At 42.6% G+C, this 72,089-nt stretch overlaps 1 long non-coding RNA gene across 1 annotated transcript; it reads left to right on the top strand.

Moving 5' to 3' along the window:
• The first annotated feature begins 12,441 nt into the window (after positions 1 to 12,441).
• LOC144785467 (uncharacterized) lies at positions 12,442 to 65,296 on the top strand. Its single transcript, XR_013601911.1, has 4 exons — positions 12,442 to 12,487; positions 13,382 to 13,424; positions 35,549 to 35,621; positions 65,185 to 65,296. It is a non-coding gene; the product is annotated as an uncharacterized LOC144785467 (long non-coding RNA).
• The last annotated feature ends 6,793 nt before the right edge of the window (positions 65,297 to 72,089 follow it).

Below are 72,089 nucleotides of genomic sequence, written 5' to 3'. Positions count from 1 at the left end.
AATGACAGAAGGGCCTCTTTAGGTCGGGGAAATGCTTCACTGTCACAGGATGAGGTGCCTCTACCAATAGTGGAGATACCCGCGCCTGATAACTTTGATATCATCAATAAGGATGTAACAACAACTGTAGCGCAGGTACATGTTGAAATACAGGAAGACATGCCAGATACCACTATTGAGGAGGCTGAAACAGAACAGGTACAGTTTGCACCAAGACCGGTGAGAAACTGTAGAAAATCTCAGCCTAAACGGGGGGGAAAGCATAATAAAAAAAGAGTAGAAATAGTTGTACCAGCTGATAATGGCCCGATTATAGGCTCCTGTCTTTCTGAGGGACATAATGAGGGTGGTACTACATTACTAATTGACCAACTTACCCTCCTGATTGGCACCCTAGAAGGGAAAATTATGAGAAAAATGGAGGAGCTAATTAGACCACTGTCTAGTAAGCTGGACACCCTGGCTCTAGAGGTAGATAGACTAGGTAGACTGTTAGCAGCACAAAAGTTAGCAGCATCCCCTGTCAGACCTAAGGTTAAGGGAACAAGACAGGTTCCTATGAAGGAGGGTGTATCGCAGATCAGTAGGCAAGTTGCCGCAGCTGATAATTCTCCATCTGAACCCCCACCAAAAATTGATTTGACTGCCCAGACTTCAGCAGTTCAAGATGATAGATTAGATCCTAGATAATCAAGAAGAAGTCTGTATATTAATCTTCCACCTGACTGTGCACCCTATGTGGCTGTCCTGACTAATGTACCAATTATAGAAGACCATCTTGCCCAGCCACATGGGGAATTTCATGATTCGTTAAAAAATAAAACAGTAGCATGGCTGAATACTAACTGTGGATTCCCAATTGCATATTCGAAGGAAATACTTTCAGTTAGAAGGGTTAACTGGATCGGCCCATCTAGAAAGGAAAATACTGGGGATTGTATTGTTGTCAATTTCAGACATCCTCAACATGTGGCAACGGTTTTATTAAGAGCCTCATCTTTATCGTGTAATACGAATAGCATATGTGTCCGTCCATTAGGATATTTTTATACCCATCTGATTAAAGCCTCGCCTAAACACAGGATCTATAGGCCATTGTTTCAATCCCAGACTCCAGTTTTGTCAGCACCATACTTGTATAGTGTTGACAATCAAACTAGGAATGGGTTTATGGTGGAAACACAGAACAGATTTGATTCACTTTCTGGCCTTGAGGCATGTGATTGACGTGAGGAGACACTGGATCAAGGAATTGGAAAATCTGATGAAATGGGTCTCAAGGAGATTTCAGCTGTGAAATTGTCCAGTAATAATGTAATCTCATAGAATGTCGCGGGACTGGGCACAAAGATGACAGATTGCAATTGGGTCAGATACATTAAGCAGTTTTTGATCATTTGTCTGCAGGAGACCTGGTTAGTGGATTGTGACTTTTTTTTGGAGGGGTACAAGGCCTTCTATGTTCCTGCAATAGTATCTTGCAGAGGTAGACCGAGAGGGGGCCTGGTCACTTTTATTTCTGTAGCACTCTCTTGTAAAATACGCAGAGTTTTAACTGGCAATGATGGAATTATTGGTTTTGAACTAAATGGAGAAAACTGTCTTTTAGGTCTGGTAAATTTTTATAATGCAGTTAATCATAATTTAGCTTCGAGTTCTATATTAGCATTGAATGCATTTATTAACATCTCAATGAAGGCATGTCTCCACAATCTTATGATTGTGGGCGTTTTTAAGGTTCATCCGTGTGGTGACCCCCTGCTTAAAAGTCTCTCAGATTTGCACTGTGATCGTCTTGAGGGCTTGCATCTGGAACATACAGCGGACGGGGAAGTTTTTAATTATTTATTGAATAACCTGGATTTATCACTGGCAATGGCACTTAGGGATCCCTCGAAGTGCTTTGAGACTCCAACCTTTAAGGGACATGGGAAGGGCACCTTTATTGATTACGTCTTACTCTCTGTGTCAATGCAGACCTTTGTGGACTCTTTCACTATTGAACACAGTGAATTTAGTGATCATAATCCACTGACTGTGTATTTGAAGGGTCCATGGGTGGGCAAGGAAGAATGGAGTCGTACTATTGGTAGGCTGAGTACCACGGACGGTAGACGGCGACTTAAATGGTCTATGTTCACACCTGATTTATTGTATAAAGACATTAAGACCAATTGTATTGAGGAAATCGCAATGTGTACACGAGAAGGGACGGAACCAAGCCAGGTTCTAAGTGCTTTTAAAAATATTTCAGATAAGGTGTCTCAGCTGATGTCAGCCCCAGTAAAGCATAAAGAGGTAGGGGGACCCAGGTGGTTCGATCATGACTGCTCTAGGGCTTCACGTAATCTAAGGTTGGCCCTGGTAGCTAATCTCAGAATAAAAGAGAATATTCGACAGTGTAGGAAAGAATATAAATCCGTCATTAATAGACGCAAGGAACTCTTAAGAGAAGAGGCTTGGAGTGAGATTCTTGACCCCTCTACTTTAAAGTGTAGCACTAGATTCTGGGCGGTAGTAAAACAACCCTTTTTGGTCCAGGATCCAGGGGACGGCTTGGAATGCTGCATATTAAAGGAGGAATGGGAAGCACACTTCAAGCAACTGTATAGTTGTACGATGAGTGATAATCTTAGTCTCGCTCCTTGCAATAGCGGTGACCTTATTAGGTTTGCAAGAGGTGAGGTTATTGAGGGAATAGTGGGGCTTACTGCTGGGAAAGCACCAGGACCGGATGGGATCCCGCCAGATCTATACAAATCAGAGCCCGGTTTCTGGGCTCCCATTTTGGAATCGGTCTTTAATGCTGCTGCCAAAATTGGCTGCCTGCAGTCATGGGGGGGTTTGACAATTGTCCCAGTTTTTAAGAAAAGGGACAAGGGTAGCCCCCTTTGTTACAGACCTATTTCTCTAATTGATTCCATGGTCAAAATAGTGGGCAGAATCCTACTGCAGAGACTTTCTGATTGGGCGCTGGAAAATGGTATTTTGTCCATCTCTCAGTATGGCTTCTGCAGTGGCCGCTCTACCATTACACAGTGCCTCAACCTCTTTTTAATACTAAACAAGTACACTTTCGCTCAAAAGGGTACTGTCCACCTTGCCTTCATGGATCTGTCATCAGCTTTTGACTGTGTCAATAGGGGAAAGCTGTGGCAGTCCATGAGGGACAAGGGTGTGGACAGTGGGATTGTCAACTTTCTTGCTGATTTGCACAGTAATACCAGTGCTAATGTCAGATATTCTCAGGATATGTCCATAACTGGTAATTTTAGTATTAGGAAGGGTGTGCGACAAGGATGCATTCTCGCCCCCCTTCTTTTATTTTTATTTTTATATTAACGAGCTCGATAGCGTATTGCAAAATGTAATGGCCGACTGTCCCAGAGTAGGCCGGCGGGGTATTCCGGTTCTTTTATACGCAGACGATGCGGTTTTAATATCTAAAACAGAGAGAGGTCTTCAAGCTTTATTAAATGCTTTTAAGAAATTTATGACGGACCGAGACCTCCTGGTCAACAATTCAAAATCCTTTATTATGCAAGTTGGCCAACAACCAAGTAGGAACTTCATATTTAAAATGGATGAGGTAGCTGTCCCCATCTCAAAATCATTCTCATATCTTGGGGTCCTTTTTGACTCCAAACTTAGTTGGGGTCCACACCTTGACAAAAAGAAAAGAGAACTGGCAAGGGTGAATGCTACTATTTTTAACTTTGCAACAAAACTGGGGAAAAAACTTAACAATGCCATGTTAAAACTGTACAATGCTAAATCTGTGGCAACTGCCGTTTATGGCAGTGAAATATGGGGCTATGTGGCCGGTGAGCAACTACAGATTGCTGAAAACTCCTTTATGAAACGTCTTTTATGTGTTCCTGTAGGCACATCTAATTTTGTGGTACATGAGGAGTTAGGGGCACAATACCTATGTGATATTTTTTCACTACGCCCGTTGACTTGCTGGCTAAAATTGTGGTTGAATGAGGGTATACCACTGACTCACCTGATTGTGAGAGATTACCTGTCTCAAGATAAGGCAATGGGCACACCCTGGTTAAAATATTTGAAATAAAATTTTTCATGGCTTGGTCGTCCGGAACTTTTTGAGGATCCGAGCAGGATTGTTAAGGGTGATGTGGAGATAGTTAAGCGCGCATTCCTTATGAACAGAAAGCTCCAAAGAGAAGGTGAGGAGCTCCTGAAACCCAGTGTAGGAAAATATGCTATGTTAAAAACATGTGATACAATGGAGCATTACTTATTGGGCTCGCTGTCCTCGCATGAGAAGTTTCTCCTAACAAGGTTCAGATTAAATCTTTTTTTCACCGTCTGTTGTTTAGGCCAAAAAATGATGTTTTTATTAAACCTACTGCACCCTGTGGCTGCGACGGTAAGTCTCCACAGGATATGCAGCATTTTATATTTTTATGTAAATTTTATGAATATCCTCGTAAACGCTTTCTGTTAGATCTTTTAAAGAAACTTAATTTTAATCAGATCAGACTGGCATTACTGTATTTGCAACTTTTGCACAGTGATAGTATTCTTCAAGTAACTGAATTTTTAAAATTGTCTGTTAAGCTGAGAAATTGTTTGGATCAATGATGGTATAGTTATTGCCTCAATTATCTTTCTTATATGAATTTTCAATGTATGGAATTGCTGTATTTTGTACTTCTGCACTTTATCACTCATGTTCTGTAATTATTGCATGCTTATAGTGTTTTAAATTGTCTATAATACTCATGCACTTGCACATGCAAAACCGAATAAAGTCTCCTTACTTACTTACTTACTTACGGGAAACAACCTTTACAACGCAACTTTTACAACGCACTACCATTACAACGAAACTTTTACAACGCAACATCCATTACAACACATGTTTTTACAACGCAACCATTACAACGAATGACACTACAACGCATACCATTACAACGTATGTCATTACAACGCAGTCATTACAAGGCATACCATTACAACGCATACCCCTGGTGTTTAGAATAGTAATTTTTAACCCTACACTATCCAACACTTACCCTACTGTTGCACCCCCTGGAGTTAGAATAGTAATTTTTACCCCTACACTATCCAACACTTACCCTACTGTTGCACCCCCTGGAGTTAGAATAGTAATTTTTACCCCTACACTATCCAACACTTACCCTACTGTTGCACCCCCTGGAGTTAGAATAGTAATTTTTACCCCTACACTATCCAACACTTACCCTACTGTTGCACCCCCTGGAGTTAGAATAGTAATTTTTACCCCTACACTATCCAACACTTACCCTACTGTTGCACCCCCTGGAGTTAGAATAGTAATTTTTACTGCTACACTATCCAATACTTACCAATCATGCAATGTACATTTTTGCGTTGTAATGGTATGCGTTGTAAAGGTAGTATGCGTTGTAATGGAATGCGTTGTAAAGGTAGTTTAAGAATATTCGTTGTAATGGCATGCGTTGTAAGGGAATGCGTTGTAAAAAATGCGTTGTAATGGTATGCGTTGTAAAAGTATGCGTTGTAACGTCATACATCCCTTACTTACATATATGAGTTGCTTGTATTCTCTTGCGGAAGGGATGCTGTTTAGCAGTTCAAATAGGACTGTTTCTATTGGACCAGGATAAGGCCCATTTTCCTATGGTTGGTCTTTGTTTGTAGAGTCACCATCTCTTGTCTTTTACCTTCCTGCCCTTCACCTTGTGGGCCTTGTTGAACATCATCCTGTGGTCTGATGGTGGACATTGACCTGTGCTCCCCTGAAGTGCTTTAGTCTGTGTTGAACTGATGCAGATCACCACATGTTCTCCTGTTTTATTTCAACCATGGAGCTTCGAGCCAGATTGGTCCCCAATAACTTAACTCAGTTCTCTCCAATTCTCGACCCACAAAGTCTGATGGTCCTGATAAAATGGTCTCCAACTACTCCTCATGTTTATCTGGAGCAGTTGCTGGGATGGCTCCAGTCAAACATACCTTATCCTGGGGAAGCAAACCTACATCCCCATGTTTTGGGGAAGCGCCCTGGGCTGCTAGGAAAGCCTGCCAGAAACAAGAACAGATACAGAGGGAAAATTATGACAACAATGAAAAATAAAATTACAAACCGCTGCTGGCAGACTATAAATAGCTTATAGCGAAGGACAAATCCAAGTACTTCATCAATTCCATTGAAGTCGCCAGCTGCTCATCTAAGGCCCTTTTCAAGTTGCTTCCAAACTCTCTTCACCAGCATACATTAGTTTGGAAAGCACTAATCATGACTTCGGTGATTCATTTTTAACAGATTCACCTCGAAAATTTCAATAAAAACCTTGGGTATGATAATTGTCTTAGGGACAATAAGGAGTTATTGTTCTTTGAGTTTTATTCTTTCTCAGTAGACCATGTCAGAAAATTGGTCCTTTCAACCAGAACAGGCTCCCCTCGTGATCCCTGGCCCCCAAACATCGTACATCTCATACCTGACCTGGTTGCTGCCCAACAGAAGCCCATATTTATTGTCATATTCTAAATTGGCGTCTTTCCAAAAGCTTGGAAAACTGCCTCTGTTCTCCCGCTGCTTAAGAAATCCAACTTGAACACTATCAACTCTAACAGCTTTAGACCGATATTTAGACTGCCATTCCCTGTGAAGATTTTGGAGAAAGAAATTAATCTTCAACTAATGGCCTACCAGAATAGAAATCAACTGCTAGATTAGTCCCAATTTGTGTTTCACAGGGGGCCTTCTACAGAAAAGGCTCTTATTGTAGCCACGGAAATGCTTAGGGCTACAGTTGATGGTTGGGCAATGCCGCCCACGTCTTCCTCGATTTGACGGCAGCTTTTGACACTGTCAATAATGACCTATTGATACACCAGTTGGCAGACTTGGGTGTAGATGGGGTAGCTTTGGCCCTCTTTAGATCCTTTCTGGCAGATCGAACCCAAACAGTAGCCATGGGTTACTTGACCTCAAACTCATTTTCCTTGCCTTGTGGTGTGCCTCTGGGCTCATTGATGAGTCCAACTCTTTTTAATTTCTATTTAACACTGCTGGCCTCCTTGGTGAAATCGTTTGTTTTTTCCATTGTTTCATATGCAGACTACACACAGATTGTCTTGTCCCTTTGCATAAATGGTCCGGACATGAGTGAGTCATTACGGGTGTGCATGCAAGAGGTCGGTGCCTGGATGGATGTGAACTGCCTTAAGTTGAACTATGCAAAAACTAAGTTTATCCTCTTTGGTAATAGCACCTCCTTTTGGAATCCTTCCTCGTGGCCGGAGGAATTGGGTTCTCTTCCGGTTCCTGCAAAAAGGGTGAAGAATCTGGGTATCCTGGTAGATGTCAAACTTACTTACAAAAAACAAGCTAATAAGGTAATTTTTACAACCATCTTCATGCTGTGCATAATTAGGAAAATAGCATTGTTTCTCTCGCCTAATTTACTTAATACAGTGGTCCTCTGCCTTGTGATCTCCAACATTGACCACTGCAACCGTCCTTATGTCAAACTACCCAAGGTCCATCTATAAAAATTGCAGATCCTACAAAAAACAGCAGCAAGATTGCTGATGAAAATTCTGTGGTTCCAGTCGGCCTCACAGGCTTTGGTAAGACTGCATTGGGTCCCTGATCAATGAAGGATTCCCTTCAAAGTTTATAACCTATAAATCGCTTCAGGGATGCGGACCACCCTTCTTAAGAGAAAAACTTAGAAGGCATGTTCCTAACAGGAAGGACCCTTAGGTCCAGCTCAGCAATGAATTTGGTGGTGCTTCCCTACACGCTCTCTTCTTGGGGAGTCTTTTAGGGGAGGTAGGAACTTCTCTGTGCAATCAAAACTGGAACAGGCTTCCTCTGGCTATTGAATCAGGCCCCTCTCTCTGGAGTTTCTGCAAGCTTTTAAAAACCTGGCATTTCTCTAAAATCTAACTCTATTCTGTATTTTCCTCCACCTTTTAGCACGAAGATACCTCCGGTATTTGTTTGTGCTCTACAAAACTCAAATCAAATCACATCAAATCAAACCTGTGATGTGGACTGATGATGCATATCACTATGTGCCCCTTGCTGCACATCAACTTGCACTCCCTAATGTAAATGACCCAGTCTTCATGTTTATTGGTCTGCATGCAGGCTGTTTTTATGTTTGTTGCACTTTGTGGGAAAGGGTCTTTATAAGCAAATAACTTTACAATGGTAGCAGTGGAAAATGGCAAACACACATCTCAAATGAAGGTGTCCCTATTTATAGTATTAAAGTTATAATGAAGAACAATAATATAAGTGGAGGGTGCTACATCATACTGCACTTGGCTACCAGAGATTACCTCTAAACTGTTGGAAAACCAGCACTTGTACAATAGACCAGGTTTATCTGAAGAACACCCAGTATGCTCTTTGTAGATTCAAGGAAGTGTGTTTATTCCATTGTGACAGATGTATAGTGGATCCATTTAATATAGTGTTACAATTTAGAAACAGTTATGTTGTGATCAAGAACACAAATATATAACCAATACAGCCAATGTTTTTGTATACATACGTGGTCACCAAGAACACTACAACCAATGCTTTTGTATACATATAGTAAACTAGATAAGGTAGGTAGTTCCAATTGTGAGAAATGGGGCTGTTGGTTGACTGGAGTGCCAGCCTGTATCAAGCAACAGCCACAACCCCTTGCAGGGTGAACCACACAAAGTAACTAAATTAACCTGTGCTTAACCAGGGATAGCTTGACACACACAAGCAGTCAGGCTTAACTTAGAGGCAATGTGTACATTATTTATGCAGCACACAAACAGTAATAAAGTGAAAACACAACAAGAATAATCCCAGACCAAAATAGAAAAATAGATTGTATTTTAATAAATTACTTTACACCAATATAACAAAAATCCAATAAGTACAAATGGAAATTTTGTTTTATAAAAAAAGAAGTGCAAAATAGCGCCAAAAAGCACTAAGCACCAACGAGGGACGTCTGGTCGTACTGGACTGGGACAAAGTCAAGAATTCAGGTCAACTGCAATGGGGCACGGGCTGGCTACAGGGACCAGATTGGGCCCAAGGAGCAAACATACCTTAATCCGGGTTGCGTCGACGTCGAGGATCCTGTCCACGGTAGGGGTGTCAGCGGTGAATGCGCTGATTATAGCAATTGCTGCAATGTGGGGTTTCAGCTTCGTCATCGAGCCTGTCATTGACTGAGATGCGAGGACATCCCTTTCGAAAGCGTCGCTCGGTGGTGGTTCTGCAGGCCGAGCAGTGTCTCCAAGCCACACAAAAGCAGCGATGTGCCAATTCTGGACCTCGCAACAGGGGGGATGTACCGTTCTCATCCACGCAGTAGCGAAGGTGCGTCGGTACTGAACACGCAATGATGGTGATGTTCTGATTCTGTTTCTGCAGCGGCGATGAGGCATTGGTTCTTCTGAGCAAGCACTTGAGGCTCACTTTTAAGGGTCCAGGACTAGGGCGGCACCACTTGGCAGGGTAGACTCACAGATGGCAGAGCCCAGGTGCAGAAGCAGGATGGTTGGAAGTCTTTTCCTGAGACTTCAGATCAGGAGGCCAGCCAACTAGCCCTTGGAGTAACTCTGGGTCCTGGAGGTCAAGTGATGCAGGTCCAGTCCTTCTCATCCAGACCATGAGGGCAGCAGGCAGAAAAAATAGGCACAGAAATAAAGCAGCCCTTCCAGAGCAGTAGTCCAGCAGAGTGGGAGTTCTTCAAAGGCACAGAAGTACTTCTTCCTGGCAGAGTATCCACAGGTCCCTAAATGTACTCAAGTGGTAGGGTCTGAGGTCCAGCTCTTATACCCAGTGGTGCCTTTGAAGTGAGGGAAAATTGAAAGAAGGGTTTTTGAAATGCGCAGGTGTCCCCCCCTTCTTGTCCTGGCTCGAGACTCACTTTAAGGGAGATGCAGCCCTTTGTGTGGGGACAGAACACAGCCTATTCAGGTGTAAGTCTGAGGCTGCGCCCAGCTCCTACCTCCCATCCTTCCAAGATGACCCATCAGTTCTCACCTAAGCTTTCTGTGGCTGTCCAGGGGGAAGTCCAGCTGTCACACTCCCCATACATATATCAGACAGACTGCAGGCACACAGGGCTAAGAGCAGAAAAATGGCAACTTTCTAAAAGTAAACAAAATATGAGGGAGGTCTCCTTCAGAATCCGATAAGGGACGAGGAGTAGTACATGAGAAATAAATGGGGTCCCTACTTTGCCAAAAGATTGGAAGAGACAATTTGATACAGAAAGAAGGTATCACTGCCCTTTGAATGCCACAACCACATATGTAATAAATCACAATGTTAGAGGAAACATGTAGAATAAAAAATGTAGAATAAAAAACACTATTAAAATGATATGTAGAAAATTGTACAATTTATTCAAACCGGTAATATATTCATCAAAACTTTATAGTGCCATAAAAACAGGTTTTAAAAACGTGCAAATATGCATACAGGATACATTTAAAGATTGTAAACAAGGTTATCAATTAGGACTGTGCAATTATACCAAAAATACATTCAAACGTTAAAAACAAAGTTGTCGACGCAGCGTTTCGGTGTAAGGATGCAACCTTCGTCAGGACAAATTTCTTGGAGGGGAAAACCAATCCTTCTGGGATGATTAGAGGATTCGGTCTGTATCTCATGTAGTAATTAGGTATCTCTGGGTCGTTATAATTTCCAGAATCTTATAGTCTTGATGTATTTTATTATGGTATTATTGTCATTCCGGGCGTCACTTCAGCTCATCGGGCCTGATTCCTATATCGGTGGAATATCCAGATCATCAGAAAGACGGTGGCTCCCTTGTCTCTCTTTTAAAAGTTTATTCAGCACAAAAGGACAAAACTGAATTGTAAATGCAAATTACCAATTAAAAAGGTATTTGTAGACGTCATCAACCTAAGCTGAAGTGACGCCCGGAATGACAATAATACCATAATAAAATACATCAAGACTATAAGATTCTGGAAATTAAAACGACCCAGAGATACCTAATTACTTCATGAGATACAGACCGAATCCTCTAATCATCCCAGAAGGATTGGTTTTCCCCTCCAAGAAATTTGTCCTGACGAAGGTTGCATCCTTACACCGAAACGCTGCGTCGACAACTTTGTTTTTAACGTTTGAATGTATTTTTGGTATAATTGTACAGTCCTAATTGATAACCTTGTTTACAATCTTTAAATGTATCCTGTATGCATATTTGCACGTTTTTAAAACCTGTTTTTATGACACTATAAAGTTTTGATGAATATATTACCGGTTTGAATAAATTGTACAATTTTCTACATATCATTTTAATAGTGTTTTTTATTCTACATTCTTTATTCTACATGTTTCCCCAACTTTCTAAAAGTGGCATTTTTAAAATTGTAATGATAAATTCGACTTTGCTGTTACAGAGGATTTATCATTACATTTCCATAGGTACTAAACATGACAGACCACCTCCTTCCAATTAGGAATTACAGCTTATTGGATGCAATAAGCAATCCCTAAAGTTATTCTATGGAAGGGGTATGTCTTTGAGTAGTGAAAAACTAATTTGAGAGTTTTTCACTACCAGAACATGTAAAATATAAAAGTAAATGCCCTACCTTTTAATTACACAGCACCCTGCCTGCCCAAAGGGCTATCTACAAGGGGTGGTTAAGGCTTGGCAAGGGGTTTCAATTGCCAAGTCAACATGGCAGTGAAACACTGCGTTCAGGCTGCTATGGCAGGCCTAGGACATGTTTTAGAGAGCTACCTAGGTGAGTGGAAAAAACAATGCTGCAGACCAACTAGTTGCATTTAATTTACAGGCCCTGGGTATATTATATACCACTCTACATGGGACTTTTAAGTAAATGAACCCTGTTTAGGGGAGTGAGCACAAGCACTTTAATACTGGTTAGTGGTGGTAAAGTGCACAGAGTCCTAAGGCCAACAAAAATGAATTCAGCAATATTTGAGGCAAGCAGGCAAAAAGTTTGGGGGAAGACCACCCAAAGACTGACAGGCCTGACACCAATAGTTGCCCAGGCCAAGTGAACAAGCGCCTACTACAGCGTACAAGTATTTTATCACAAATTGCTTTTTTAGGGTTGTGGAGACATGGCATAGAACAGTTATGGATAAAGAGTTTGGAGATAGCATGTTGAAGTTATCACTTAGAACTCTGGGTAAACATCTAGCAATATAGTAGTACCCATCTGTGAGGGATGGGCAGAAAATAAATCTGGGAAGCCGTATGTGTTTCTTAATCTTGCCGTTTTTATTTTGAGAAGTCAATGGATCAAGAGAAATTTGAGTAAAACACCAAGAAAAATATGTCTTGGTTCTGATAATTGTTCTTGGTTTATCAGGACTTTTTAATTCTTTAGTGAAACTCTTTTCTTCTTGATTTTTTCTTAGGTCCCAGGTCCGGTCTCCAGTGATGCATCATCCCCGGGTACCAGGAAAGACCACAAGGAAGCCGAGGTAAGTAAAATGGTCTGTCTATTAAGTTCAATAATGACAGAGACCATCACCACACCCAGGTGTACATAAAAAATGCTTTTCTTGAGTTATTACCCCTTAAATCTTTATAGCATCTAACCCTCAATAAAGGGGTGGGGAAAGATGGGAAGATATTGTGCAAATAGAAGAGAAAGAGAAAATAAACACTTGCATATAACTAAATCTGTGTCGCTTTATTCTCTTGTTTTTCCAACTAATTACATGGACTTTTATTTCAGTCTTCTTGAATCCTTTCTATGACTTCCCTTAAGCTACTGCCTTAATCCTTTCTTCTTATACTCTTTGTATATACGTTTGTCTTTGGCTTTTATTCCTTTACGTCTGTGTGTTTCTTTTGAGTTCAATCAGTAAAATTGGTATTGAATCAGGGACTCTCTTTCAGATCATTAGACACCACTCATCATGAGCCTCTCTAAGCTTCTCTCCCCTTATTTCCCTTCTCCAATCCATACAACCCCAAGGCTACTGTCATCCCCCTTTTCACATACCGGTTAAAGCTGTGTCAGGATCTTCAGATTTCCCAGGGTGACCATCGCTCTTCGTTTCATTCTTCTAGAGCCTTGTCGTCCTCTTGCGCTGTTCTCCAGTTTTTCGCTGCTGAACCTGGACATCTGTCTTCTTCCTCTACCCCGGCGTCTTCGCCCTCCTCCCCTTTAGACCCTTGAGTCCAGATTCCTCCTTCCTTTCTGGAGTCTTGCGGATTCTGCCTTCCTCCGCTTTCTGCCCCAGGTCTGAACATACGTCCCTCCAGGTTTCTGCTCATCGTTGATTGGTCTTCTATGTTCCTGACTCCGCCTTCCTTCTTTGTCCAAGCATCTCCATTGTATTCCATTATCTTTTTTCTTTTCTTCATAGACACTGGGTCCACGGGACAGGTCGTCGGTCGGGAGATGGAAAGGTAAGTCTGAATGGGCTACGGGTGCTGGGTTGGGGTCCGGGTGCTTCTTAAGAGGGGGCGGGGTGGCTCATCCTTACACCATCCTAGTCACCTCATTTGGTGGTTCATAGCATCATGTGGGTATCAACCATGCAGGCTCATTCCACTTAAATTACTATCTCAGTTCTTAATTACTCCTAAATATTCTTATTTTCCTTGTTTCCTCAGAGTTTGCAACAATGATGTCCTGTAACTGTGTAACTTTACATCATTACACGCACGATTGCGTTGGACAATTTCCATTTTTGTACAATATCACTTGCTTTTCTGTCCATACCATTAAAACAAGGGTGACATTGCTGTTTAATAATTTCCACTGAAATTGATACATTTAATATGGTGATTTATCTGGTACGCATGCCTGATCTTACAATAACCCAGGGAGCTCCTCCTACCTTAAACTTATCACAGACTTATGGTTCCTCTGGTCCTTGAACAACATATATTGTAACTCCAACATGATATCTTCAATCTCTTTATCCATACCTGTACTATGCTATGTCTCCACAACCTTGAAAAAGTCCTTTGTGAGGTGTTGGCTTTCGTAGGTGCTTGTTCGCTTATCCTGAACAACTATTGGAAACTACTGAGGTCATGTACTGTCCTATATACATGCAAAATCATTATATATATATACATACATATATATATATATATATATATATATATATATATATATATATATATATATATATATATACATATATTTATATATACATATATATATATATGTTCATTTTGTCCCAATGTGCCTTGCCCAACGCAAACCAGCCTGCGGCCTGCGAGACTGAAGCTTTGGACTTCCTGAGCTTAACAGTACAGTACAGAATAATTGTGAGACAAGACAGCCAGCTGCATTTTAAACTCAAGCAATGTCGAGTGACCTCCAATTGCGCTAGGCACATTGGAACAAAATTATACACGGCATCCGGCCGTGAGGAGGTGCACCATCGCAGGCTGGAAGAGAAAGGCAAGCCAGCCTGCGAGACCGAAGCTTTGGACTTCCGGAGCTTAACAGTACAGCTTATGCAAATCTAGTTTGTGATCAAGTCTTGCCTACCTACTAAGGTTAAAAACTAGTTTTAATTCCAAACAATGTTATGACCTTACTAAAGGAATTAATTAATCTATCTCGCATTGCAGGACTCAATGTCCTAGGAAGCAATGGAACACACACCCACTGGGGGCAGGCATACCAATGATTAAATTGAAGTGACAATACAAGGAAGTTGTTCATTACTTGTTTGCGACCCAAGAAGAAGGGATGTGAGATCCTGAAATGCGTCGGCCTGAAAAATGAATGTGAACCAAGACAGCAGGCTGCATTTTAAACTCAAGCAATGTCGAGTGACCTCCTATTGCGCAGGGCAGGGCACATTGGAACACAAATATATATATACGCACACACACACACAATATATATATATATATATATATATATATATATATATATATATATATATATATATGTGTGTGTATATGTGTGTGTGTATGTGTGTGCGTGTGTTCTTGGTGAACATATATGTATGGAAAAGCATTAGTTATATATGCATGTTCTTGGTGACAACATAATTCTTTCTGAATTGTAACGCTACACTGAATGGGTCAACTATACACTTATAACAATGCAGTGAATAAGACTGCTTGTATCTCAAAATGCATACTATATATGTTATCAACGTTTATGTGTGCACTGGACAAATATTGCATGTCTAAGTGAGTTGGTTTGTGAGCATGTGTTCATTCTGTGTTTGTGCCTGTGTACCCGTAAGTGTATGGCTGAGTGTACATGCAGGTGCGGCTATTGCCAAAACAAACTGCGGGGGCAAATAATAATAATAAAAAACAATTACCTCACGCTACCGCTCCCACTGCCAGCCACCTTGGTGAAAAAGTATGAGGAAGTCCATGGGCCACTAACACCCAATTCAGACACTGCTCTCAGCATGAGAGCAGTGACAGGATTGGTCTGAGCGGCCAGGTTAGGTCAGTAAGTGACTGGTAGCCTTTGCTGTTTCTCCACCTGACTGTACAATGCAGCTGGTTTTTTTGCACGTAGAGAGCTGTGCATTAAGTGGGTCTTACCTATTGCACCCTTAGAACATGACTGGGTAAACTCGATTCATAGAATAGCCAAAATTTACAGGGCAACGCGTTCCAATAAGAGAACGGAGTGTTGGAGTATCTGGGACAACTGGGTGGAGAATGCATGCTCCCCGTAGTAGATAAACTTCTTTCCCATTCTTTTACTGCACGGCCCTCACTGGAAGTCCACTTCTTCTTTTTTTTTTCTCTCTTTACTAATTGTTTTACTCTTTCCTGATTGCTCTGGGTATCCTGTTATATTAAATACATACATACACAATCTTTATTTGAATCACTGGTTACCATTAATCCAATGATTAAGTATCAGTAAAAACAGGCTGTACTCGAGAGTCTAGGAGTTTTACCCAGAAGGACTGGTCGACCTGGAAAGAGAACCTAAGTAGGAACCTGTAATCTAGGAGAAAAGAGTAAGTCGACCTCACAGAGAGGGATCCCATGATTGTCTCCATCCCCTCCCTAATGGAGTCCGTGGGTATCACTTTGTTTGGACGGCAAGAGACTAAGGGGCCGATTCCGATCGAAAGGGCTCCGAACGAACGATGTTCGGAGCCCTTCCGACCGCATCGGAATGTGCCGGCTGGATTTCTTTCCGACTGAGCCATTCCGATGGGCTCAGTCGGTATGGAATCCGACTCGGATTTACGGATGGCTTACAACAGGCTCCGAGAGCCAGTCTGCTGTCGAGAAATCCTTCAGTACTCCCCCGGTCGCCTCTTTACGACCGAGGGAGTACATGGCAGTTTTTTACTGCCTTTTCGTGACGGTGTTTCTAAAACGAAAAGGCAGTCGGAAACTGTCTCTGAGGGCCCCCAGCAGGGCCCCCATGGGTGCGAGCCCGCCATGTTGATCCCTGCACCCGGTGGCAGGCACCTTGGAGTGCCGGCCACAGGGTGCAGGGATGAACTGCACCCCTGCTTTACACAATGCAGGCATCCATTCCGCTGGGAATGCTTGCTCCGATTGTGATGCATACGAATGCAACCGAACAGCTAGAGAAATGTAATATACCATAAATATATTTCCAAGAAATGGAACATATTTCTGTAGAACATACATATACATGACCCTTCTATGCTGCAGAGCATAAACATCTTATGAACGATAAAACATCTTTGAAATATGGAGGGATGAAACACTCCCGAATCAAATAGAGAAAACAACTTGGGGGCACATTTACAAGCCCCCTGCGCCACCAGTACGTCACTTTTCGTGACGTACTGGTGGCGCAGGGGGCTCCTCCGTATTTACAAGGAGATGAAAACCCACCCTGTGTGACTTTTCCTCTCCTTGTAAATACGGCCCTTTCACATGCAGCATTTTGCGTTGAAGGGGCGTGCCATGGGTGTTGCTATGAGTGTTCCCATGCAACACCCATGGAACAAGGCACATCTCCAGATTTACGAGAAATCCTAGAGGTGGCGAAGCGAGGCGCAACAAGGAGACATTTTTTCATTTCTCCTCGTTTTTCCTCTTTCAATGCGTGCTGCATTCTACAGCACGCATTGACAGAGGAAAATACCTGTATTGATTGTTTTGTGCAGGAAGGTGCCCCTTCCTGCACAAAAACAATCTCCCCACGACGTAATTGTTTGCTGTATAAATTGCAAGTACTACTCCGAAGACGGTCCTAACTCATCCGATTTTGAATCTCGCACTATTCGAAGCGAGGTATCTATTCTGTGGAGGAAATATATCTTTTTATTCCTTTCCTGAGTGTGAAAACATACCTCCTATGGTCATTATTTCGACTATTGAAAGTATCTTTTACCCCTACTGGTCAGCGAATAATCTTGGCGCCTATCTGCAATAAATTGGACTATTCAATGAATTCCAAACGGTGGATCACTGGAGGAACCTGAATACGGTACCCCAAGGATCAGTTCTAAAGTTTTACAATATTAGGACGCCTACTACTAGGACGGATCTTTCCTGTACTCTTGACTATTGAGTTTGCTACACATATTTTTGCCCTGACGAAGTTCCCGTGGCACTAGGGGAACGAAACGCGTTGGCTGTGCCTGTGCTGATTGAAAAATATGATTTCTGAATAAAGAAGAGACTTTTTAAATCATCTTTTGCTCTATTGACTTTATTGGAGTGCACCTTCCTTTTTGTTTTTGTATACCAGTTTTATCTAAACATTCCTAAACAGCGGATGTTGGAAGTGGCTGCACCACCTGATATTGTAAATACACGGAACTAATGTGCTTGACCTTGGTCTGCTGTTTGTGCTCTTTAGTGTCTAATCCCCACGACGCAGGGATGCTTGCACCATGGTGCAAGGGTGCAAGCGCCAGGGCATGGCTGCAGTTTGTGCGCCAGCGCAGGGGGAAGCACAGAGATGCGATATATTCTTGTAAATATGTTGCATCCCTCTGTTTCAGAAGTGCCGCAGCATTGCACAGCAAAGGGCTTGCGGTGCCACGCTGCGGCACTTCCTTGTAGATCTGCCCAATGGATTGACCTACGAATGGCGAAACCCTAGTTATAATGTATACATTTACATTAACTTTGCAACAGTGCAAAAATGAAGCAAACACTAGTTTGTCCCGATTTAAGGGATATCTGATAGAAATGGAGAAAACAGGGTCTGCTCCAGTCTATGTACGGCACAAAGGGCTTCATTACCCCCAGGTCCCTCCTGACCTCGTCCCATTCCTTAAAATATGGAGATAACCATCTCCATGACAGAAAAAAAGAAAGGAGCATGCTGGGATACCTTACCTGCTCCCTCCCACTGGGAGTACATAAGCAGTACCAGCCCAGCATGCAGCCTGTTCTTTTTTTCTGTCTCCGACAGAATGGTTGTTAGACGTGTGTACTGTGGTGTAATTTCCTTACCTGGATTCTTCTTCAGGACGGCGCCCGCTTCTGCTGGGCTGGGGTGGCGTGCTGGTCCTTCTCTGCTTCCCCTGCCCGGCTGCCTGGCTTCGAGGGCAGGGGTGCTGCTTCCTGGTGGTCTGCCTCCCGGCCTGCCTGGCTTGCTGGGTCGCGGGGCTTCTTCCTGGCTGCCTCCTGGATTGCCGGCCCTTTGCGGCTGGTGCGCCGTCATCCCGCTGTACTTCCGGGTCGCCTGGGCGCGTCTCCCCGAGCTTGGCCGGGTGGGAGACGCGCGGTTCCTGTGCCTTGCTGGCTTGGCGCTGGTGGGATCCTGGGGCCGGCGATGTGTGTGGGGGCCTCGTTTCCTGGTGCTGCGGCCCCCACTGCGGGTGAGTCCCGCTTTGCGGTGTTTTCGTGCTGTACTACATCTTTGCAGTTTTTCCTGTTTGCTCCCGGTGGTGTGGCTTGTTGCCGGTGCTGCAGGCTGCATTGCTGGGGTCCCAGGTTCTTGTCTGGGTGTGGGCTACCCATCCCATGCTGCTGGGCGATTCCCTTACTCGGCGCTTAGATGATTTTGTCCTTGGGTCCCTGTGCTGTGCATGTGTTATTCACCGGCTCCCTTTGAGATACCCTGCTCTACCATCGGCCCTTTTTAAGCACTTGACGCTGCTGCTGCCTTGCCTGCGGTCCCGATTCTCATGGCCTCCGCTTGCTGTGTCTCTGGTGTGCTCTGAGGCCTGCTGCAGGACGTGTTTGGCGTGCCTTTCCGTCTGGTTGCAGTGGGTCCGTGGGCATGGCTTTGGGCTGGCTTCTCGCACTTTCCCCTGCTGGGACACGTCCTGTTGGTCTGGCTTGCACCCTCCCGGTGCTGTTTCCGTGGATTTCTTCTGCGGCTGTGCGTATGGTGTGGCCTTCTCTGCCCGGCGCTGATGTCCTGGTGGGCGCCTGGGCAGGTTTCTTGGGGGGCGATGAGCTTTTGGGGCGCTCCTCCTGCCCTCCTGGTGAGTACCGCGTAGCGGTCCCTGTTCTTTCTTTGATGTCCGCCTTTCCTGCTGTCTTTTCTTTGCAGGTTCCTCCTGGGCCGGGTCCTTGGCTCCCTGCTGTGGCCTGTGTGGCTCTTGCTGTGGCCTCGGCGGGGCGGACTTCTCTGCCCGGCGCTGGTGTTCTGGTGGGCGCCTGGCCGGTCTACTGGGGGTGGGGGGGGGGGGTGCTGATGTGACCCTCTTCCTGCCTCCTTGGTAAGTGCCGTGTTTCGGCGATCCCTGTTTCTTTCCTGTTCACTGTCCTTGTGTGCTGTGTGGCGGTTGGGATATGTGTGGACGGGTTGGCCTTGCTGGACTTGTTTCCGTCTTTGCCTGCTGCCGTCCGTGGCGGTTGCTGAGGGGTGTAGTCCTCTGGGCGTCTCCCTGGCGGTTGTGTGGGGTATGTGCTGTTTTCCTGCTCTGTTTCCTCCGCTCGTGTCTGCATGCTGCTTGGTCTCCTGTGCTGCCTTGGCTCTTCTGTTGCTGCCTTGGTTTGCCTTCCCCGTGCCTCCTCTATTCTGGGGTCTTTCTCCTGTGGTGGGCCTGCCTCTCCCTCTGGTGCTTGCCGCTTGGATTGGGTCGTTTGCCGCTTGTGCTGTGCTCTGCGGCTGTGTTGCCCTGTGGCTGTGGCTTCTGGTCCTCCTGCTGCCTGGCCGTCCCTGGTGGGGTGTCTTCCTGCTGGGTCGTGGCTCGCTTTTTGCGGCCTTCTGTCCTTCGGTTCCTGGCGTTCCTGTGGGTTTGGTCCGGGTTCGTGCCTCTGGGTTTCCTGTGGTTTCCGCTGCTGGTCGCCTCTTGCTTCCTCTATGGGGGCTTTGCTTGGGCCCTGCTCGGGCCTTCTGGCTTTCGGCGGGTTTCCTTTGTCCTCCCCTTGTTTCCTTGGGGGGGGGGCTGTTGGGCCCTTTCTCTGTCCTGGGGGCGCCTTGTCGCTGGGTCTTTGGCTCTGCCTTCGGTGGACGCTTGTTCTTCGTGGGCCTGGCCCTGGGCTGCTCCGTCTGCCGTTCCTGGCTGTGCTGTGCCCTTTCCCTGCTGGTGGGTTTTGGGTGTCGGTCTCCCCGGGTGTGTGGCCTCTCTGCGCTTTCCTTTCGCCCCTTGGTTCCTACCCTTCTGTTGGTTTGTGCGGGGTGTGTGCCTGTCTGGGTGCCGGCCCTGCCTGACTGCCTTTTTCGCTATTGGGCGCTTTTTGCTCCCTTCGGGTGCTTTTGCTTACCCCGTGCTCGGGGTGTCTGCCTTCTGGTGGTGTCTCCCCCTGGTTTCCGGGGGGGGGGGGGGGTTGGGTTTGTTGTACCCATCCTCTGTGCTGGTGGGTCTTGGCCTTTCTGGTGGTGTTGGCTCGGGTTTCTTCTTGCCTGCTGCCCTGTTTCCCCTCTTGTGCCTTGTCCTGTTGGCCGTGCCTTTGAGCTCCTTGAGGGGTTTGGGTGTCTGCCTCCCCTGGTGTGTGGCCGGGTTTTTGCTTCCCGCCTCTCTCGCTCTGCCTTGGGTTGCGGTTGGCTTTGCTTCCGTTTTGGGGCTTTGGGGGGCCTGGCGTTGGCCCGGTGCCCCCGTGCCGGCTGTTTTCGGCCTGTGCCCTTTGCTCTCTCGTTGGTTCTGGGGTGTCCCTTCCCGCTCCCTTGTTGTGTGGTGCGCCTTGGGCTTCTTTGGGCTCCTGTCCTTTGCTTTCGGTGCCGGTGTTTTTTTCCCGTGTGCTCGGGAGGCCGTGGCTCTGCCTTTGTTGGTTTTGCCTTTTCCGGTCCCTGTTTTGGCGTCCTGTTCGCTTTGTGTTTGGGTGCCGGGTGAGCCTCTTGGCTTGCTTCTGTTGGGCTTTGTGCTGTGGGGCCCTTCTTTGCTTAGGGTCCTTGTTTTTTGGTCCTTTCTGGGTTCCTTTCCTGGCTGCTCCTTCTCTTGGGCTTTGTTGTGGTCCTGGGTTGGTCTTCGGTCCTTTCTGGGTCCGCTCCCTTCGGTTGGCTGTGGCGCTAGGTCCCTTTTGTGGGCTCTGGGCTTCCTTCCTCTGGTTCTCCTTTCTCTGGGAGGTCTGGCTGTGGTTGGCTGTTGTGCCTTTCCTGTGCCCCTTCCTGGTTGGGGGTTCCTTTTTGCCTCTCCCTCTGGGTCCTGGTGGTGCGGTGTTGTGTGCCTCCTGGCTGGCTGTCCTGCCTGTTCTCCGGTGGGTTTCTTGGGGTTGGGCTGTGGGCCTTGTTGTTGGCCTTCTGCCTTTGGGGTTTCGCCTTCGGTGTTTCCGTGGTGTGTCCCTTTCTCCTCCTGGGGGTCGGTTCCTCCTGTCCGGTTCTGGGGTTTTGGTTTCCCTAGTTCCGTGTGGGCCTTTGTTGTCTTTCTTGGCTGCGCCCTCGTTTTTGCCCCGGTCTTGGTCGTTTTTGGGGCGCCGGGTTTTTTTCCCGGTTGGTTGTCCGTTTGGGTGTGGCTGCTCTGCGGCGTTTCTGCGGGGGTTGGCCTTTGGTTGGTCCTGCCCTGTGGCCGGGTTCCTCTGTGGTTCCCTGTTGCTGCCCTGGTTTAGGTTCTGCTGGGGGCTTCCCCTGCTGTGTTGGGGTTGTCCCTCTGCTTTGTTCCTTCCTGTTCCTTCGGCTCGTCCGCCCTGTGCGGGATGTTCTTTTCTGCCCTTCTCCTCTGGGCTGGTTTGGCCTGTTGGTCCCTGGTTGTTTGGCGGCCTGGGTCCGGGGGCTTCGCCCTTGGGGGTTTCTCGATATTTTTTGCCCTTTCCTGGCTCCGTTCTCTGTTGTGGAGCGTGCGCTTCTCCTGGGCTTCGTGTGGTCGTGGAGGGGGGGCCCTGGGTTTTGGCTCCTCTGCCTGCTCCCTTGGGTGCTTGGCTCTGCTTCTGTGCCTCCCTTCTGCGTGGCGGTCCCCTTCTGGCCTTTGGGGTCTTGGTTCGGGCCTGTGGGGTGCTGTTTTTTGGTCTAGTGCCCTTGTTGTTGGTGGGGTTCCGGAAGGCCGGGTTTTCTGCTTTGGTATTCTCCATATTTTAAGGAATGGGACGAGGTCAGGAGGGACCTGGGGGTAATGTCCTATTACTTACCGGTAATCTTCATTACTCCTGGTCCCGTTGACCTCGTCCCATTCCTTAGTTCCCTCCCTCCCTCCCTTGCGGCCGGCCTTCCTGTTGTTGGCTTGGTATTTTCAGGCTGCATGCTGGGCTGGTACTGCTTATGTACTCCCAGTGGGAGGGAGCAGGTAAGGTATCCCAGCATGCTCCTTTCTTTTTTTCTGTCATGGAGATGGTTATCTCCATATTTTAAGGAATGGGACGAGGTCAACGGGACCAGGAGTAATGAAGATTACCGGTAAGTAATAGGACATTACGAGTGCGCCAAATTTGATGCTAATAATTCAACGGCCCTAGGGTTAAGGTTACCAGGGTACTGGTATCTCCACGTGGGAGAACTACTGGAAATCACATGTGGACTCGGAGGTAATCTCTCTTATTTCGATTCTGATTCCCCCAGAATGCCTCATTTTACCCTAGAGTTTTACTAGAAGATTTTGGCTGCTTTAAACACCTAAAATGTCTGGGTGAAACTAATGTGCAGTGTTCTGCAGATCTCTTAATTGCAATGGCGGCAGGGAACGCTAGTTGCTTGTGCATCCGAATTAACTCATACTAAGCTCACAAGGAGGATAAAAGATTTTTGCAGCTGGGTTAAAAGCAGCAAATTCCGTTTTTTTCTGATTTTGACATGTTTACGTAGTAGATAATGGAACAAACGTTTCCTAACCTCTTTAATGCGACCCGTACTGTGGGGCAAAATAGATCTGCTTTGTTCCATATTAAGAAAACAGAGTAAATCAGTTTGGTTCTGCTATTTCTTTACACTGGTTATGCATGCCTCAGACTTTGTTGTTAAAGATTCTGTTACCCAGGTAAAATAATTTATAAGCAAAATATGTATCGTCATATTTTTTTGCAATTATTTCACAATGCATTTTCTCAGTTTTCTGCCCTGTGCAAAATGTGACATGGTCTTAAGCAAAAACTGTTTGCTTCATTTCCTGTAAGGCAGGCAGTAAAACGCACCAAATGATGTTTCTGTATTTTTCCACCGGTGCAAACTGCAAAGTTTATGCAATTCGTTTCTGTATATTGATAGGCACAAGATGTCACTGTTGTGCTTAGGAGAAGCGCCTTTTAAGATCAGCCTTGTAGCCTGCACTGTGCTAACTACAGACTCTAGTGTAAGACATAAATCATTTCACATTTCAGGAAATCAGGCGTGTGACCATCAGGGTTTTCAATCATCCTGCTATTCAATCATTCTCTTCATCATTGTGGAAACGTGGCACTTGTAATGTTTGGTACTAGATGGACATTTAACATCAAAGTGAGGCATTAAAAATGACAGGTTATAACGAAGAGCGTCTGAAAATGTAGCAAAACAGAATAACATCTGAATTGCATTATAACTCAATAGGATAAATCAAGCACTTGAGCTAAAATACGCATCTTACCGGTTAGATAAGGTACGAAAGTGCTTCATGTCGATAGACACCGCCATCAAATAATAACCACTAAAATCACCTACAACTTCTACATGTGTGATATGAGGTCACGAAGCCAGAGTGTATCTGAATTCCTTTTACGTCTAGGCAGTGCTGGATATTGAAAGAAATTACGCCAGAACCCCATACATTGGGGACAAGGGGGCATATTACCAAGGAATAGCGATATTTATCGCAAAATGCGCTTAGCGCATTTTTTTTAATCGCTGCCTATTGCTGGATATGTTAGCGGAGAAAACATGCTATTAGCAACATTTTTCTCCATTGTGCTAAAATATCCAGCGATAGTGGCGAAATGCGTGAATATCGCTGAGAATACAGCGATATTCACGCATTCGCGACGAAATGCTCTTAGCGATGTTATCCACCTCCCATTGGATAACATGGCTAAGAACTGGTCTGGGCAGGTGTTAGTATTTGGAGATATTCGCGTTTAGCGCAAATATTTCCATCGCTACGCCTGCCTTGCTAATAGGCGATAGCGACGTTAGCGACTGCTTTCAGTCGCTAACTGGTTGGGTACGCCCACTTTGCATGTCATTAGCGATAAACATCGCTGACATGCAAAGCGGGCCCCGAACCGCTCGCTATCGCCTAAAAGCTGTCGCTAACTTCAGTTAGCGACAGCTTGCTAATAGGGCGATAGAATTATCGCCGCTTAGCGGCCGAAAACGGCCGCTAAATCGGCGATAATTGCCTATCACCCCCCTTGGTAATATGCCCCAAGATGTGGCTGTAGAAAGAGGGTGGAGTCACAAGGGGCGGAGTCATGAGGTGCCTGTCTGGAAGCCGACTTTTATGTTTCTTTTTAAAAATTCTGCCCTAAAGAAGTTGGCAGTCAGTATAAATGTGGCGGTAAATCTGTTCTGGCTTACTTGCTCATAAACAGGCTGCATTTTAAAATATCTTAAGTGGCTAAGGCACCTACTGTAGAGATCTTTGTGTATCCAGCAATTTTGAGGGTTGCGATAACTCTAGTGGTTAATGCACCTGCTGGACCGATGTGTTTGCAGTTTAGGCACAGGTCTGACTCATCATAAAATACAATAGAGGGTTGTTGTGCCTGTGCAAAGCATTATGTATAACATAAAGGTCACTGATTTGTAAATATCTCATTGGGTTATGGATTTTGCCACAGAGATCCTAGTGTTGCCTGCAGGTCATAAGTTACAATCCTTGTAATATAGCATAGTGAGTTTTGAATCAGTGTCAAGGAGCGTCATGAAATCTGCAAGGTATATGTTTAGAACATTAATCATTTTTATCAATTTTTGTAGTTCTAATGTTGTTAAAAATGTACACATTGTACATCTAGGGGGGATCACCCACACAGGCCTGATGTATCCCATAATTTTCCTGCCGCCTAACCTGTAAATCAGAAAATCATAAACTTACATTATGAGTCGCTAATGTCTTTGCCACTTGTAACGTACAAACTGCCACACCTTGCAATTTAGGAGGAGGAGTGGTCAGAAAGGGGCTTCATCCATATCATGAATTGCAATGAAATGCATCGGCTTTGTGACCCCAGTGGCTGTCACAAACCACTAATGGCATAGGGACTCCTACAAGGTTGCGATATTATTTGTAAAGTAGAAGCTGTCCATGTAGAAGAGTTTTGTCTTTGTATACTTGGGCTTGAACATTGAGGGGACATATTCATGCTGTCCAATAGGTTCATCAGATCATGCCAGTTTGTATTTTGTGCATTGTAGCTCCTATCCCTTTAGCCATTAACTGAGGAGGGTTGCACCTATGCTGAGCTATTTTTTTTTACATTTGGAGCAATTTGAGCTTCACCCTTCATACTTTTTTTCCACAAAAGATACCTTGGGCAACCATATGTTCTTTTTTTCCCCACATGTTCGTGATTCTAAGGATACCTAGGGCTTGTGATTTATTCTGGAAGGACCTGAAAAATATGGCAAAAATTGACTTTTTTGAAGAATGGGAAGGCAGGGCCATATGAGAATGTGTATTTTTTCTTTAGTAAAAGTGGCTCTATAAAAGTTCCGTGGTGCTAAGATTACCTTTTTTTAAAGCTTCTAGTACGCAGTTCTTGCAATGTTCTGAGTAGCTGTCAATATCTCCTGTTTGTATAGGTTTCTGCTGACTTATGTAGGGGAAACAGGTGTGAAATGTTAAGGTGAACTCAGAAAGCTAAACATTTCTGAAGACTAGAGAAAATCTGAAATGAACAGCTGTCATTTGTGTAAATAACCTAGTGCATTTTAGTGCAAAAAAGAAAAATACAATCTGGTCAGCAGACACCTGACAAAACATACACACTCCATTCATTTTAAACAATTCCGACTTGGGGGAAATCATGGTGATATAGTGTGTGTGCATCACTACATTTTCTTACAAAGAATATCTCAAGAAATCAAACTTTTGGTAAGACAGAATTTTCTTAGATCACTTTGAATTTTTTTAGAATGTGTGGGAATTGTAGAAGTCCTAAAACCCAGCATTCCCATACTTTACCAAGCAAAATGTCCCCCACCCACAAGGGCAGGCCTATCTCACAAGACAAGAAATGGCCAAAAATACAATGTGAAAATGTTAAGAAAGTTGCTTGGAATTTAGGATGTTTGCTGAGCTTGAATGCTGTGGACATGTCAATATTGTTCCTCAAACAAAAACAATTTCCTATCAGTTTCTTTTGTGGTTGAAGCATTATTTGGGCACAGGACAGACTGGTACACTAGCAACCCTACCAATCATGTTGTTTCTAAAAACTAGAGACACAGGGAATTGCTAGGTGATGTGGCTTGCATGGAACTCTCCATAATCTCTTACCCAACATTCTCTTTTTTGTAAAGTGCTTCGTTTATTTATTCAAGTGTTCAGTCTTTTAAAACCATTACACCAAGACAACATCCTTTACGTACATAAATATCCTAATAAAATCCATTGATAAAAGGTATAAAACCATGGATTATTGTTAGGGTTTTAGTGAAAACAAGTTCAATTCTATTGTCCATAAAGTGCTTTAACCTTAAAATAATCATCATTATAAACCTGATATTGAAAATATAAACTGTGACTCTTTTTTGAATATTAGAAGACCAGTACTGTTCGTTATCCATAAAGTGCTTTAACCTTAAAAAAGAAAAAAGGTGTTTCTGCTTTACATATACACATTGTTCCGTCTTATTGAGATTTCCTAAAGTACTAAAAATCAGTTTCAGGGTTCCACAGGAATTTGGCCTAAGGCTTTTAGGTTCAGATTTTAATAAATTACCCCCCCCCTGCAAACTAGGGGGATTGAAGCCCCCCTAACCAAGTTGTTTGCATGTTCGAATGTCCATGTTATAAACCTTTCTTTCAGTAATTGTTTTCTTTCTTTCATGAACTTTGGACATATGCAGAGAATATGTGGTAAAGATTCTTGTTTATAGTTACACAATCAGCAGTCTTCATTTTGATTCAGATTTTTCCAGGAAGGAATTAGGTCCTTCGTTTCCCACTTACCAAAGCGAAATTTCATGAACTGATGTTTTAGGGCTATTGAGAAGTGAGCTAGGAAATATTCCTGAGGCTTCCAGGTACTATATGAATTAATCACTGTCAGGCATGACGTCTTTGTAATAGAGTATTCTCATCTATAGAGTGGGACTGGGATTTTGTTGTTAATTTAATTGCTTCATTAAAGGCCTCTTTCCCAATGCTAGAAATCCAAATGTCTCACAAGCAAAGTTCCTCTATAGCCTGGTTTAGATAGACGCCCCAAGAGACTTGTATATCATTCTCTTTTTGCACCTCAATTTCTTTCCAACACAGGTTATCAATAGAACCACTTTCGGATGCGCAAAGCCTCCTACATAGTTTAGTGAATGCACATTTGCTCCGGAATATTTGGTTGGGCAAGCCGAACTAAAGTCGAACTTGTGCCGAAGGGGCTGATTTTTGGATGTGAAAGACAGCTTTGTAAATTTTTGTTTGGATTTTGTTTAGAGTTGGGATTTTGCGTCCCCTCATTGTTTCGGTTTCATAGGTCACAATGGCATTAATTGTGCACGCATTATGGATAGAAGATGGCCATAGGATGGACAGCTTAATTTCTTTTATTAATAGTTTGGAGCCATATATGAGTGTTTGGGCTTTAGCCTGCATAGCCATTAGCTGCTGTTTATAACTCAATTTTTATTCGTCTTTAAATATGAGATATTTATATGTGGCTACAGTCTCGACTTTTTTTCCGAGCAAGTACCAAGAGTATGTCTTGTATTTGGAATCCAGTAATCTTACTATCTTTGTCTTGGTCAAATATAGTTCTAAACCTTTCTTTTCCAAGTATTTACCTAATGCACTCATACTGCATTGTAAACCAATTGGGGTTTGGCTTAGTAGCACAATATCATTGGCGTACTGAAGGCATCTGATTTCCTCTTGGTCTAGCGTTGGGGGGTGACTATTTACTTCCAGGAGAGAATCTTCAAGATCGGATAAATATAAGTTGAAAAGACTGGGGCTAACACACACCCCTGCTTTAATCTTTTGTTTATGTTAATTTTCTTAGTCACACAACTGCCATCCCCTAATTTTACCTGGGCTCATTTTCCTGTATATAGATCTTTAATGGCATTCAGTAAGTTACTTTGAATGCCCCATACCCAACATTCTTGATAAGTGTCAACCCTTTGCCTTGTCAAGGAGTGGATGCTGAGAATGTTTGTTGAGTGCTGTTCTTGATTGCCCAAACAAAAGGGTAACTCCTCCAGTACTCATGTGCTACCATGCACTTAACATTACACATGGAAGGTGTCAAATGTCTCCTTATAAGTGTCCCAATTAGGAGGAAAAAACACAAAAGCTAAAAGTCCTACTTCACATTCTTGTAGCTCTTAATAAAAAATTAAAGGTAATATAAAAGTTGAATAACTTCTATATTAATCTTCATTGTTTAGAAGGCTAGGCACTAAACTTCCCCTGAAATCAGGCAAAAGGAAAGAGCGAGGCAATCATATCCTGAAGTAGATTCAGTAGAAGTGGCAACAGTAATAAAAAGAAACTCCAGGGACAAAAATAGTAGCAAGGGGCATCGTCTGAAATGTTTTGAGATGCATCAATATTTTTGAAATACCTTCTTATATATGAATAAGATTATAGTTATTCATACTTTAACTTGGACTGGGACCCTAAATCATAATTCTCTGAACAGACCACCCTCTTCGAAAGGTTTTTTTTAAAGCTTGTCAACAACTCTTGCTTGATACTTATGTGATCATTTTGACTAATGAAGAAGCCCAAGTTGACATATTTTGCCCAGCACTAGAAGCTGAAGTCCCACTGCAGCTTTTTTTTCCCAACACTTGAAGTGACCATGAGTGAGGAAACGCCATTAAAGTTTAGGTTGTGAGGACGCTTAATCACCTTCTGAATGGGGTGTCCAGAAAAAAGCTTTCTGTCTTCAAAAATACTTACAATGCCACATATGTAACAGGGCTAATAACTCTCCACATTCCTCTCAGTTTGCAAGGCTGGTGGAGTCTGTATTGGGGCTCAGAGATGGCCAGAAATCAAGGAACCCTACCAGTCATGTGATTTATGAAAAGAACAAATCTACTGGAAATCAGAGTAGTGTAATTTGCAAGCATTCCATAAAGCGTTCCTTCCATGAATGCTCTGCAAATGCAAGCTACATGGGTGCAGAAAATGTGAGCTATGTCTCCTTCACTCTAGAAAGGAAGTGCAGAGGACATCCTGTGCAATTATGAGCTAAAACGTCAGAGGCTACAGAAAGAAAGTTTGCAAATGTGAAACATTTACGGCATTCTCAGGGTTTACAACTGAAATTGCTGTCATATCAGCATCCCATAAATAATCTTGGGTGGGCGTAAATCACATAATTTGCTGTAGCTTAATTATGCAAAATTACAGCACAATCATGCACGATTATACGGAATTACGCAAGGAGCATAGCCCTTCATTTACAGCTATTTTCTTAGTGCAAAATGCACCTCTTGTGCAAAATGAACCAGAGGATGCATTTTGTGCTAAGGAATTAGCCCTAAATGCAACAGAATAGGAACAGCAGCAGCTAGTAGCCACTTCCACCCTGTGCTCTTCGGTATGTTTGTCCCAAATTAAAATTATGCAAACAGTCTTAGTCGTATAATTGTGGGTGATTTCATGTCACAAGAAAAGCACAAAATTACTGGAATTACTACATGTACTCCAGTGTATTTAAAATGTAACTCAGGTATAATCTTGGGTCACATTGCAGAACTGCACATACATTGTATCTGCAAGATGACCAGAGATTAGTACACAAGGCCAGTAGTTTGAAAATGCAGTTGAGGTACATTTTTAGATTAACTATATCATTTGGGAGGGAGTTTAAGGCTTTGATATTGCACACACCACACTACTGCCTCTATTATTTTTAAATTATGCTGCATCATCTGCAAGAGAGAGATGCCTATAAACCTGTTCTTTCTAACTTGGCAAGAATCCCGCAATCATAGACAGAAAAAAACGCTCTATGGGACAGAATTAGCGTTCAGTATTATTGGAAACCACTCCAGTTTCCTGAATGAAATAATAAATTCATTTTAGACTCCACCTTTCTCCATTATCATAGAGTGACGGAAATACGGCCATGAACTCTCCTCCAGTTTTAGCATTTCCTCGAGTACCTGCAAAATTACCATGAGCTCTAATCTTTCAGGCTAGAAAGACAGAATTTTGAAAAACAGTAAAAAATAGGAAAAATCTTCTTCTTGTCACATCTCAGACTTTGATATAACATCCAACTCCATTCCTTCAACAATTCCACATGACTTTAAAACCAATTGGTTAAGAAAAGATATGTTCCAGTCAGAGTATGCATTAAGCATTTTTTGAGAAGAATCCCCCAATTACATGGCGAAAAATGTGCAAGTCATTTAATTATCTAGATATATATATAGTCCCTTGCGAATCATGTTGGAAGTGAGCTAAAACATATGACTAAATATCAATGTATCATACAGAATACTTTTACTTTCTGCTTTTCAGGTTTCAGGAACCATTGGATGACAGAATTGTCATTCATAGCTCCCAAAGTGAGTCTCATGCCAAGAAGTTGTTTCCTTCTGCTGTAGCATGAGCCCTTGAAACATTTGATTGTGCAGTAGAGGGCTTGTGAACATCATTTGGAATGAAGGGCTAAAAAATGTCAATAGGGTCAAAACCTTCTAGATATATGGGAAGTTCATTAATCTGAAACTTATTTCCAAAATTACTATTTTCAAGATCATCAGATTGCGTTTTGAGAACTGCAACTTCCGTTCTCAAGTGATCAATTTTTGAGGCAGCAGCTCTTAGATCACTCACTTACTGCTCCGTGTCTGAAATTCATTTGCCTAAAAATTCCCATTTTTCATTTAAAACCTTAAGTGCTTTATTAGTTTCTTCCATCTATGGTTTAAGAGCAATTTCCTAAAGTAATAATTCCAAAGAAATAGGAGCAGACTGGAGAGGGAGTCTTCTTTGGTCACTTTTTTGTACATATTATTGATGTATTAAGCAAGGATGTTTTTGGTATGAACACAGGTATTATCCAATTTTTGGGAAGCACTCTCAACTATATTGCTCATAATATCATCAAATTCAGAGGATACACAGAAAATGTCACCACTCCACTTTAGTTTCTCATTTTCTCCATATACACAGTGTCACGGGATATGTGAACGCTCCATGATGTGCTTATTATTTGGAACAAAGTGCCACAAAGTCTGCAATCGAATATAGGTGGACCCAGGGACTAAAAAAGGAATACATCATTAAGTACCAATCAATGCAGAATCTTCCTGATAAGGCATTGATGAAACATTATGATGAAATTGAGGAAGATGGTACAGGAAAGCAACAGAAACGTCAGAGTATAAAGCCCAAGAAAAATTTGAGTCCACAAAATTGGGTTTGTACAGAAAACCATCCACAAAGCTTGTAGAAAGTACTTGATGGTCATTTGGTAGACACTTTCGATAGAAATAAATGGCACGAAGGACAATATGCAAATGCAGCTTCATAAGATGGCGGACATCTCTTTCTATGAGGGAAGATGTCCCACGACAGGCAGCATACATTGGAGTGGCATAAATCCCAAAGAAATCTATGCCTGAGAGAATGCTCCAAGCCATTCAGGAAATGAATGGAGTCTCTTGACAGATTCTAGAATGGAGCTTTCATCCTGGTCTCTCTGTAACTTGTCACAGTGTGGCCATCTTGTGCAGTGCTTAAACCACCCCCACCCGGTAACTACACAAATAAAAGATAGTCAAAGAAACATTGTAATCCATGTACATCTTTCTGAATCCTGTAGTTTGCAGGTATTTTGGCTTCAGTACTTGTAAACACTTACATAAAATACCTGTGTAAAGCACTGGTGCCATCACAATTAATGTTTTTTGCTTTCCTGATCTCAGATTGTCCGTAACATCGCAGCCCAACCTCTAGGTCTCCCCCAAACTCTCTAACCATCTAAAGATTACTAGCACCTTAACTTACTCAGTTCAACTACCGTTGAAACAACCTGAAATGCATTCCATCTTTCTTTCCAACACTGTTTATGTACAGTGTTTCACTGAACTTCTACTAGTAGGGTGTGTGCCTATATTATATACACAGACAGAACCAATTACATTAAATAGATTCAATGAGTGTGTGCATCCATGGGCATTATGGTATTGCAGAATGGGTAGCAGACACTTGTGTGGTCCCTTCTGCAATACTGATGGCACTGGTGAACATTTAGCTGCAGTGCTATCTTGAGAGGGTGTTCTCTGCACCTTCTCATGCGTGGCCCCATGCAAATTAGGAAATCACTTTGCGTTTGTGTCCACATCCTATTACAGACACGGGGCAGAGGCAAACAGTCCCTTAGGAGGCACATTCACAGTGCACAACAAAAGGTGTTACACTATAATCAATTGCCTTCTGGAGGGGGCAAATGGGGTCTCATGACATCCCCATGGAGGCGGGTGCATTCGTGCACTGGACCACCTGCATGGAGATCTCAGTTCCCTTTTTACTCTGTAAAGCCTGGAGAGGCTTGTAAACAGCCATTCCATATTTCTCTGTATGCACTGCCCCAGGCAGCCGCGAGTTCAAGATTGCCTTGAGGCAGCCCATTAATTGGAATAGGACTCACTCTTCTTGTATTCGCGGGGAACACCTGCTTAATAGTGCGCTGTGGCACAAACAGGGACAGAGTGTCATTTCATAATACAGGCCTGGTGCTTATGTGTGAGACCGAGAATCTAGTAGGAGACTATTACCTGAATAGGCACCCAGGGTTGCTTCTCTACTGGAGATGATGGGGTGGTATATCTTTACTTACTGTAATTATGGTGTTTAGGAGTCTTTTCATTCGCTATGCCAGAAAATTGGAGTTTGGGATGTTACTTTAGCATAGCTCAGAATTGACTATTGTGCTAATTGATATCACAAGCTCATGTTTCTGGATGCCAATGACAGCCTGTATCCTCCCTACACTACTCTCTCCTGACAATCTAGGAACACAAACAGCACAGACAGGAAGTTTGGAAAATAGGTAAAAGATCAGAAAAAAGCACACCTCCGCTTTTGTTCTTGGCTTAATGAGCAGGAGATAATTGCTTCATCTCTGTTTGGGATCTCACCAATACATAAACATAGATTTAGTCACCCTTTCTTTAACACAAATGTCAATGAGCTATGATACAACATCAAATAATACACATTTTTAAATATATATATTCTATTTATGTAAGAGCATGTTAGCAAAATATATCAATTGAAACAATTCCTAAATATAAATAAATACATTAATTAATAAATGCATTCTTAACCTGGCGCCGGATTCAAAAATTAATACAGGAGCTGTACATTTTCTTTGCAATATACTGTATAAATTCCTGGCTGCGTCTTATAATCTACCTATTTATTTATCGAATTAAAGTGTGAGTACATACCTTTTGCATCTGGTTAGCAGTAGCGTAGCAAGGTCAGGTGGTACCCGGTGTGGACAATGAAAAAATGGCAAAAATATTTGTTTAAAACACATATTTTTGCCATTTTGTCACCTCCTCAGTAATGACACTTGTCATCCCCGACTTGACAAAATGGCACAAATATGTGTTTAAAACACATATTTTTGCAATTTTGTCACCCCACTCAGTGCTGACACCCGGGGCAGCCCGCACCTACTGTACCCCCCCTTCCTATGCCAATAATTTTATTTTAAAAACAATGTCTTTAGATGAACCGCTTGCAGGGCCATCAAATTTACCCCATTTTGTTACATTAGGTTAATTAAAGAGATGGACTTAATTAAAGAGGTGCACTTAGCATACCAGTCCTCTAGTCTTGTTATATGAATTAGCTTTTGAAACCAATGAGAGAAAGTTTTGCAATCAATTTATATCCATTTTTTGGTAATTAAACAATCTCGCAAGTAACATCCAATAAGGACCAAATTACAATCCTGTTTGAGCAGCTAGGTCCCCAAAGACATACAACCTAATGAATCTTTCACAGGAATTAAACTCAATGCCATGGGTCTATCACTTTTGAAATAAACTCATAGATTGCATTCCAAAATCTTTTTAACTGCGAACAAATCTAAGTCATAAAAATCCATCTTCCAATATTTGCAATACAGCATCTTGGACCTTGGTGTGAAAACATAGGGCCTGATTTAAAGATGCTTGGATGTGATACTCTGTCAGAAACATAGCAGATATAAGAGAATTATATCCTATGATACTTGTAATACGGTGGACACATTTGCGTCGGAGTATCCCATCCACCGAACTCTAAATAAGGCCCATAGTTCCATGGTTATGCAATCTTTCAGGAGTAAAATGTAATAGTCAATTAGAAAAAATGCATATGTCTAAAATTAAGCCTCCCCCAAGGGAGGAGAAAGCAGACTTATTGATATCCGACCAAGCGGAAGCCGAAGCTCTATACCCATAATGAAAGCCCAAATTTCTCAACGATTTTTCTTGTCCTAAGTTTTATTGGAATTGATATATTCATACCATTCCCCAATATCACTCACAAGCCTTCACATATCTTGCAAATGCGATTCTGCCTCGGGAGCTATGTAAATTCTGCAAAACCCTACTTGACTACACACAACAGTCACAAATTGTCCACATTCATATGAAACAGTCCAGGAAGGGAGAGGGGGCTTAGAAGAGAAGAAGAGAATTTAAGATTTTCTCCAAGGGAGTCGCCACTGGCTTGACACTTTATCTATCGTAATACCTACTTCCTAACTCACTTTTACATGAATACCTACGCTATGAGAGTTTCATAATAAATCATTCATTCTATATTTAGAAACCATTGTTTGTACACTCTTGCTATACAATCAATAATAACCTTTAGTATTGTAGTGCTTACCCAGTTTTAGGTCTTGCAGTCTACTCTTTGAACATATATATCAAGAATGTTGTGGATTCATACAATTGTCCTAAAACCAACTGCTCTTTAAGAAATAACGTCCTGACACTCTAGTGCTTTATAGAGACTGAGCATATCACTTTCATTTTCTTATTGTCTAAAAATACTGCTTTGTAGTCAAAAGAATGTCATTTTAAAAGTACTGGCTCAAAAGAAAGCTCATTGGTCATGGGTAATGCACTAACCTGTCTTTACTCTTGTTCTTTTTTGTTTTTGCAGGAGCACGATTCTACTATTTTCCGGTGGCATTCGGATATCAGGAAGATGACTCTAGGGTCTCAGAGTTATGCAGGTAAGTAAACACAGTTGTCTCAGATGTAGTACAGGATTGCAGGCCAGACCACTAGTGAGATACCTTTCCTCTTGGGAGAAATCAGAAAGATAAGCAACCGGCAGTGGCTTGTGCACAATTTATATCAGATAGCCACCAAGTTGGGGGGCAAATAGCAGTCATGAGCTAATACATCTAGAGATCCTTTAAGCCAAACACTTTGGATTAGTCTGTTTTGTTGAGGCTGGCTGAACAAAATGAATTCAGCTAGCATAGGAGCGGGCATTGAAACGAAGGCAGCCCGAGTCCATAACAATAACAGCAATCAATAAGTGAAAGACAGAATAAAAAGGTGAAGACTCAAGAAAAACTGCAAAGAAGGGAAGCAGACATAGAGGGGTGGTGGAGTAGAAGCAGTTTGGCCTGCTTGTGCTTAGATCTGATCTATTGTTCTGATTTGGATGTGTTGTTCTATAGAGCTGGGGTAGTGCGGGGGTCAGGAAATTCGGGTAAATGAGCCTGATTTATCTGGTGGCACTAGACGTGACTTGCTTTTTTCCCCAAACTTCTCTCCCTTAAAGATCTAATAGATTAACAAATAAAATGCCCCCTTCCCAGCTCAGTAACATTGGCCAAACTTGACTCCATCGGTTTAACTTTTGCAATGACATCAGTGACTGATATCATTTGCACTTCATAAGTGAAGCAGAAAGGCAGACAAGACAAGACAGAATCAGAGTAAACTCAAGGGTTCTATGAAAATGATGTAGTCAACAGCAGTGGTGCGAAATAATAATTTCTTAATATCAATACAGTATTAGCAGCAGAAGCAGGACAGGTTGGAGACATGTCTAACAACTATGAGTAAAGTAAGGAATAATGTTATGTTTCTAAATGCATGGCATAGTCTACATCAGTCTTCCTCACATGGCGAGTGTGCATTGAAGAACCCAAAAATTATAAATACATCACAATTTATGATGCAAACCATTCATTTGAAGCCATGTTGATAGCACCTCAGAACGATCTCTTAAGCAAAGACAGAAAATAATTCAACAATATCCAAACAAATGAAGGGCAGAAGGGAGTAAGACAAGCAGCATCAATCCAATAATGACACACACTATAGGAAGGATGGAAAAGATCACTAAGAATTCAGTCAAGAAGGGATCTGTCACAATATCGAGGGGCAATCAGAAGAGATTTGTAGCAGAACATGGATTTGCTACCACATTGTAGGTTGTAACAGCTCAATGAAGGCGGCAGAAATATCCAAACAACACTGCTATACAGACACATCACCAGAATGAGTGTGGTATATATCAGCGACCCCAGCTATAAGTCTGAGAATACTATTAATCCTACTGTGGTTCAGTTCTTGGTTATAAGTTGATATTTCAACTGAAACCAGAAAGTTAAACTGGAGCACTGTACAAAACCATGCTAAAACTCGGAAAGACCATTATCTGCAATTCACTAAGTGCTAAGTAGAACATGTGCTGCATCAGATATTATCTGAAGTGCAAGAGATGACAATGTAGAATTTTCTAGTAAGCTATGACGGAAAGTCTTAATTTTATTAAAAAGGTGTGTGAGATTGTGCACTCAATTGTACTCCTATACTCCTGTTTTAGTTTTTATTTTGACCATTCAGCGTGCTGCGCTATGAAAAATGCCTGCCAAGCATCTAAAAAATTAAATGGTGTGGCCAAGTCCCTCAGGCAACTTGGACGCTAGCGAGCACTGCCATAAGTGATTTACCTAAACATAATAAACTTTATAAACCAATGTTTATCTGTTTCAAAAATTTATTTTTACAGCCATTACAATTTGATGTACCTTAATAATCACAATTAAAACACATTACATAATAACATAAAGGTTTTCACTGGCATTGATACAATCAATTAATGTTGTACATCATTACAGTTGAACAACGCCCAATGCATTTCGGGACGAACAGTCCCTTCATCAGGGCAAAAACTGTTGATAAAGAAAATTAATCAGATGATGTGCTAATGAGTTTGCGACAATGTTAGCCCTCCCGTAAACATAACACAAGTCTTCACATGTTCAATTCAACTCTAACTCCATGGAAAGAATAAGCGTACCTCGACTAGCCACGTGAGTTCTCGAGAATGAGGCCTCATAATCTTTACTCAATGAAAGGGATCAGTCACAGTGCTGGAATCAAAAAGTAAATAACCTTGGTTATTCTCTGGCTAAACCAGAGGGGATAGCAACATCTGTGGATAGACCCTAGCTACTGGCACATACCTCGTGATAGTCCTTATACATTCCTTTCACTGGCAATGAATTAATAATCACCGCTTCCCGATTCTTATATGGAACAATTACAGAAACCCCCATTACTCAAGTGTTAGCTGAAATCCCAGATTCGATACAAAAAGAAAGATCGCTCATAGTACCTGGTGTCCATGCTGCCGCAGATCAAGGTTCCCGCTCATCTCCTATAAGCTTCTCGTTACCCGCTCTTCAGCTGTACGCCTCTACCAGCTGAAAGCCGCCTATTTTCTTAGCCAAATACGATATTGCGAGAATATGCGCAACCCGATTCTAAGCGCCATTGCTAACTATGAAAAGGGATACTGACTTCATGCCACAATTAGACCATGAACCGTGCAGTTACAGAATTAAATCACTCACAAAGAATCAATACGTGGCATTCTAGGTACATAAGCATCGCCTCTAAGTGTTCCACGTTCAAAGTGATTCTAAATGCGTTTCTGGAATACCTAACTAGCTCATACCGCGAGAATGTGTGCCATCTTGAAGTGGTGTTCATTCAAACGATTAGTGTTGAGCAAGTGCATGTAGGTGATGTTAAACAATTTGTAAAAGGCAAGAGGTTGATTAACAAAGATCAAATCCATATTGTAAAAATCATATGCAAAGTAATAAAACATATGATGTTGTCTCTTGCAGTGATGTCAAAATCCACCTTGCTAATGTTTTACATGATTAAACATTCATCATTATATACAAAGGAATCAAACAATCATGATAATAAGAGACTTAAAAGGACGTCCTAACTAGTGTCTTAGCTAATGTTGATGTGATTCTCATGACTAAATTTCCCTTAGGTACTTCATAAAAGGTCAAGCAATCAAAACCTTAAGTCATTGTAAAACTAGTGGCATTTTGAGGGGTCTTCAACAGGGAGCATATTATTATACTAGAGAAAACAGGCCATTTCGAATCTATCATGGAGCCCGTGGGGCATCAGGGTATTCCGCCTTTTTATCTAAAATGCCTCATGTTGTAAAAGGTTTTTGGAATTATCAATATCTCGGCTGATTGGTACTTCCTCAGTGATTTGGAAGTTCAGTTGTGCATTTGTATGTTGATTCTGCTCCCAATGTGTGGTGAGACTGGAGTTTGTGTTTTTATTTCTGATTTTAGTTTTGTGCTCTGTGAGTCGCACTTGCATTTTTCTCTCAGTCTTCCCTAAGTATATTAATCTGCAGGGACATTTAATTGAGTATACCACATTTTGAGAGTTACAGTCTGTGGTCTGAGTTAATTTAATATGTTTCTCCAGGTCTTGGGTGGAGAAGTACTTTTCCAGGTATGACTTTACTGCAATGGATGCAGTTCCAACATTTTCTTGTCCCTGTTTTTCCTGTGGGTGAAGATTTTTGTTGTTTAAAAGATAATAGCTCTTTTAGATTTCGTGCTCTTGTGTATGCAAACAATGGCTTCTCTTGAAACAAATTATTGAAATCTGGTTCCTATTCCAACAGTTCCCAGCATTTGCATATGCTCTTTTTGATTCAATTTGAAATCGTGGAATACTTTGATATGAAGACAACCCTGTTTGATGTTTTTTAGGTGTCTTCTGCAGCAGGTCCGCTCTTTGGACAGCTAGTGCCCGGTCAATGTGCTTGTTCAGTAGTTCTTCTGGGTATCCCCTGTCCATATAATTCATTTTTTGAGTCTTCAAGGTTTCCTTACACGTGTTAAGTTCAGAGGAAATGCATTGAGTCCTAACGAATTGAGATACTGGTAAATTCTGGATGATTGATGGTGGATGGAAACTCCCGTACAACAATGAATTATTTTATCCGTTGGCTTTTTGTACAAATGTGTGGTAATTTGATTGGATTTCAATTCAATCCATATGTCCAGGAAAGCTAATCCACTTTGCTGTATAGTGTGAGTAAATTGAATTCTTTTTTCTTTTCTTTTTTTATCCTCATTCGTCACCAACCTCACTTCACTTCACGCTCAAGCTTTCTATACCTTTGCTCAAGGAACTGAGAAAAGTAGGCAATTGGATGTGGAAACCTCGGAAGAGACCCGCCTACAGGTATCATGACAAACTTGGGTGCTAATTAAACCAGGCGAGATAACTCTTCAACTAAGCTCAAAAGAGCTTGATGACAATCGTCATAATACTTCCAGGAAAGACTGGGAGTAACCAACTTAGTCAAAAGAGTGTCAAGGCAGCATAATCATGGGACCAAAAAAAAAAATCAACTAATTTGTTAAGTCTGAACTCATTCTTTTTTTTTTATATATATATTTTTATTAGTTATAACACAAGAGTAGAAATGTACATTTCAGGTGTCGTTGGTAGAACATATTACAGTGGCGAACGGGCAGAAGAAGTGAAGAAATACAATACAATTGTAGGCATCCGGACAATATCAGCACCAGCCAGAGCTGGGTCAAAATAATACAATACAAATAATCATAAGCAAACATTATCAGAATCCGCCCACCATGGACACAGGATATAAAAATGGACACTCGTCACCCGAATATGCATAACAGGCTCAGGAGAATACGCCACATCTCTTGGGAAGAAGGGAAAAGGGAAAAAAGATAGGTCATAGAACAAAATAAAGGAAAAAAAAAAAAAAACTCAACCCCCCACCCTACACCCCTGCAGCTGGCTACGACCTAACCCCACTAGCAGCGTGCCTGTCGCCCCCTAAACTACACCCCAAGGAAGGGAAAAGATGGAGGAGGAATGTCTTACGATATGATGCGGGCTCCCCTCTCCCCCGCCGCGAGCAGATGTTCCCTACCACGGTACTAAGCGAGGTAAAGCAGATTTACAAGCAAACTGATAGGGAAACACCAAAAGAGAAAAGACCATCCCGCCCAGCCCCAGACACCACAGAGGCAACAAATCCCATTGTCGAACACAATCAGTACACCAAACCCAAAAAGAGCAGAATCCCATCTGACCCTCACTCCCACCGATGCCACCCAGCAGTGTCAAAAGAAGTCCTTGCACAGAATCAGAACAGTCAAGTTCCATCACACAAACCTTTTTCGAAAGGACCAGCATAATAGCAAAATAGTCAAAACGTTGTAGAAAAGGGAGGGGATCAATATAGCACAAAAGGGTCAGAAGAGTCAAGTCTCGAAGTCTATCAGAAACACGAAAGTCTATCCAAAGAATATCGATGGAGGTCTCCAGAAACGAAGAAGGAAATAAGTCATGTGCGGGCGATGACTTTGCCGAGCTTGCTGGCTGGTCAGGGGCTCCAGTCGCGGGCTGCTGTAGTTGCGCAGACACAATTGGCATCAGATTATAATGATGCTCGGGGTTCTCCTCTCGGATAAAATCAAGCTGCGCGGGGGTCACCATAAGTTGCGGGTCTGACTCTGGGCTAGGGTCCGGTCTCGAACAAATAGTCTCGATGCGTACAGTCAAGTTGTGCAGAGCAGCCTCCATTTGCCAGTGAAGAGCCCCGATGGCGGCCATTACAGTCCCCAGTGTCGGTCCACACTTCGTCCGATCCATCTCCGCTTAATCGATGACAAAGCAGGTTATCAACCCCGGAGGCCAGCTACTCCGGGGAAACCAACTGGAGTGGGGTGGGCGAAGGCGACTGGCGACTTTCAGGCTTTGCGCTCTTTACACCGCTGCCGAGAGCGGCCCCCCCCCCGCGGACCCCGAGGTCTGCAGCAGGGTCCCAGGAATCGGACCCCCACTCACCGCGGCATCCACGTCTCGTCACCGTCTTGCTAATATACGCAGGGACTCGAGACCACCACCAGGATCGAGAATTCGTTTCACTCCGATGAGACCGGACCCTGCCAGGTACCCGCGGCCGATGTTGTTCAACTGAAACCCGGCTGGGTCAGTACTCGAGGCCCCGGCTTATAGTCAGGAGGAGGCCCGAAAATGACAGACGGTGTAACTTCGTCAAAAAAGGTGATAAAGACTCCGGGATTGCGCCCCTGGACTCAGAGACGATTCAGACACGCAGGAGTCTGGCGGGAGGTCAGGATTAAGTTCAGGATAGATCCGCCAGCGACGGAGGTCGACGGAGCCGGGAGCTTATGCGGCCATCTTGGTTGCTAGCGTAGCTCCTCCCCTGAACTCATTCTTAACAACAACAAGTCCCAGAAAGCTGTCTTCTTTCCACTGCAAGATCTGGCTAGGTCCATCTTAGAAGTCAAAAGCAATGAGGTCAGCCACTCTGAGACAAATGGAGGAGTGGATTCTGTCCATCGTTTACATATTTGTCTCCTGGCTAACAGGATAACGTAAAAAAGCAGAGATCTGGATGGACCCGTAACTTGTTGGGAAGCCAAAAATAATCAGAGATAGTTCAAGTCAATGATGCTTTATTCGACATTTTGTCATAAAAGTCAGGTACAAAGACACGCTAGTTATAAAACATATCAATGCCAATCGACGAATTAGTTAAGCATGATTATGAAACTTCCTTGGAATAAAAAGTAGCTACAAGCCATTATCATTAAGAACCATCAAACAGTAGATTGCAATTTACATAAAACACCGTTAAAAAGCAGACACCATTAAAATTCTCAGTAGAAGGGACATTTTAAAACATTTTGGTCAGCATTATAACCAGCATCTCGAGGGAAACGGAACTTATTGATCATAATTTATACAGTGGGCATTGGGCCGTCAATACGTTTACAAAAGAGACGAAAGTAAAGGACACAGACAAAATGTTATGTAAGATGAAGCTGTGATCTTATCGACCAAGCCCAGCCTAAGAATTTTGCTACAGCTATAGAGATTGCATTGGAAGTATTTGTGCGTAAAAGCCTCTCTGCTTCTTCGCTCCTTCTAGTTCCAAGTAGTTTACAAATTGGAGCTAACCATACTCGACGAGGAGCGGCATATGCTGGGCAGACAAATAACAAATGTGCCGCCGACTTCACTCTAGTCTGGCATATAGAACACAGATAATCATTAGACTCCGACCATCTAACAGTGAAGGCTTTGATGGGCAATGTGCCCACCCTAAACTGAAAGTACAGTTTCCTGTCATGGGGTTTTGCTATTATATCCCAGAACACTTCGAATTTCGCTGACAATTTAACATCCCAAAAAATTCCTGTTAGGGTGGAGGACTCACATTTGCTCAGGATTTTTTGTGTAGTCATCTCCCTAAATTTTTCTTTTAGGATTTTTTTTGGAGGGAAGCTAGCTCTGTCAGGTTCTTCACATAGTGTTCTCATGCCTATCCTTACTAGGGCGTCTCTAATTCCTCTCAACCATCTTATGATATGGAATTTGTCAGCCCGAATTACGTCCAGAAAGCCCATGGCATAGTGGCTAAGTTCTGGAGTGGTCCAGAGCCTGCGCCAATATAGTAGAGGGTGCAGTTTAGCCAACTCCGCCAGAGGCCTTCTACCTTGATCATGTAATATCGGGCACAATGGTGTACTTTGGGGGAGCATTGTGATGCTACGCATGAACTTATTTTCAGTAGTTGTGAGTTTGGTAAGATTTTCATACCCCATATCTCAGCTCCGGAGAGTGTGGAATTAACCACCTTCGAGTTGTAAACCTGGAGCACCGGGCTGATTGGTTTGGTAAGAGAGGCATTGAACTCCCTAGTTGGTACACCAGACAAATGCTGGTGCTTGAGTGTTGCCAGGTCGGTTTGCTGCTTCCATTTGAAATCATTTTGTATAATGACCCTCAAGTAAGTAAATGCCTTTACTTGCTGCAATGGGCTATTGCTCATTGCTATTTTACTTTAAAAATTTCTAAGGGGATTAAAAGCCATGAATTTCGTCTCTGACACGTTGATTTTCAGGCCTCGGGCATTGCAGAACTCCTTAAAGATGGTCAGTGCTTTCTGCAAACCGCTCGGGTTCTTTGAGATGATCAACGTGTCATCTGTAAACATTAAAATTGGAATTTTGATGCCGGCTAGAACTGGAGCATCAGTGGACTCTGCACCCATATAATCAATGATACCATTTATAAATAGGGATGATAGGGTAGGCGCAAGTACGCAATCCTGGTGTACCCCTCTCTCTACTGGAAATGGGCCGGTGACCATACTCTGGGAACCCCATCGAATTTTAGCAAGTTTTCTTCGTGCAATCTCACAAGTAATGTGAGTAACTTTGGGGGGAATCCTATCTCCTGAAGGATTGTCCATAATTTGTGGCGTGGGACAAGGTCAAATGCTGATTTTAAATCAACAAAAACAGCGTACAAACCACCATTGGCCAGGACCACCGATTTCCAATATAGCAAGGTGAAACGAAACACCTGGTCAATTGTGCTGGTGTACGCTCGAAAGCCTGCCTGCAAGGGGGATAAGATGCAATTTTCATCAATCCACTCTTGGATCTTGTTGAGAATCAACCTTCCCATTATTTTTTGAAGAGAGTCTATCAGGCTGATGGGCCTGTAATTACCAGGATGAGTTTTGTCTCCCTTCTTATATATGGGAATTATTTCCACCCCTTTCCACGAATGTGGCACAGGGGCCCCTTTTGCCACCCCGTTAGCTAGCAACAGGATATAGCTGCTCCACCTTACTTTGTCAAATAAGAATGTGTCTGCAGGAACACCGTCAGGGCCTGGGGCCCTCTCCCCAACTACTGAGCCCAGTGCAACATTAATATCCGTGAAATTAAAAGCATAGTTTTCATATAATACCTCTATGTGTTCAATCTGGTTTAGCTCGCTAGTTGGGCATGCATATTGTGGTTTAAAAAATTGTACCTAGTCTTCCTGCACAACATGATTATGGGGGTTTTCTGGCACGCCTCCTCTACCCCACTTAACTACGCTCCAGAACATATTGCTATCATTCCTAGAGCATGCCTCCCTAAGACCCTCCCATCTTGCATCGTCCCATTGTTTTTTAGCTATTATCTAGGTACTCTTGTATGACTTCCTAGCCGCTCGAACTATGGAAGGTTCCCCCTTTTTTACTGCTTCCCAAGCTATTCCCTTGCTTTTCTGCACTCTTTGTTAAACCAGGGAGTAGCTTTTTTCTTTGTAAGCTTGTTAGGGTTGCAGCGCTTCATAAAGTATGTACGGAGATGTGAAAAAAAAACATTGTGGATCTTAGTAATGGCCTCAGAAACTGTGTTTGAATGAGCGGTAAACTCAAGGTCTATCACTGCTTTATCAACTTCATTTGCAATGGCAGCTAGTATTTCAGGCTTTTCAACTAGGCGTGCCCATTTTAACCGCCTCATATCATTAGTGGGAACTACATCACAAGGATAGAGAAAACGCCTATCCTCTGAAGGTATCCGCTGTTGCCACCGATCCAGGCTTGCACACAGGGGGTTGTGGTCGCTTTCTAACCGATCCCTAACTATCATGTCACCGAGGGCGTGCCATAGATTCAAGCTAATCAATACATAGTCAATGCGACTAGCCACTGTTCCATTATTGAAAGTATTGGCCCCCAGTCTATCTGATAGTGTCCTTCCATTTGCGGCTCGAAAGTCCTTACCTAGGCAAATGGAATTAATCTGGATGGCCACGTCTGTCCATTTTTTGACAGGTGCAAGATCTAACTTTGGGATAGGCCATTGCTCATCTTCTTGCTCTGTGAGGTTGCTTTCCCCGCCAACCAGGGGCTCAAACGTGGCGTTGAGATCCCCGGCAATAATAACATTAGAGCCTGCTGAATATTTATCGAGGAGATCATCAAGCGCTGCTAGTACATCAGACTTCCTCCCTCTTGTGCCTCTCGCATAAACATTACAGATATCCACCTCGACATTCTCTCTAAAATCTAATTTCAGGCGTAAAGCCTGAATATCATTGTTTGTGGTCAGGAGCTCCGATATGGTGATACATAGGTTCTGCCGCACCCAGATTGTCAAGCCCCCTAATGGGCGCCCTTTGATCCCTTTCACAGCTGGGAGGTGATGATTCAGATATCCTACAAAGTATTGGGGAGTTGTGAGCCAGGTTTCTTGAAATACACAGACATCATAGCCTTCAATGAAGCATGCCACTCAGGGGAAGATAGTTTTGAGCCCAACCCTGCTATATTCCATGACAAGAGTGTGCCCTGGTTGTCAATCGAACGGGGCAAGAGCGGGTCAACTGGCACAGTTTCTTGCATATAGATAGGTTCCATGTAATTACCCTGTAGGCGAGGCAATAAGGTGTTCCTTCACAGGGACCCAACATGCCCTTCACTGTCGGGCCTGTGAGGTGTATAGCTTTCGTGCCATCACTTGTGATTGTGATTGGAAAGTCTCCTGGGTCATCATGGATTTTTTTTGGGGGGGAGAGCTCCCACTCAGTCAATGTTCTCTAATGAGGAACATTTCTCTAGCATTGCTGGCAATTGGCCTGTGGGGTCCAACAGAATATCCAATGGGGCCTGTCTAACCTGTATGTTAGAGGAAGCCGGGGGACATGTGTGGAACTCTAGGGCAAAAAGGTTGGCAACTAGGTCCTTCCTTGCAAAGGTCACCTAGATAGAATCATTCAGTTGGTTAGGGAAGGAGAGTCTGTGCACCATAACAATATCCTCCCTGATCACAGAGTGGCAACCTCTGACATGCCTGATCCAATTCGTTAAGTTAGAACCCATTCTTAACAACAACAAGTCCCAGAAAGCTGTCTCCTTTCCACTGCAAGATCTGGCTAGGCCCATCTTAAAAGTCACAAGCAATGAGTTCAGCCAGTCTGAGACAAAGGGAGGAGTGGATTCTGTCCATCGTTTACATATTTGTCTCCTGGCTAACAGGATAGCATAAAAAAGCAGAGATCTGGATGGATCCGTAACTTGGTGTGTGAAGCCAAAAATAATCAGAGATTGGTCTATATGAATTGGACAGCCCAGGGTATCCGCCATAAATTTGCTAACACTGTCCCAGAAGGTAATCAAAGTCGGGCACTCTTGGAACATATGTATGTTTGACGCTTGGACCAGACCGCATGTCTCACAACTAACTGGTGGACCTTTCACAATTTTAAAAAGCCTTTGAGGGGAGAAGTAAGCCCTGTGAATGGTAAACAGGTGGTTCCTTTTCAACCAGGCTGGTTTAACTAAGTCGTGGAGGATCTTACAGGAGTTCTGCCATAGATAGTCACATTGTTGGTTAGGTAAAGATTCCCCCCACAATTCCTCGGCCTGTTTAAATTCACCGTTTACGGTCTCAACTATGGCTTGATACCAAAAGGAAACCTCTTTCCTCCCAGGTGGCTTAGCCACAAGCTGATGTTCTAGAAAATTGACATTTCCAATAGGACTCGTAAGGGTTAGCTGTGATTGGGCCCAGCTTCACAGCTGTAGATATTTGAACCTTGAAAGACCTTCTCCAATGTTATCTTTAAGTTGTTCCCATGAAAAAAGGGTGCCGTCAAAGGCCAGGTCCCCCCCAGACCATCAGCCCAGCTTCTCTAACAGGTAGTACCAGTCTGTCTCTCAGGCACTCTGGAGCGCCGGAGGAGTCCCAGAGCGGGGCCTAGCTTGAAAAATAGCTAAGCCCAACTTTACCTCTAAGTTTGGCCCATGTTTTAGCAAAACTTTTAAGGACCTTCAGCATAACCTTTTTATTAAACTTTGGATCCCCAAATTTAAAGAGATAGCCCTCCTCCGGTAGGTTAACTCCCCTGACCATGGCGAGAAACATGCCCCCTGCTCCTGTGCTAACCGGCATTTTCAGAAGCATGCGTGAATGTGAAAGCTGAAAAGACCAGGCATAAAACTGAAGAACTGGCAAAGCGAGGCACCTTTTCTCTCTCCTACGCCTCAACTTTTTCCAGGCTATTCTTGTTGAATTATAACCCCAGACAAAGGAATAAATATCCTGCTGTAGCTTATCTATAGCCAATTTTTCAAAATAGAGAGGGATACAATTAAAGAAAAAAGTGACCTTGGGTAGTATCATCATCTTAACTAAATTGACCATCCTGAGAATAGTTAAAGGAAGCTGGGCCCAAGATTGCAACAGCTTCTGACACTCCTTAGCCACCAAAGTTACATTTATCTTGGTTATCTTTGGTATGTCTTAAACAATTTTGATCCCCAGATATTTCATATTGGAACTGATCTGGTACTGATACTGGGTCCCCACAGGATTCCAGACCATCATTTCCGTCTTCACAGCTTTTATCTCGTAACCTGAAACAAGTCCAAAGTCTTGCGCCAGGCCGATCAGTGCTAGGAATGCTGTTGACAAGTTGACAGAAAAAACTAAGTTGTCATCAGCGTACAGGCCCAGCTTCCTCTCCCAATCTCCATATTTGAAATTCCGAATGTTAGAATCTTCCCTGAGCTGTTGGGCAAACGGCTCAATATATAGATCAAAACGGAGAGGGGAGAGTGGGCAGCCCTGCCTAGTCCCCCTAGAAATCTTGAAGGATTCAGTAATGTTGCCATAACAAACAATCTGGCAGCTTGCTCCTGATATATAAGCTGGACGATTTGACAAAACTTTTTCCCTAAGTTGAACTTTCCCAAGACCTCTGAAATGTTGGAACTGTATCCATTGCAATAATGTCATACCTGGAGAAGTACTTCTTCACCCAAGAACTGGAGAATGTATTAAATTAACTCAGACCACAGACTGTAATTCTCAAATTGTGGTATACTCAATTAAGTGTCCCTGCAGATTCTTATATATAGGGAAGACAGAGAGAAAAATGCAAGTGCGACTCACAGAGCACAAAAGTTAAATCAGAAATAAAAACACAAACTCCAGTCTTGCCACACATTGGGAGCAGAATCGACATACAATTGCACAACTGAAGTTCCAAATCATTGAGGAAGTACCAATCAGCCGAGATATTGATAATTCCAAAAAACATTTACAACGTGAGGCATTTTCCATAAAAAGGCTGAATACCCTGATGCCCCACGGGCTCAATGATAGATTAGAAATGGCCACTTTTCTCTAGTATAATAATATGCTCCGAGTTGAAGACCCCTCAAAATATATACATCATATTAACATAGGATCTAGACACGCCACTAGTTTTGCAGTGACTTAAGGTTTTGATTGCTTGATCTCTTATGAATTAACTAAGGGAAGTTAAGTCATGAGAATCACATCAACATTAGATAAGACACTAGTTACGACGTCCTTTTAAGTCTCTTATTATCATGATGGTTTGATTCCTTTGTACATAATGAGGAATGTTTAATCATGTAAAACATTAGCAAGGTGACATCACTGCAAGAGACAACATCATATGTTTTAGTACTTTGCATATGATTTTCACGATATGGATTTGATCTTTGTTAATCAACCTCTTGTCTTTTACAAATGGTTTAACCTCACCTACATGCACCTGCTCCACACTAATCTTTTGAATGAACACCACTTCAAGATGGCACCCATTCTTGTGGTATAAGCTAGTTAGGTATTCCAGAAATGCATTGAAATCACTTTGAACGTGGAACACTTAGAGGCGATGCTTATGTACCCAGAATGCCACGTATTGATTCTTTGTGAGTGATTTAATTTTGTAACGGCACGGTACACGGTCTAATTGTGGTATGAAGTCAGTATCCCTTTGGTAGTTGGCAATGGCGTTTAGAATCGGGTTGCACGTGTTCTCGCGATATCGTTGTTTGGCTAAGATTATATTTCTTTGTATTGAATCTGGGATTTCTGCTCACGCTTGATTAATGGTGGTTTCCGTACTTTAGAATCAGGAAACTGTGAATATTAATTCGTTGCCAGTGAATGAAATATATATACGGACTATCACAAGGTATGTGCCAGTAGCTGGGGTCTATCCACTGTGTTGCAATCCCCTCTGGTTTAGCCAGAGAATAACCAAGGTTGTTTAATTTTTTATTCCAGTATCGTGACTGACCCCTTTCTTTGAGCAAAGATTACGTGGCCTTGTTTGCGAGAACTCACATGGCTAGTTGAGGTACGCTGATTCTTTCAGTGGAGTTAGAGTTGAATTGAACACTTGAAGGCTTGTGTTACGTTTATGGGAGGGCTAACAGAGGTTTTTTCGTTATTGCAGTTACAGCATTCATGACATTGGATCCTATGCACTGCAAGACTAAAGTACACCAGAGGCCTCTAAATTTCGTTTTGAGGTATGTGAATTTGGTGTTTGATGCCACTTGAGTTGACAGCATAATCTTGTGATTATTTATAACGGTACGTTGTTATCTTCTTAGGTTACTCGGGCAGTCAGAGTCTCAATTGAATGTAAGTGGCTGTTATGCTGTGTATATTCATTGGGGAACACTTGGGTGCCACTGAGGTTGACAAATACTCACAGGCTTTCTAATTTTATATACTAACACACCTAGCAACTTCATCATTTTGAGTGACATTGTCACAGACTCATTAGCACATCATCTGCTGAATTTAGTTTATCAACAGGTTTGCCCCTGATGAATAGACTGTTCGTCCCGAAATACATTGGTTGTCGTTCAACTGTAATGATGTACAACATTAATTGATTGTATTAATGCCAGTGAAAACCTTTATGTTATTATGTAATTTTTTTAATTGTGATTTTTAAGATACATCGAATTGTAATGACAGTAAAAATTGTGAGTTTGAAACAGATAAACATTGGTTTATAAAGTTTATTATGTTTAGGTAAATCATTTAGAGCAGTGCTCACTAGCGTCCAAGTTGCCTGAGGGACTTGGCCACACTATTTAATTTTATTAAAGACACAAAGGGGAGTATTATGCTTCTCTGATCTTGCTTTATTTAAACAGCAGCAGTCAAGAACAAAAAAAAAAAACCTACTAATCGCATGAGGCTTGGAAAGAGCCAGTCAATGGGCACACAAAATGCAGTAGAATGATGACCAATAGTAGTACAGTACTACCTATAATACTCAGCTTGACTGCGAACAGTCCTCCCTTCTTGTGCGAGAAGTTAAGGTTAAGTGTTAAATAAAGGAAAAATAGATAACACATTCGAAAGTGCCAATGTTATTGTAAAGAGTTTCTGGCAAAAGTCAATTTTCTGGAACCCAAAGCTGTAAATTGAGAAGGAGGAGTAACTGGAACATCCGTAAAATCCAAAGTAGTAGTAGGAGAAGTCTGCCATGTTGAAGCAGTCACGGTTAAGCATTCCTTAGGAGGCAGGCGGCGAAGATGCTGGAGTCGCTGTCAGGTTGGGAAAGAAACATGAAGTTAAACCAGGTTGTGGTGGGATAATACTCGCCTGCATGTCTTTAATAAAATGAAGACTTTCTTTCATAACTTACTAGGAAAATGTAATTTTGTTTGCAAGATCGGAGGCTCCTTTTATGCTTTTTTTTACAGCATATTAATTACAACAGAAGATACAGTCTGCACAGGTTTACAGTTGAAAGTGCGGAAAACATTATCATTAGACCAATCAACTGATATCAAAATATCCTCCAGTCTGGAGCCTGCCCAAAAAGATTTGGCAGCTATATCTCATCTGGAAAAATGGACACCAAAAATGGAAGTAATAATACCCGCCAGGGACATGACCCACTTAAGTCAGCAAGCAAGGTTAAGGGAAAACACTAGTTCATGGGATTTTCTGAAGGAAGTGGGAAGCTAGGTGTCTGAGGACTTTCTGAGACCAATTGTGTTCTGCTCATATACTTTGAGACATTGACCAACACAATGTTTGGGTTGAACAGGAAAATAGGGATAAAAAACATCTACAAACTGAAAAAAAGCACATCAGTGGGAGTAAACTGATGAGAGGAAACATGTAGAGCTCTAAAACCATACAAATGTCTGATAGATATAAGACATAATGGCATGGTGAGCTTTGCTGAGAACATTTTCATTGATAGGGTAGCATTAGCCAGCCATGAAATAAACACATTTAAAACCACATTCAAATGCCACAGCATACTGTACTGAGGAACAGGAAGAATGGAACATTTTACTCCCTTTAACAGAGACAGACGAGTAGATGTTCTCACACCGGTTTTTCGTTGATGTAAGGATGATTAGTTGAGATAGCAGATCTGTAAAGATTTATAGTACGATAAGTTTTACCCCCACTAGCTTCTGCTGCCAGGAAATTATCAATGTAGGTTATATCCGCTGAAAAGGGATTGGCACTTTTACCCGCGCACCAGTTTACCCATAAAGACCAAGCTGACTTGTAAGCTTTAGTGATACCTGGGGCCCAGGTTTTATTGATGTATGGCAAAATGAGAGGGAAATATTGGGAGTTCCTGCAATCGTCCAAGCTGAAAGAATGAGGGAATTGTCTAATACCAGATTGTTGGAAGGCTGTTGGGATCTAGAAGAAGGTTGGGGAATGAAGGAGGCTGAATTGGAAAATCGATCACCAGTTCCAGAAGAGGAGGGAACCAAACCTGTGATTGCCAGAAGGGGGCCAACAAAACCAGTGCTACTTGTTGGCGTCTGACCTGTGCCAAAACCCTGTTGATCATTAAAAAAGGAGGAAATCTGTACTTAGTTGAAAGGGACCAATCCTGTTGTAAAGCCTCTGAAGCTAAAGTTAAGGGATCTTGGTGCCAACTGAAGAAGTGGGAAAGTTGGCAAATCAGTCTGGAAGTCAAAAGGTCTATCTGGAAAGTACCCCATTTGCAAAGCAAAGACTTGAACCCTGAAGGATGAAGTTTCCAAACGCTCGTCTCGAAGATGGATGGAATGCCAGTCTGTTACAGGAGAGGAAATCTTTACTAGAGTATCCCTTCAAAGAACGTGGTATAAGGACATGTAGACAGGCCTTGATCAATTGCATGACCTCGAACGACATTATTTTAAACGCTATCTTTGTAAAGTTTTTAATGATAGTCAAAAGCAAATTAGATGTTATGACTATTGTAGATATTTAATTACTTACAAAATGACTTTTTTTTATTCGAGAACAGTTTTTAGTCTTTGTCTGAGATGTGTAATATTGTAAGATTTTAAATAATCATCACAATAAACAATTACTTACTTACTTACAGTCTGCTACAGAGTTGAGATATCCTGGCAAGTATTCTGTGTGAGCAGAAATTTTGTTTAATAGGCAGAATTCTTAAAAACTTTAGGCTAGTTCCCCTAGAGGCTTTGATCTGGTGCCGCCCAGATGACTTATGTAACGTACTGCAGTAATGTTGTCCATGAGAAGAAGAATAGAGCAGTGAACCCTGTTTTTTGCTAGGCTTTTGATTGCAAAGGAGCCTGCCAGCATTTCTAACTAGTTGATATGCAATCTGGACTCCCATTGTGACCAAGTACCACCAGTCGAGATTGGTCTACATCGGGTACCCCACCCTAACCTTGCATCTGATTCTAACACAAGATCGGGGCTGACGTAAAGAAGGTCCTTCCGTTCCAGGCATCTAAATGGTCTATCCATCATTGAATCTCTAATCTGTTGATAGGGTCAAAGTAAGCAAGGCATCTGTTTAAATGGTGAATTTGTAATCGCCGGAGAGCCCAATAATGAAGAGGGACTGGAAAAATAGTCTATATGGAAGATGAAAGAAGATCAACAATTCTCGCTAGAGTTCTGAGAGAGATTACTGAACTCCGAATGGGTTATGAGAATTTCGGATTTGGTGGGCTAGTTATTGTGGAAGGAAGATGAAGAGTCGCACAGGAAGAGCCTGTGAGAAAACCTGAGAACTCAATTTGTTTTGAAGACTACAACATCAATTTCTCTATGCTGAGAAGAAAACCCAGGTCTGAAAGGAGGAAACATGTAAGATCCACCTTTGTCTGGGGAGTCTGTACATTTTGGCTCATTATAAGAATATCGTCTAGGTAGATGATGAGTTTGATGCCCTGGGCACTGAGAAAAGTGACTACAGGTTTCTTTAGCGTGGTAAAGTACCCTGGTTCTGTAGAAAGTCAGAAAGGAAGGTTGGAAAAATGGTAAGTTTGACCTTGCCAATGAAACTGTAGAAATTCCCTGTGTTCTGAAAGAATGAGTACGGTAAGTTAAGCATCTTATAGGTCCAAACAAATCCTCCAGTCATTTAGAGATGAATAATAGTATCCATCTTGAAATGACGATAAATAACGAACTGCTTGAACTGTCTGAGATTGATGACTAGTCTCATTTTCTTGTTTTTGTTTTGAATGAGAAAGAGAGCTGAAGAAACCTGAGGGATTGGAAAACACAATTTGAATGGTCTGCTTGTGTAAGAGAGACAGTATCTCCAGAGAAATGAGGTTGGACATTTCTGAAGAGAACTTTGGAAGGGAAGGATGCACGGATTGAAAAGGCCTGGTGTACAGTTATTTTGCATAGCATTGGACTGTCTTTAGTACCCATGGGTCTGACGTTATGGATTGCCACTTTGGTAGGAACAAACTGAGACTGCCTCCTAAAAGAGGGCCATTAGAGAGACTCACCTGATTGCGGATTGTATCTGGAACCTTTGTGTCCATGACCTCAAAAGCCTCTGTCTCTCTTGGGATAGAACTGAGGTTTGTAGTCTTGATATCCTGAGTTTTAAGAATCTCTAAAACCTTGGTTGTGGTAGTTACGGCCGGTAAAGCGGCTCCTGCCTCTCCTGGCCCTGCTGAAAATACGCTGATATTTAACCTTCCTAAGAGATTAAAAAGTGGACACATATTTACTAAGCTCTTTTATGAAAGAATTTCCAAGCAAAAGACCTTCCGCTTTAATTCCAGGGTCTATGGATGCCAGATTTACTAACTTGGGATCCAATTTTAACAAAAGTCCTTTTCTACAGTGAACAAAAGGCTCTTTGAACCCACAAAGGGGGCTCTTGAGGCTCAATGAAGGACTGATCAAGTCTTGCGGAATCCGCCAGGTCAAAAGTACAAGCCAGGGGACCAACAATATACAATAGTTTGTCCTGACAGGTGAACCAAGCTTTGTCTACCCCTTTGCAGGAGTCCTTGCCAAATTTTAAGAAGAACGTGAGCATAGAGGGGTCAATAGTAGGAGTGACATTATTTTTGGAGGGAAGAGTAGGTCTAGGTCATTCCGACTTTAATTTAGCTCTAGTACGCTTGTCTTGGGGTAAACATAATCTAGAGGCAATGTACTGTCCAACATGGTCAGCAGGGAACAAGCTGGTCTAGCACAATTTTGGGAGTAAAAGGATTGTGAGCAGGAGAAGACAATTTTATTTATTTGGAGGAGGGGCAGAAACTGGATCTGAGTCTCCATCTCCATCCTTATCATTATCTGAGTCAAGATCACCCATATCATCATCTGTGTCAGGAAAATGTGTATAACCAAGCAAAGGTAACACAGTGTGAAAGATAAAATGTATAATACTTATCTTGATTGCGAGCAGCAAGAAAAGAGGATTGTTCGAGCTGTGTATTATAGGTAGTACTTTACGGCTATTGGTCGTCATTCTACTATGATTCATGTTCCCATTGGTTGGCTGTTTCCAGGCTCCATGGGATTTGTAGTTTTTTATTTAGTTATTGACTACTGCTGTTCAAATAAAGCAAGATCAGAGGAGCATAATAGGAGTCCCCTGTCTTGCAATAAAATTTGACAACAATCAACCATACAATTTTTGAACCAAAAAGTGGAAAAATAAATGAGAAATTAGAAAGCTTCCTTGTCTGAATAGAGCGGAGACTGAACAGAAAATCACAGGCGTTGAAGATAGAAGTAATGAAATGCAAATACAGGTCTCACCTTTAACAGAACACCTTCAGGAAATGCAGGACAAGAGGATGTGGAGAAAAGGTCAAGACGAAAGCTATCTTTACTTAATTGGTATACCCAAAAGTAAAGAAGAAGGGGGTTCAACAATTGCCATGATTGAGATACTTATTTAGGAGATCTCACCATCAGAACACATAAAGTCGTCTTCAGTCCTCCAAAAAGAATATGAGACCGTGAACATTGCTGGGGAATTTCCATATTTTATGGTATCAAAGAAATAATATTGCAAAAAACAATACTGAAGAAATTTACAATCAGCAATGAATTCAACACTAATGTCTTCTCAGATATGCTCATAGAAGCATATAAGAGATAATGGAAAAACAGCTATAGGTGTCTTTCTGATAGAAGGCTCAAGGAATGGTAATCCAGAAAGGCAATCTAAAAGTGCTAGCGCTTTGCAAATTTCAAATATATACCAATGTTTTACAAGCAACGAATATAACTAAGACTCTAAGCGATGCTTACAAAATGTAAATAGAACTAGATATGGGAAGACTGGCAACAACTAGAAATGAAAGAATAATTTTTTTGGGGTGGAAGGAATTTGAAGGTGTATCAGTGAGGGCAGCACACAGAAGGATCCACAGGTAGATTCCAATTGCTTGTTACTCTTTACTCTTGAGGCGGAAGCCGGGAGATGAAGAGGCATGTTTGTTTTCTACTGTGTTCTTAGCTGACTGTCTATTTTATGACTGTTTAGCCTTAATAAATCTGCGTTTTTAAGATACCAGCCGATCTCAAGGCTTTTAGACTGTAATAATTGTGTGTTTTGGCTGACAGTCGATTTTATGACTTTTAACCTGTAAATTGTGCAACTATTTTACCTGGGCACGCGCTCCTCTACCGCTGCTCACAGACCCCTGCTGGCACCCCCGCAGCCGATTGAGGCGCTGCTAAGGGGCTGATTTCCGAGCATACAGCCGCCATCTTGGGGGAGGTGGGAGGGGAGCGCTCCTGCTGACTGGCCACTCCCACCCTGGTCCACTCGGCCTCAAATGTCAGACCCTCACAGGAAGCGCAGCGGACGGGCGCAGCGGGCGCTCCGGAAGCACGCCGAAGGCGCGCCAAAGGCAAGCCCGTCTGTGCCCGTCCGTGACCGACCGGGGCTAGGGGCAGAAATCTCTGCGGGGAGCTGTATCCCAAAGCACTATAGCTCCGTAGAACTCAAAAATCTATGTCCTCCCCTAGAAAATACCTGTCTGCATAGTCTGAACATTAAGAACGGAGATAAGAAGTGCTCACACTGCTCCTTCTCTGTTAATAGACAACTTGGGGTTAGATATAAAGGTAAGATACTTAATCTTGCCCTTTAAAATTGCCGCTCCCTAGGAAAACACAAGATGGAGATATACGACTATCTTATGGATGATCAGGTGGATGCCTTATTCTTGACGGAGACGTGGCTGAATACCACATCGGCACCAGACATACTGGAGGCCCTTCCACCGGGATATGACATTAAGAGAATAGACAGGCCAAAGGGGAAGGGGGGAGGAATTGCCATAATACATAAACTAGATCTGGTCTGCAACTTAGAGGAAAGGGACATTGCTAACAGTGAAACAGGGTCCTTTTCCATTGCTGTACATCAGGGGTATTGTATCAGGGGATTCCTGATATATCGGCCCCCGGGGCCTGGAGCCAGTTTTGCCACCGAACTGATGGAAACCCTCACGCTTCCCGCTCTCAAACACGAGAGATTCCTCCTCCTAGGGGATCTAAATTATCACTTTGACGACCCTAGGAACACTGAAGCTCAGGAACTCCAGGAGCTAGAAGGCATACAGATGCTGCTTAAATCAGAAAGCCCCACTCACTCTCAGGGCCATCTCCTAGACCCTGTTTTCGCTAATTGGGACACTCTAACTGTAGAGCCCCCTACCCCTGTTATCTGGTCAGATCATTTCCTAGTCACTTTTCGGGTGGCGGTCCCGAATAAAGGGCCTCAGAATGAACCCAGCTCCGCTAATACACGTAGGAAATGGGCTAAATTTTCCGCGGAGACATTCTAAAAAAGCTATAACAGCAGGAGGCCCCCCCGAGTGCGAAGAAATAGAATCCGCCTGTATAGCACTAAGTCGGCGACTCCTAAAAGCGCTAGACCACACAGCACCATGGACTCAAAAGGCTCCGGCGAGGAGATCCAAATCCGCCCCCTGGTTCAATACTGAACTACGAGAGGAAAAAGCGAAATGTAAAAACTTAGAGAGGAAATGGCGGAAGGGCTACTCTGAGACAGAGAGAGTTGATTATAAGAATGGCCTGAAGATATACCACGCATTAATCCGTAAAACTAGGAAATCCTATTTCTGCACTAGAATTACAGATGCAGACAGTTCCATGAAGGAAATGTTCCTAGTATATAGGGAACTCTCTGACCTCACACCTCTAGCAGCCCCCATGGCTGGGTCTGCGGAAACTTGCAATCAAATAGCAGAGTTTTTTGCTACAAAAGTAGATAAAATCTATGCTGGCTTCCCAGATACAGCCAGAGCAGGTGTTGGGATGGTAGAAAGTGCCCTGAATGCACAAGAGATTAATTGTCTCTCGGCACTTATAGCACCCTCTCCGGAAACAATATGCCACATAGCATGTAGCATCAAATCAGGTTCACCAAGCGATCCAGCAACCCCCAAAAGACTACATGGCAGCATTACCACCCTGGAGCCATATATTAGTCATCTCCTGGCCCTCTCCTTTAAAACAGGAGTAGTCCCTATTGCATGGAAAAGAGCAATAGTACTTCCCTTGAGGAAAAAACCTAATATCAGTCTAGAAAAACTGGACAATCTACGACCCATTTCCCTCCTCCCCTATTTCGCAAAAATTGCTGAGAAAGCAGCTAATAAACAACTCTCGGATTTTGCTGAAACTAACGGACTGCTCCATCCTTCACAGTCGGGCTTTCGAGCTTCACACTCGACCGAGTCGGCCCTGCTATCCTCTACGGAAGCGCTACGAAGGTATGCAGACGAAGGCCAGACGGCGGCACTGATTCTCCTTGACCTCAGTGCCGCTTTTGACACTGTAGCTCATCACACTCTGCTACAGTGTCTCAAAAAGGGAGGGGTGAGAGGGAAAGCTTGGGAATGGTTTAAATCATTCCTCACAGATCGAACCTTTCAGGTCGCTCAGGGCCAGTTCATATCTAAAGAAATCAAACTCAATCAGGGAGTGCCACAAGGCTCCAGTCTCAGCCCCACCCTTTTCAATCTGTATGTGGCCCCAGTAGGGGATATCACAGACACATATGGGGTTGAGACGGTGTCATATGCAGATGATACACAACTGATTGTGACCCTAACGCAGCCAGAGGAGCAATGCGCTAACAACTTCACGTCCTGCATGCAGGAGGTGGCACGTTGGATGGCGGACAACTGCCTCCGGCTCAATGGGAATAAGACGGAGGTATTGATCGTAGGTAAATCCCCATCAGTGTGGACCTCAGCCTGGTGGCCGGAAGAACTGGGTGAACTGCCCACACCTAGTAATCTAGTGAAGAACTTAGGGGTATGGTTAGATAGAAACCTATCGTTCGACCACCAAACCAAACAGGTGGCAGGCACCTGTTTTGGGATACTGCGGGTCCTTAGGAAAACGCTGGACCTAATGCCCATACCGGTACGCCAGACCCTGGTCCTTGCCTTAATAACATCAAGGTTGGACTATGGAAATGTGCTGTATCTAGGGGCCAGCGGAAAAAGCCTCTCGAGACTACAACGAATACAGAGTGCAGCGGCCCGCTTGATCCTACAACTCCCTAGAAGGGCATCAACAAAAAAAGCATTGAGAACACTCCACTGGCTCCCGATTAGGGAACGGGTAACTTTCAAAGCCCTATGTGTAGGACATCGCATTCTTCATGGCAGAGGCCCAAGGTATCTGCTTGGGCTTCTGAAACGATACGAACCCACCCGTCAACTTAGATCATGCGGCACTGGGCAAGTACAGGTCCCGAAGGTCAAAACGGCTAGAATGGGTGGGAAATCCTTTAGAGTCACGACCGCTTGGATATGGAACCAGCTGCCAGAAAAACTGCGGCTGGAACCCTCCGAGTCTAACTTTCCAAGACACCTGAAAATTGTTCTCTTCCCCAAAGACTAGACCGGACTAAGGACTCTGCAAACATTCATGCCTTGGACTCTAGGAATCAACTGTAGCGAGCAGCGCGGGGACACACTTGCTAGTGTAACCATGCGCTTTATAAAACTCAAATGATGATGATGATGATAGGTGCAATTAGATTCCACCAGATATGTTAGATGACTCCGGAGGTTGATATTTAGTGAGACATGCTGAGAAAAAGGTAGGGTAGTTTGATCTGGAGAGGGCGAAGTATAGGGGCCGAGCAGGGGAACCACACTTTTTTTTTGGTACATTTAGATATGAGAGAGAGCAGATTAAAAGGCATTGGTTTAATTATTTTAATTAAAGCAGAAAGTATAAAATTCTAAAAAGAATAGGATAATTGAGTTTACAGGATGGAATCCTGTACACTCATATGTTTACATATGCTTCACTTTGTAATGTTTGTAAACCTTGCTTAGGGACCTATTACGATGTCGGTTGGGCGAACATCTGACCAGCATAGTATCGGACACGGGACTGCCCGACAAGGAGTCAGAGGACCCATATTCCTAATTATGATGTGACCGTCTTCTTGGTAGTCGTAAAGTGTATGTTTACTAATGCAGCTTGTGCTGCAGGACACAGCACAAACAGCAATAGTAAACATTCACGTTTTAAACATCACTGCAGTGCCTGCCACATGATTCTGGGATGTTTAGGGAGTATCACAGGTGCTCCCCAGGCCTCATAGTTGAGGCCGTGGAGTGACAGGGGTCCCCAAAGTCTGTTTCCATCTGCCTTTCTATGGCAGGCAGACCGCCATAGAAAAGCAGCCCGAAATGGCCATCGTAATCTCTATATGGTGGTGCCTGAGCAGGCACATCCCTTATATTAGGGAATACATTCCGACTGCTGGGCCAATAGGCTCCTTGAGCCCATCTCCTGGCAGCGGTTGGTCCTCCACCTTCTGCCTCCGACTGCTGCATCGTAATGCAGTGGTCGGACCGTAAGGGCGGATGTCAGTCAGGCAGCAACCAATGGCCTGTCGGTTGCAGTGTGACCAACATCATAACGAGACCCTTTGTTTTTTACACATCTCTATTAAAGGTATTGTCTTACAACACAAATGGGATGAATAGAACGCACAACCATAAAGTAGAATCATTATGGTTAAAATATTACAGTCATTCATTTACATTAGTTCAAGAAACTAATTTAACTCACCCACTGAAAAGTATTTATGGTAGAGTGGTCAGATGTAAGACATTAGGTTATTGGTTGATGGGCGGTGGAAGCCACACTCAGGCCACAACCACAATCCTTGTCAGGGTGAACCATAATAGGTCACTAAATTAACCTGTGCAAACCCTCTGGTAGCTTGGCACAGAAGCAGTCAGGCTTAACTTAGAGGCAATGTGTAAAGTAATTATACAGCATAAAAACAGTAATAAAGTGAAAACACAACACAAGAATAATCCCAAACCAATTTAGAAAAATAAAGTACATTTTAATAAATAAAATTATACCATGACAACAACTATCTAATAAGTAGAACCAGAGATTTTGAATTTGAAAGTTGTCATAGAAATGTGCAGCAAAATGCAGAATGTGCCAACTGAGGTTATGTGGTTGTGCCAGACTGAGACAGAGTCACAAGTTCAGGCTGACTGCGATGGAGCATAGGCCAGATGCAAGACTGAGTTTGTCCCACTGGGAGTTAGACCTTAGTGTCCCTGGTGTTAAGATGCAAGGTCCTGCATCAGGTTGCATTTCACTGAGTCAGTTTCGATGAAGCAACTGATCAGGAGCTGCAAGGTGCTGCGATGCGACATCCTGCATCGAGTTTTAGAGTGCTGAGTTAGTTTTGAGGAAGCTGTTGATCAGGAGCTGTGAGGTTCTGCATAGTGAGGTCCTGCATCCAGTTATGTTGGACTGTGTTGGGTCTGATGAAACATTCAGTTGCCCTGGGAGGAGTACACTCCAGACAGGGATCCAGTAATTGAGGGGGAACTGCTTGGGGATCAAGAGTCACTCCAGCAGAGGCCAGAAACAGGGCTCAGGTAGGTTTAGTTGTAAGTCCAGGCAGGCCCAGTTACAGCAGGTCAGCTGGGCAGATGCAGGGAGGGCTCTGAAACTTGTTATGTCCCTGTAACTCACACAGGAGGTCAGCCAACTGACCCTTGGAGTCACACTGGGTAACCTGGGATGAAGGCAAGCAGGCCCAATCTTCTTTCCCAAATAGCAAGGGACTGACACAATAGGTGCCACAAGACAGAGGGGGCAAGCATGGATTTAACATATATACCCAAGTAAATGTTAATATGTCAGGAATGACTGATCATCTGCCCTGGCTCTTAAAGTTAAATGGTGCAACTGAACAGTGTCATATTTAATAGTAAAGCTCAAAGTAATCCCACCAATCATTAAAGGCTTGTAACTGAGAGGCCTGACAGTAATTTTAGTAATTCTTCAAGAAATTAATACCATTCCCTCAAAGACGGCCAAAGTAACAGAAAACTGTGCAGTGCTGGTTTATCATATCTCTTTTGCCTCCACAAGATGCTTGTCTTGATTCTGTTTGGAAAACTCCTTCCCTTGAGCAATTTAATTTGCCTCACAGTTAAGAAGAGTAGACGGGTGATTGGTGATGGGCGGCGGAAAGGGATTCATCATAGGCTGCTGTCTGGACTCAAATCAGAGTTGTTGAAATTAATGCCCTAGAGGCAGCCTGGACTTTTTATTTAGTTCTTTACACTGCTGCCAAACACATTAACAATAATACATTTATGGGGGCATTTAATTTCAGTGTTAGAATCAACCAAAGTCAGACATAGATCTATTAGAGGGAGACCCAACACATTATTTTAGATTAGGCATTTGGTTCTTTGTGACAGTCACACGGAAGGGGGGCCCTGAACTGATATCTAGGCAGGGGTACAGGGGAGAACCATCAATAATCAAGCACACAAACCCCCTGCCTGCAAACTATTTATTATATAATGTGACAACGTCTTAATTTACAAAAGGGGAAAATAATTATTTGCTTCTGTGTTACCAATTTATCAGACCATACCTGAGTATTTTTCTTGGTCTACATGCCAGGCCTCCCTTACACTAAATATAGATGTGGTTTCAAACTAGCAGTGCTGAAATAACCAGAGCTCATCTTGATGTTAGCTAAAAGGATTGAATAATATTAATTATTACATTTTCACAACAAGGAATCCATAACTACTTACTGTGATTCTCTAAATGCAGGGGCCATAGCTCATAAAGTTAAGGGAAACAGAAACAACATTGTAGGCGACCATCTTGGATCTATAGAATCATCATAATGATGCTGAGAAATTCTTAAAGATTATACCTTTGCTAAACCTGAGAAAAGCATCTTGAGATCTAAACAACAGTTTTTTTAGAAGGGGTAGAAACTACTCTTACTGCCTTACACCATAAAATGCAAATAGTGGTCTGCTTTGATAAAGTCTCCCACCCAACAAGATACATCCATAACTGTAAACCTCATGGACTGGATTGCAAGGTTTCCAGAATTTTAGAGTGATTTTTGTTCAGAAAAACTGGGTCTTTCTGAAGTCTAGAAGGTAGGGATAGTTGATGCCTTTGAAAAAGCTTTGGAAAGGTAATGTGTGTTTTTGAATGTGCTTCCTTTACAGTTCTAACATCAGTGACTGAACCACATGAGATCTAAAATAACACAGCTAACTTTCACTGAGTTGTGCTAAGATGATTCCTTTTCCTATCATGCGAAAAGTAAGATTGTGCTGTTTCCTAAAACATGGTGTGATAAACAGTGTGCACTCCTTATATGTTTACTTTTTAATCAAAAAAGTTGGCCAAATATATGGTGTTTAACAAGATGCTTGGATTGGTTCATCCATAACCTGGCACGTGATGACTAGGGGACATTCATACCCAAATAACTCAAGTTGCCTTCTCAAAATGCTCAGTTCACCTTTGGGAGATGATTATATTATCATTTGCTTAAATGACAGGATTTGACAGGGTCTAGTGAGATTGTTTTTACTGCCATTGTTAGCTAACATATGGACAGCTTCATATATCTTTGCTTTAGGAGCAGACTTTGGGCTTTAAAAATATGGCCCCTATCACCACTGCTCTATGCCCTGACAATTGAGCCAATGATAGAGTCAATTTGAAAAATGGATGGAATCCACGGGATTTAGATTGCTGTCATGCAATATATATATATATATATATATATATATATATATATATAATTCCTTGCTGGTAATATTGTATTATTAGTTATTTCAAATGCTAGAATCATTTTCCCTAAGTAGCTAGCCTCGTTGTTTGCAAAACAGTGATGTACAGCTTTTTCACTAGGAAAAGGATCATGATGTTGTGAGGAAATCATGTTGACATCAATAATATGATGGCCATAAACATTCTCATAATTATGAAGATCAAAAAAAGAAGGCTTTACTGAATGCTGTTAGCTCACTTTTTAAATATACTTTGGAACCTGTATGATAATGTAATTTAGCCTTACATTATCTATTGACCTTTTTCGGTATCAGACACTCTAATCCAATTTCCAGACTATAATGCCTATTGCCCATTGATATATTTAATAAATAATAATATTATAATTTTTAATTAACGCTATGGGGCTGACGACAATGGCGGGCAGACTTGAGTCCGCCTGCCATTGTAGCGGGCACCCCTAATTACAATGAGACCGCCACCGTGGCAGTCGCCTCCAGCAATTTAACATTGCGGCGGGTGCTGCTAGCTGCAGCACCTGCCGCACTGCTAAATAGCCATGTTGTGCATTTCCATGCACAACGTGACGGCCACCACTTGGTGCCAGCCAACTTGTGCATGGAAATGTCGGGGGTACCATGGTTAACCCCCCAGTGCCACACTACCTCACCCCCAACAAAGGGGGGCCCACAACGGGACCCCAAAACCAAACCCCGCCAGCCTTTCCATGGCGGTTCCATCGCCATGGAAAGGCTGACTATACCCCACATTGTAATTTGGAGGACGTTGCCTGCTAGGCACCGCGACCATTTTACGCATTGTGGACCATCTGCCACGCAATCGGGGTGTTTGCCTCTGGTGGAAGAGTGGTGGGCGGTCTTTCCTCCCGCCACTGTCGCAGGCTGAATTCCCCGCCATCCTGATTTGGCAGGGGAAATCAACGTCCAATGACGGAGGGCCCGCAACCGCACGGCTGTTATTTCTATAACCAATAGATTGGAATGTATAGTTCAGTCTTATTGTTTACATTCATTTATTATTTTTTTCTAAAATTGCTTTAAGATTTCATGTATTTTCAAGTTTTTAACGTTAATTAATTAAAATGCATGTGTTATTTGTTATGTTATGTATTTTTAAATATATCACATTTAAAAATGATCAAACTTTTATTTTAAATTATAATAATGATAATTGCAAATAAATACAAAGAAACAACATTATAATGTTGAAACATATTGGACCACAATATTTTCATAGTCAATCTTGCTGTACTTTACTTTGTAAGTAAGTAAAGTAGATATTTTCGTCATTGATATTTTGACGACAACTTTTGCATCAAGACTAGTATGAGTCAAGTCAAGAGCAGGCTTAAAGGAAAATATAATTTGTATGTCTTTTATCTTTTGTTTTTCTTTGTTTTGATTCTATTCAGGTGTGCTGGATGACACTGGAAGACTCGAATCCCACATTAATATTTCAAGTTGTGTCTCACTTTTTAGGACTAGTACCTAAGTAGATTAAATGCTATGATATTAATTTGTAGCTAAAAGAAATTAAAGCATGCAATAAAGCTAAATCCAAGCTGGGTCAAAACTGAGGTGGCATGGTGTGCAAAATAACAATAGATTAGATGTGGCCCAAGGTATTGCCAGAGTCTGAGATCAATTCAAGCATTACCGCCATCACTGTTTTGTATACTTAAAAGGAAATTAAAGTAATGTATAGCTGTCAATGGAGACTCCAACATTTCAACAATTAATGTATTCTGGTATATTCAGGTCCTACCCTGACATTATCATTCAGAGGAATCTGGCAGTAGATACAAATTAACACAGGAAGGACATTATGCAACAGCTGAATGAAGACACATTCTTCCTTTTCGCCCCTTTCCCTGTTCCCTTTCATTGGAGTTTAGCATACATAATCTGTGAACTGAAGAGGAAAGTTGGAGTCAGGATCCTTGTTGCTCCTCAAAGACACTGGAGGTCAGGTTAGTGTCAGCACCTATCTGTAGTTTAACAATTATTATCCTACATTAAACAGAAGCAGCTGCTGCCCAATAATCAGGTTTCTGTCCATGTAGGAGCACAAAATCTGCACTAAACCATACATGCAATGGATAGCAGATTATAATAGACTCAAACGGGGTAGCAGCAGTCCTATATTTTGATCTTTCAACTGCCTGTGGTGGTTCATCCTTTCACTCCACTCTAGGGATTGGAAATGATAGGGATTCAAAGCTAAATCCTACAAAGGATTGATTCCTTCCTGTCTAAGAAATCCCTCCTACTATTGTTTCCTCTTTTCTGTCCTAATCATTTTCTACCAAACACCAGAGTCTGTCAAACAACCTTCATACTGCCTGTCCTTATTAACATGTATCTTAATCCTCAGATGGAGCGGATTTCTTTCTTCAAACTCAGCGGTAGCAACTACATAAACACTCAAGTTTTCCAAACTTCAAACCTCCAGCTGATTTAGGGCCTAATTATGAGTTTGGCGGTGTGGCAGTGGGTCATCATGCCACCGCTCCGCTCCCACACCTCCAAACCGCACCGCCGCCGCCAGATTCCGAGTCATTTTGTGATCTGGCAGTCAGGCAGCGTGGCGGTCCTGCAGTGGTGCAGTACAAAGGCTCATACAGTGCAGTCCATGCCGTGCAGGAACAGGGGTGCATGCACACAGGGGGGTGCAATTTATGCCCCCCTACACGCATCTCCATGCATAGGGGCAAGAGAGGGCCGTTTCCTCACCACCAGCATTTTCATGGTGTGAGAACTGCCATGAGACTGCTGGCGGTGAGGAAAATTGCAATATGGCTGGTGATGCTGCAGCTGCAGCTGCACCACCAAACTTATTGCAGCCCCTAGACCACCACGCCAATGCCAGGGATCATGGAACCCTGGTGGTTGTGGCTGTCCCGTGGAGTTCTGACTGTCTTACTCGTAATTAGGACTTTAGGTTGCTGCAGTATTTCCTAATGCCTCCTACCCACAGATCAGCGGATATGGCTGAATTACCTCAAACTAAACTATCAAATTCTGAGATACTACCTTAGGTGAATGGGCCATCTACTAATCTGCTACCCTCCACTAATGGCCAAAAGAGTTTGGCTCACTGCCTAACCCATCAGTCAAAGTGTGATATCTGAGCGCAATTAGGAATTCAAATCTCTCCCTGATTCAATTTGCAAAAAGATGCTTTTATGTGTTAGATGCCTTGGTCGAATCTATAATTACGCAGGATTCCATCAAAAGGGTTAAGCCACCATGAGGCTAGTACTCTTCTGGTTGAACAACACGAATAACGTATAGCTGGTAGTATCCAACCAACTGATAAAGATGCAGCAAAGAACGCAGAATGTAAAAGTCCTTAACCTCAATACCAAGTCATGCATGTCTCTTGCTCATCAGTCCATACCCACCATCAAGCCAGGTACTTTGATCTAGTCTAGCCCAACTCCTCTCTTCAACAATCTCATGCCGGGGCCCTCATTTTCATTTCAAACAGCTAAGATATGAAACTCTTTAACAGTAAAAATAATAACTAATTGGACGCCATCTTGAATCCTGCACTGATCTAAAAATGTGTCATTTTCATCATTCATAGTACTACATTATTATTAATACTATAAATAGGTAGGTTTCTACAAGGTCAAAGTGTCTGTTGGCTACTCCTTAGCGCTTATGCTAAAGCACAGCGTCACACCTTGTGTAGAGGACATCTCCAAATCTCATGCACCTCACCCAATACCTACGACATAAGGGACCCAGGATCTTGATGGAATTCGGAGCACTTTATGAGGAGCTATATAAAACGATACAATTCAATACAGCCCAAAAACCCATAGTGGAATTTTCAACTCCAATGAAGAAAATAACCCGTTTTGGATAGCCGAAATCCAGAACTGTATGTATTTTAGGGTCTGCTACTGAATTTTAGGTATCTGAACCTCACAGGGATTATTTTTTCCAGATCAGTACAGTGACGTAGCCTACCATGGGCGCAGCAGGTGCAGTGACACCAAGGCTCATTGAACCCTGATAACTGCAGTATTTTAATACACCCACACAAGTCAAAGCGGCCATTTTCCTGCTTGCACCATGGCTAGTTGGTAGTTGCATCCTTGCTGCGCTACTGGATCTGTACTAAGGTTGGAACCATATCAAGCATATCTTCCGTGACGTTGCATAGTGTCTATTTCAGCCCAAGCAACCATGCGTTTATTTATTGAGGAGTACAATTGTTCCTACATTAAGCCGGATACAACTTTGCACCTTTTATAGTTTTAACGATATCACTTTGATTTCAGGTCAGAAGTTGAAGCGCCCTCAATGGCAGGCGATGCAACTGACTAGTTTGTTTGTATAGTACAATGACGTTTTATCAAATCAAAAGAAGACGATTTGCAGCTGCGCACCTGCTTCCTTTGAACTTGGGGCCCTTGTGTTTTGTTCTGCATTTGTATAAAACAAATAGGCTGAATCAACTAGTGTGCATTAAAATAATTATCCGGGTTCTTGTAGAATACAATGCAAACCATGAAATATTGTATCCGCAAAAACTTTTCTGATGCTGTGCCATGTTATTAAAAACCTTCGCCATTCTTGAGGGAGATTCAGGCCGTGTGCAGAAACCAGCTTTCATTTCATATTTGCTCTCCTGTAAGGTTATTTGCTTCAATGCCAGAAGTGTTTCATGCATCATGCCAGCTATAATGGAATCAGCACACCGTCTGAAACTTTGATGCCGGATGAGGTAACCGTGCATGACGAGAATACAAAAGTGGAGAAATAAAAAAAAATCAGAAGTCTATGAATATTCTGAGCAAGCAGAATGTCGTAATGTGATTAAAATAGTATCTTTGCAGGGGAAAAGATGGCGCACAGTGCGGTACTTTTACCTATCATTTCAAGGTCTGTAATTGACAAAAGCACTTCCTCTCGGTAAAAGTAAAGCAGTGCACAGATGCTGCATTGCTCGGTGTGCTTTTAATTGTGACATATAATTAGATACCTCTGTCGTGTTTCTATATGCAATGAGAGGCACATACGTTGTATCAATACTTGCCAATTTCACACCAGATTTGAACCAATATTTGCAGCTACTAACTACTGTAAAATGTAATTTTTGCACTGGTCAGTGTGTATAAATGTTAATTTAATTGCTTGTCGATACACATGTCACTGCTTTATGCTGGGCAGTGGCTCACATTACCCTGAACCAGGGCAACATGGCGATCACGGGTGCAACTGATTTCTGAAATAAGGCATAATGTGAAGGCAGCCCTCAAGTGGTCTGAGGAGCAATGATTAATTTTATTGACTATTAGATTAACCAAACCAGCTGTCTCAGAGGCAGACTCTCCACAGCTTGTGCTGAAATAGATCTTGCACCAATTCTTTGCAACCTAGGTCAGGGTCTTATAAAGCGATGTTTTACATATGAGGGTGTGCCATGTTTATGCTAGGGTCAGCTGTGCATTTTGAACATGTATGTTAGTCTGGTGTGTGATAATGCCATTGGATTGTAAACGTTTTCCCAACTATATGATTTGGATGAAATGTTGTGCACATGTAGGCTAGAACTCTATCTACAGTGTGCTGGCTGAGTATGACATGTTGTAGAATGAGGCAAACACGGTTATTGATGGGTGTAGAGTACTGTTAGATGTTCAATCACAGGACAAACATAAGTTATTGAAAACGTGTTAGATGCATTTGGTATGGTCCCTTTATAGATAATTAATTGTGGGTTTTATGTTAGTTTTGAATTTAGATGATAACAGTAGTCAGACAAAAGCTTGGTTTCCCCCCACACCAGATTTTCTTTTTTACTTTCACATGATGTTTGGAGATACCTTCCTAGGAAGAATAGTGTATGTACCGAATATTTAAATACAAAAAGACTGTTTGCTCCTCTTTTACCCATGGTGCATTCAAAGCATAATCTCAGCCCATGCTACCTAGAATGAATGCTAAAAACCCCTGTCACTGATTAACATTCTGTTACCTCTGCTGGAGAACTGGGATCTGGACTTCAAGCTACTTTACTTAACTTCCAGGTTCTTATAGTTTGAGTGGCACATCTTAGGGGATACGGAGCTGTGCACTTGGCAGGAGCTGATACCCCATCCCTATGCTAGCCTATCCGGCCTAGGGAACACCATGAATGGGGTCCATCCTATAATCCTGTCATTTCCCTTTGTGTCCTGTGAAGAATTGTAGGGTGCAAGGCAGCCTAAAATGCAGCAGTGTAGTTGGCAAAGGCTGATACCCCATTCCTATATCAGTACAATTTCTAATGACTTGAAAACACTGAACTGTGGGCTTGATTATGAACGGAAAAGATTATTTAAAACTAGGTCCACTGGAGTTATGTGGCAAGGTGAGCACCACATTATGAGGCATGGTTCACTAAATTATGCAGCAATAAAAGGCAAATTATGGGGCATTATGCAGCACTTTTTAAATAGAATTATTTCATTATTCTGTAATTTTTACACGTTATATTGTCTGGGCAAGGAATTCACCTTATTAATACCAGTTCAACCGGCAAAAGCAGGAATACGCAACTGAAAGGTGACCAGATAATCTTTGCTGACAGCATGCCACTGCGGGAACACGTTACAACGCTTTTAGTACCATTTGATCCGTTTGAGCAAAAATATTTTTTTTGTTAAAATCTGCAGAGTATGCAGCAGGTGATGTATTATATGCCAAGTTTGGCAAATTCATAAGTATGCGGAAAAAAGCACGACCGCAGAATTACACAATTCAGAGGCCTAGTGTAAAAAGAACCATTGAAGTGCTTAAGGAACCAAACTCGGGCTGGAACATGTCATGATCAACTTCAGCAACACTTAGAAATATGTATAAAAGTAGGAAGGGACAGAAGAGGGACTGCATATAAAGAAATGGATCACGTTTGAAATAATTACACAGCAAATTCATAGAAAAAGGAACACTGTTGCCTGGAAGTGTTTATTAGACAAAGCCAAATGAAATGAAAAAATAACAAAATTCCCTTATGAATTTAGATGAAACAAAAGGCATCTAGTGGCAGATGTCAGGCAACTGAAATGTAGTCATTGTTGGATGAGAGAGTAATTAAAAAGAAGAATTAGGGTGGGTGCCAAGCTATGGGGACAATACATTTTAGAATTCAAATCATCATTAGGTAAGGTATAGATTATAGATGTTAGTGCAGTAACAACAGAGGGATAATTGATTTAAGGTGGTCGAACTGATAAATAAGAAGACATTTGTAATAGGGATATGCTCAGCAGCCCTGAGTGACAGAAGGGGAATACAACTGCCTGAAGCTTGATGTGTGGTCCATATTGAGAAAGGCATCTGTCTTTAGAAAATGGAGTCCTGAATGTGACTACGGCATAGGCGAAAACGTCACACTTCTTTGCATAGTACAAAGTTATGCAACCTTCCTAACACTGAGGACATACTGTCTGATTTCTTCTTCCCCTTTTCTCACTCATCCTCAAAAGAAGTCCACTGTCTTCTTCACATTCAATGTCTGCTGTATCACTCATAAAGGGCCTCATTACAAGTGCCTGAGTAATCCTGGTTGGGCCTGTAATGGGAGAAAACGTGAGATTCTGGGTAGAAATACAGATTCCCACATTATGTCAACAAACCTTGTAATCCCAGTTATTTCACCACCTCTGCAATAACTGGGAACATGGTGACAGTAATTCCAGGGGCAAACAAATAGTAGGGATTAATCTGTGGCACTCATAATGAAGCCAACGTGGTGAACTTGTGCGCTCTACTAGATTTGTCACACACATCAGGATATTTCATGGGCAGATATCCTGCAGGTATGTAACATAGCCTGATCATGATAGGGTTCCTGCAAGCAAATGGTCATGATCTCAGCTTTCCTGTAAATGCCAGATAGGCATGGAGACCAACTCCTCTGAATTCAAATTTTCCTCTACAGAGGAGGCCAAGAGTATACTTTGACTGTGAGCGACGCTTGGTGTGAGGCTTTGTGGCTGCAATGCCTGCATTATGCAAAACATGCAGGTGGAATCAAGACAAACTGCATTTCCAGGGCGCCAAAATACTTTTTTGTGGCTGTTTGTCGTTGTTGCCATCTTAGATGCAAAGATTATAAGTTCTTCATGGCTAGAAACATTTCTTGTTAGGCAATATTGATCCTCAGTTGCTGCAGCTAAAGTATTGTTATCAGGCCATTGGAATTCATTTTCATCGAGAGTTGCCAAGAATCTTGGGGCATATAATATTCCTTAGGGGAGAATTACATATATCCTTAAGGGAAGTTGTGTACTGGCCATTAGGTGTAATGGCAAAGTTG

The sequence above is a fragment of the Lissotriton helveticus genome, chromosome 10 (genome assembly GCF_964261635.1).
Source record: "Lissotriton helveticus chromosome 10, aLisHel1.1, whole genome shotgun sequence".
In the NCBI taxonomy this organism is placed as follows: domain Eukaryota; kingdom Metazoa; phylum Chordata; class Amphibia; order Caudata; family Salamandridae; genus Lissotriton; species Lissotriton helveticus.
This window is presented reverse-complemented; position numbering and strand designations above follow the sequence as displayed.